The sequence below is a fragment of the Hemibagrus wyckioides genome, linkage group LG24 (assembly GCF_019097595.1).
Source record: "Hemibagrus wyckioides isolate EC202008001 linkage group LG24, SWU_Hwy_1.0, whole genome shotgun sequence".
Taxonomy (NCBI): domain Eukaryota; kingdom Metazoa; phylum Chordata; class Actinopteri; order Siluriformes; family Bagridae; genus Hemibagrus; species Hemibagrus wyckioides.
The window spans coordinates 21,071,106-21,143,026 of NC_080733.1; the positions used below are offsets into that span (position 1 = coordinate 21,071,106).

Consider the following 71,921-nt stretch of genomic DNA (forward strand, 5'->3'; position numbering starts at 1 on the left):
AGCCCCGGCCCAGCAAAAAGCCATGGCTGTTTGGTGGACTTGTCTAAGCACTTTACTCATATAGATCCTGTCTGTGATCGGTGTAAATTTACCTCAGGCTCACATGGACACATGTTTTGGTCCTGCATAAATCTTGGACGTTTCTGGGCCATCATTTCTGTGACTGCTTATGGTTTCTTAGGGAGATCAATCTCTCCTTGTCCTCTGATTTTGGTATCATTCCCAAATCATATAACTTCACAAAACTACAAGATTAAGCTTAAGACCCTAAGCAATATGTTTAGACTGATAGACTGGAGATTCTCATCCTCAGAATTCACCTTGAATTAAACTGTCGTTTTGTCATGTAGACTGTGCACTGATAATAGACTTTATTATTTTGTTATGCCACTCTATTATTTTGTTTTTTGTTTGTTTTCTACTTTGGTCGTTGTCTTTCTTTCTCCTTGTAATGCTTCCTTAAAACTAACATAAAAAAGATTGAAGAATATGTAAAGGATTAGACATAGACAGTGCATGCTAACATTTTTTGGTATTTGCTCTTATCCAGAGCAACTTACAATTTATCTCATTTTATACAACTTAGCAATGTAGGGTTATGGGCCTTGCTCAGGGGCCCAGGAGAAGCAACTTGTTGGACCTGGGATTCAAACTCAAAACCTTCTAATCAGTAGTGCAAACACCTAAACCACTAAGATACCACATCCCCTTCCTAGCCTCCTATTTAATGCTACCAACTGTGATAGGTATTAGAATTTTTTATTAGAACTCAGACTTTTTTCAGCTCAACATACAAAAGTGCTTTGAAGTCTGTACCAGTTGAATACATTGATACTGGTTTCTTGGTTACAGACTAAGAATACCATTCAGTGACTCAGCTGTTTTGACATTGATGGGAAGTTCTTTCCACCACCTCTGTGTCAGAGCAGAGAAGAGTCTTGTACCCTGAGAGATGGTGGGACCAGTCCAGCAGTGCTAGACACATGAACTCTAATGGGGTTTAATTATGAGCACTGCATTAATGTTCTGTAATAAGAGCTCAGGGGATTTGCCCCAAACTCCCCATGAGACTAGCCTGACGCTGGACGACTGCCCAAGTCTCGAACAAACATGTTTATCTGTCATTTAGCACACTTATGAGGAATAACAACAAATAACCACTTTAGAGACAGTTCTAATACTGAGGTGGGATAATGAGGCTAATAAAGTCCTCTTTATCCTGCTGGTTATCATGTGGCTAATGTATGAAAAAACATTATAAATCATAACAATGCCAGAAGGCTGATACAAATACAAATTTTAATGAACAAAATCACAAACAAAAACAGGATCAGGATATGTACAAAGGCTAGGCAAAAGACATGGGTCCAAAAACTGAGTAATATAAAGCAAAATACAGTAATATAAAGGCTTGGTTATGTATCAAATGTATGCACAAACAGAGTATACACTGTAGTGATATTGTGTGTGAGTCTAGTAGTGCGGGTAATGATCAGGGACATGTGAGCTCACTAAGGTGTGTGTGTGTGTGTGTGTGTGTGCGCCTTGGACTGTGAAGTTCCATGACTTCCATGTGTATAGGCTACAGTGTGTTCCAGGAAATTTCTGGGAGTTTTCTGACTGTGATGTTCTGAAGAAAATAAATAATATTTTTATTTTAACATCACAATGGTGCACACACTAAATAAAAATATTCATCTGTCAAAAAATGAAGTTTTTTTTTTTTTTTTATCTAATGTGCATATGGAGTGCAGTTTGTATTGGAGTGCAGTTTGTATTGGAGTGCAGTTTGTATTGGAGTGCAGTGTGTTTGCCGAGTGCAGTGTGTATATGGAGTACAGTGTGAATGCAGAGTATATTTGGAGTGCAGTGTGTATTTGGAGTGTTTTTGGAATGCAGTTTGTATGTGGAGCATATTTGGAATGCAGTGTATGTTTGGAGTATATTTGGAGTGCAGTGTGTATTTGGAGTGTATTTGTAGTGCAGTGTGTATGCTGAGTTTATTTGGAGTGCAGTGTGTATGCTGAGTTTATTTGGAGTGCAGTGTGTATGCGGAGCATATTTGGAGTGCAGTGTGTTTTTGGAGTGTATTTCAAGTGCAGTGTGTATGCAGAGTGTATGTGGAGTGCAGTGTGTGTTTGGAGTGTATTTGCAGTGTGTACACTATATTGCCAAAAGTATTCGCTCACCTGCCTTGACTCGCATATGAACTTAAGTGACATCCCATTCCTAATCCATAGGGTTCAATATGACGTCGGTCCACCCTTTGCAGCTATAACAGCTTCAACTCTTCTGGGAAGGCTGTCCACAAGGTTTAGGAGTGTGTTTATGGGAATTTTTGACCATTCTTCCAGAAGCGCATTTGTGAGGTCACACACTGATGTTGGACGAGAAGGTCTGGCTCTCAGTCTCCGCTCTAATTCATCCCAAAGGTGTTCTATCGGGTTGAGGTCAGGACTCTGTGCAGGCCAGTCAAGTTCATCCACACCAGACTCTGTCATCCATGTCTTTATGGACCTTGCTTTGGTCACTGGTGCACAGTCATGTTGGAAGAGGAAGGGGCCAGCTCCAAACTGTTCCCACAAAGTTGGGAGCATGGAATTGTCCAAAATGTCTTGGTATGCTGAAGCATTCAGAGTTCCTTTCACTGGAACTAAGGGGCCAAGCCCAGCTCCTGAAAAACAACCCCACACCATAATCCCCCCTCCACCAAACTTTACACTTGGCACAATGCAGTCAGACAAGTACCGTTCTCCTGGCAACCGCCAAACCCAGACTCGTCCATCAGATTGCCAGATGGAGAAGCGCGATTCGTCCCTCCAGAGAACGCGTCTCCACTGCTCTAGAGTCCAGTGGCGGCGTGCTTTACACCACTGCATCCGACGCTTTGCATTGCACTTGGTGATGTATGGCTTGGATGCAGCTGCTCGGCCATGGAAACCCATTCCATGAAGCTCTCTGCGCACTGTTCTTGAGCTAATCTGAAGGCCACATGAAGTTTGGAGGTCTGTAGCGATTGACTCTGCAGAAAGTTGGCGACCTCTTCGCACTATGCGCCTCAGCATCCGCTGACCCCGCTCCGTCAGTTTACGTGGCCTACCACTTCGTGGCTGAGTTGCTGTCGTTCCCAAACACTTCCACGTTCTTATAATACAGCTGACAGTTGACTGTGGAATATTTAGGAGTGAGGAAATTTCACGACTGGATTTGTTGCACAGGTGGCATCCTATCACAGTTCCACGCTGGAATTCACTGAGCTCCTGAGAGCGACCCATTCTTTCACAAATGTTTGTAAAAACAGTCTGCATGCTTAGGTGCTTGATTTTATACACCTGTGGCCATGGAAGTGATTGGAACACCTGATTCTGATTATTTGGATGGGTGAGCGAAAACTTTTGGCAATATAGTGTATGTGGAGTGTATTTGGAGTGCAGTGTGTATTTGCAGTACAGTGTGTAGGTGGAGTGCAATGTGTATGCAGAGCACAGTGTGTGTCTGTGGAGCAGGTGTAAATATATGGTGCTCAGTGTGTATATTCAGGCTCATCAGTGTGGAAGTGTAAACACAATCTGCTTTATTACCATGTATAAAACTAAAAGAATTGATTATTTTGGTTTTAAATATTCTGCTGCATATCAGTAGGCCAAATATTCAAATATTAAATAAATATTCTATAAAGTAGTAAATGTGTAAGTACCAAATTTGCTATGCTTAACAATGCAGAGTGAAGACAAAAAGATAAAAAATTAACCAAATTACTCGCTGGAGGCATGAGTGTCAGAATCCATATGCAGATTTATTAGAAACAGCAGGCAGAATCGTAAACAGGAAGGCAGGCAGCTGGTCAAAACCGGAAAAGAAAACACTAGGTGACAAAACCAAAACAGAAACCGAAACTCGTAGAAACCGGCAAACATGCAAGGATCATACGCATAGAAAGTCAGAGCAGGTAAATAGTAAAGCTTGGCACATAACACTAGGAGACAATACTTTGTGTTTGGCTGCTTAAAAGCCCTAGAAACCGGAAACAAGATGCAAACAGTCAATATTCAGGCAAGGGCTCCCTCTGGTGGTCTGGCCCTGCGTGCACAGTGACAGAACTCCCCCCCCCCCCAAGATGGTATGATGGTATATGGGGGTGGTTCAAGATTCACAGGGGTGGAGCAAGGTAAGCTGGAGGTAACTCGAGATGGTAGGAGACTGGATTAATCTGCCAAACGATTTTGAATGGGCCGATGAATCTGGGACTGAGCTTCTTACATGGCAGCTTCAATTTCAGGTTCTTGGTTGACAGCCATACTCTTTGGCCCACATGGTAAGCAGGGTGAGGGCATCGACAGTGGTTCGCTTGGATTTCCTGCCTACGCACAGCACGTTGTAGTCTAACATGAGCCCTTTCCCAGACCTTCTGACTCCTTCGAGGCCAGTCCTCTATGCTAGGGACACATGAGGGTTCTCCAGACCAGGGGAATAGTGGTGGTTGGTAGCCCACCACTGAAAAGGAGTCAGCCTAGTAGAAGAATGACGTAGGGGGTTCTGGGCATATTCGGCCCAGGGCAGGAACTCACTCCACCTTTTTTGTTCTTGGCTGCAGTAGGTACAGAGAAATATCCCCAGTTCCTGGTTGAGGCATTCCACTTAGCCATTGGACTGTGGGTGGTAACCTGAACTCAGGCTGACATTGATACCCAGCTGACAGCAGAACTCAAGCCAGACACGGTACATGAGTTGTGTTCCTCGGTTGGACACAATGTCTTCAGGTAGACCGAAGTTGCGGAACACATGTTGAAACACAGCCTGAGCAGTCTCCATGGAAGATGGGAGTCCCTTCATGGGAATCAGTTTACAGCCCTTAGAAAAATGATCTATAACGACCATGACAGTAGTGTATCCTTGAGACTCTGGAAGGTCAGTTAAGAAGTCTATTGAAATGTGAGGCCAGGGACGCAGGGAATAGGTAACGGTTCTAAGAGGCCCTCAGGTAGTTGGTGGCTGGTTCATGACTGGGCACACACATTGCAAGATCTGATGAACTCTTCAACATCCCGGTGTAGGGACAGCCACCAGAACCTTTGCCATAGCAATTGGGTTGTTCTCTGGATACCGGGGTGACCTGCTCTTGGGCTTTCATGAGTCCATCCTATTACTCTGGTATGTAGCGAAGTGGGAACAAACACTTTGGATAGATGGCAGTTGGGCGGAGGTGTCTCTGAGTTTTGGGCCTGTTCTATCTCCCTTAGAATATTCCACTGGACAGGGGCTATGAGAACCAATGGAGGGAGGATAGGCTTGGGGTAAGCGGATTTGTCTGTGGTGTCGTAGAGTCTGGAGAGGGCGTCCTCTTTCACATTTTTTGACCCCCGGCCGGTACATGACTGAAAACTTGAACTGGGAGAAGAACAGTGCCCATCTGGCTTGGCGGGGGTTTACCTCTCTAAGGTATGCTAGGTTGAGATTATCCATGATAATCAAGAATGGATGGTTGGCTCCTTCCAACCAGTGCCTCCACTCTTCTAGGCAAGCCTTCATAGACAATTGTTCAAGATTTCCTACATCTTAGTTCACCTCAGCAGGTGTGAGCTTCCTGGAAAAGAACACACAAGGGCGTATTTTCCCCGAACTAGGTTGGCGTTGCGATAGGACTGCCCCCATCCCACTGCGGCGCCTACTTCCACAATGAAGGGTAAGTCAGGTCTCGGATGACAGAGGATGGGAGCAGAGGTGAAGCTCTGTTTCAGGAGAAGAAAAGCTTTCTTGGCTTGATCAGTCCACTTGAGGTGTTGTTGCTTCCCTTTTAATATGGATGTGAGAGGGCTCGCAATGGTGCTGTAACTATGTATGTACCGGCAGTAGAAGTTGGCAAAGCCCAGGAACCGTTTCAAGTCTTTGATGGTGGATGGTTCTGGCCATGCTGTGATTGCAGACACTTTGCTCTGATCCATCTCTACCCCCCCATACACCCCCCACCCCACCCCGTGATATGACATACCCCAGGAAAGTCATGGACGGTCGGTGAAACTCACACTTTTCTAGCTTGACGTACAAGTGATGTTCAGCTAGACGATGGAGGATGGCTCGAACATGCATGATGTGTTGTTCCTGGTTGGAGGAGTAGATCAGGATATCGTCAATGTAGGCAATGATGTAACGGTTCAGCATGTCTCTGAATACTTCATTGATTAGGGACTGGAACATGGCCGGGGCATTTGTGAGACCATATGGCATTACCAGGTATTCGTAGTGCCCATGTGTGGTGTGGAAAGCCGTTTTCCATTCATCCCCCTCTCTAATTCGGATCAGATTGTAGGTGCTGCGCGGGTCCAGTTTTGTGAAGATCGTGGCTCCCTGAAGTTGCTCGAGGGCTGCAGGCACTAGTGGCAGTGAATAGGGGTAGCAAACCGTGATAGCATTCAGTCCCTGATAATCAATGCAGGGTCTAAGGCCTCCATCCTTCTTTTCAACAAAGAAGAACCCTGAGGCAGCGGGAGACGTGGAAGGCCGGATGTAGCCCGCAGTGAGAGCTTCCTGGAGGTACTTCTCCATGGCTCGGTTTTCAGGTATGGAGAGGGGGTAAACTTTACTCTTGGGAGGCATGGTGTTGGGGAGGAGCTCAATGGAGCAATCCCAAGGCTTGTGCTGTGGTAGCTGGGTGGCTCTCTCTTTGCTAAACACTTCTTCGAGGTCAAGGTATTCCATAGGGAGTGTAGTAGCGGCAGTAGCGATTGGGTTCTCAATAGAGGTGGACCGGCATGGATGTGGAGGGTGAGATAGAAAACAGTTCTTAAGGCAATATGGCAACCACTTCAGGATGTCTCCCTCCCTCAAGGAGATAAGTGGGTCATGGAGTTGTAACCATGGAAGTCCCAGAATGACAGGATTGGATGGAGAGATGATAACAAAGAATGTGATCATCTCATTTGTAGAGCTACGGATGTGGTTTGGTGGCGGATCAGGGCCTCCCCTATAGGCTAGTCATTGATGGCAGTTATTTTCAATGGTGGCATGCAGGAAACGATGGGAATATGGAATTGCTAAACCAGGTTATGGTCGATGAGATTCACGGCAGAACCAGAGTCAATTAGCGCTGTGGCTTAGAAACATGAATCAGTGAGGGATAAACTGTAAGAGGAAGTGTAACTTTGCATGACAGAGTGCGAGTCTCTACCTTGGAAGTGGTGGGTTTCTCGGGGCATTAGTAAACCGGGTTTCCCACAGTAGAAGCGCAGATGGAGCTGTATACAGCTTCTCATTCTTCAGTGGAGACTTGAGCCCTTCCGAGTTGCATAGGTTCAGAAAGTCCGACTGAAAATCGTGGCTTTCCAGCGGGCGGTGTGACTTGGCGGTCGAGGGCTGGTGCTGACGGCGCAGGTTATCGAGGCGGATGGTGGTGGTAATGTACTGAGAAAGGGAAACATTGGTCTCTCTGCATACCATGTCCGCTTTCAGTTCCATGTTGAGCCCTTCATGAAACACAGCCATAAGTGAGGGCGCGTTCCACCCCGATTGCGCCACCAGTGTGCGAAACTTGATTGCGTATTCCACCGCTGTGTCAGAGCCTTGGTGTAGCTCTAGTAACTGCACCCCCTCTACCCCCTGCGGGGTATTGAAACACCTCCTTGATGTGATTAGCAAAATAGTTTGCTGATGTTTTTACTTGGGGATCTGAATCCCATACAGCCAACGCCCAATCCAACGCTTTGCCCGTGAGAAGCGATAGCATAAACGCGCACCTGGTTGTTTCACTGCTGTAGGCTTCTGGCTGCTGCCTGAAAAAGTTGTCGCATTGGTGCAGGAACTTTTCAGGAAGAGCGAAGCATGGTAACTCATTGCGAGAACAAAACGTTGGTGTGGTAGCAGTAGCTTGGCTGGTTGGCTGTTGCTGAAGCTGTTGGTTAGCGGCTTTTAGCAAATCCACTTCCATCTGGTAAGCTTGGATGAGGACTCACTGACACCACAAAGCCGCTCTCATATATGCTGGAGTCATACTGGATACTGGATACTTTGCGTTTGGCCAGAGGGAGCACGCTGCTTAAAAAGAAACCCTAGAAACCGGAAAGAAGATGCAAACAGTCAATATTCAGGCGAGGGCTCTCTCTGGTGGTCTGGCCCTGCATGCACAGTGACAAAAGTAGTGTCATGATATAATATTATTTCTTATAAAAGTTACTACCCTGAGTGAAAAGAGAAGAAATACTAAAACTAATCTCTTTCGTTATTAAAATTAGTTCCACAAACCTAAAAGGCGAAAGCCTCATATTTAATTTAAGGGGTAGGTTAATTTTTAGCTTGATTTTTAAAAATGAATGACATGAATGTCTGCGTGATGATATCCACAAAAAGTTTCCATAAGGAATTATCATTAGATTAGATTAAGGGAAGTCAGTTGAATGATGTGATGTTAAGTTCTTCAGAAGTGTCTTTAAATGACTGAAAAATAATAATTAAAACCATAGAATAATACCCTTTTGAAATATTATTTAGTTAGTTAATTCACCTAATTATACCAAAGATACATGAAAAGATACTCCTCTTTTATCTTAGTGGGGAACTAAACAAAATTTATTTGAGTATTTGTCATGTGCAGTGCGGAAATGATGACCGTTAGGTCTGCAATACGTAATTAGATGCCGGAGAACTAAATAAATACAGACTGTTCAGGGTCACTGTTTCACTCATCATGTGGACATCATAATATTTTGACTTCTTGTAAACATCCACAGTTTTTGACTTGGATTATTCTAAGTTAAAATTGGATTAATCATGGATTATTCTAATGTTTCATATTTAACTCTGGAGGGCCATGTGGAGCTGGAGAAATACAGATATGTTTATTTTGTAATGGTTCTCACAATTTACCTCTTGATTACTTGCTTTAACAGTCTTGTCATTTTTGTCATATTCACAAACAAACACCTTCATAAGCCCATGTACATTTTCATTGCTGCTTTGCTCTGTAATGCTCTCTTTGGAACAACTGCATTTTATCCTAAACTGCTCACTGATTTTTTGTCTGAAAGTCAAATTGTCTCATATGAAGCATGTACATTTCAGTCATTTTTTATTTACACATATGCCACATCAGAATTCACCCTGTTATCAGCTATGGCCTATGACAGATATGTGTCCATCTGTAAACCATTACAGTATGCTACAATTATGAAAATGTCCACTGTCCGAAAACTCTTATTTTGCTCTTGGTGTGTGCCTTGCTTTGAAAATAGTATATCACTGACATTAACATTTCAGATTAAACTTTGTAGATACAAGTTAAATAGAATATACTGCAATAATTCTTCAGTTGTTAAATTAAGTTGCGGAGACATATCTGTAAGAAACTCATATGGATTTTTCATTTTTGTCATTGCTGTATTTCCACCAGTGATCTTTGTGATCTACTCGTATGTTCGAATACTTCATGTCTGTCTTCAAAGTTCAAAAGATTTCCGAAGAAAAGCTCTACAAACCTGTTTCCCACATCTATTTATATTCATCAGTTATACAGTTACCTCATGCTTTGAAGTTATTAATAACAGACTAGAATCAAATCAAATTCCTCACATTTTCACCATGATCATGTCAGTGGAAAATCTGGTTATTCCACCTCTATTCAATCCTATAATATATGGACTGAAAATGCAGAAAATTTTTAATGGTATCAAAAAACTGATTTGGAAAGTAATACAAATGTGATTTCTTTGGGGGGCAATGATGAGTTACCATTCTACACCCTCTGAAATATAGATTAAATAGAATTACTGGAACTTGTAGTGCATGTTTAGTTTCTAAAGTTCACTGGAATGAAGAGTTATAAACAGTTAAAGGAGTGAATGGTGTTTGTCCTAATAATATGTATAAGATCTGTGTAAAATCTGTTTAATATTTTGGATAATAATTAACAATGGTAAACAATTAGGATTTTCTTTGGTTCTCTAATGTTTTGACATATCACTGGACTTAATAATTTAATAATAACTTAATAATAACATGAATTGTTTACATTTTACAGAAAAATGCTAACTCTAAGAAACTGCCTGTAATCTAGGCCTCCTAAATAACTGATTTTATTGTTGACCCCTTGATGTTTTCAGTATTTACTGTAATTTCTAGGTTTAAATATCTCCTGGAGTCTTCTGTATAACATTATGATCTTCCTTCTGTACAACATGATAAATAATTGTGATCAATGACAAATGCCTCCTAGTTTACTTCCAAGAATTATGGAGAACTGTTTCTTCTGTTGCAGATGACTTATACAGTCTAGCTATACTGTATAAATCATTTGCAAAAGAAGAAACTGATTTATACAGTATGGCTATACTGATTAGTCATTTGCAACAGAAGTAACAATCCTCCATAATACTGACATTTGCCAGACACCCTTATCCAGAGCAGCTTATCTAATTTTATACAAATTTGCTCAGGAGCCCAGCAATGTGTCAGCTTGGTGGACCTGGGATTCGAACTAAAAGCCTTCATATATACTGTATGACAAAATGGGTTTTCTTTTTTCCCACTGTGAACATTTTTCTGTGTTTTGATTCCAGATATTTGGTCCTACTTACACATCTCTGCAAGTAGACGTGAGAAAGCTGAGTGAATTTAGAAAATGCTGCATTGCTGAATACAAATTAAAGTTGGAGGAATTTCTTGATGGACTGTTCAGCTGATTGTGTACACTAGAGCATTAGCAGACAGTCCAGGGTTTCTGATTTTATCAAAACCAATATAGTGGTCTGAAAACAGAAAAGGAAGAATTGTGGTCCATTTTATATTATTTTTATTCAAATTATATTTATATTTTTAAAGATATTCTTGTTTTAGTGTATTGTATTTATTAACTTTATCAGTTGGTAGAAAAATAAGAATCAGAATAAATTGTATGTAATGTGGAAGTGTCATTTCTGTTGTAATGAGTAAAGCTAAACAAAGTTCTCAGATTACGGTTTAATTCAAATTTTATATTTACCTAAAGTACATACATTTTTTGTGACTTTTAGCTTTTTGTTTTTTTTCTCCTTTGGCATTGTTATAGTTGCAATAAATTAGAAAATTATTCTTTTTTTTTTCAAAAGATTTTAATATTTAAGGAGATCCTTCATCCTTCAGATATTACTCTCATATCTTTTTGGGCCTTCATCATGATGTCAGTGTTTGAGGCCACAGGAATTAGAATTTTCCACTATCATACTGATCATACTGGCTGTATTAAAAACACTTCAAATGCATGAATTCTAATGGGGTTTAATTATGAGCATTGTGTTCATGTTCTGTAATAAGAGCTCAGGGGATTTGCTCCAAACTTCCCATCCCATGAGACTAATGGCCTGACACTGGACGACTGCCCAAGTCTCTAACAAACATGTTTATCTGACATTTAGCAAAATAATGAGGAATAACAATGTCTAAGCACTTCAGAGAAAGCTCTAATACTGAGGTGGGATAATGAGGCTAATAAAGTGCTCTTTATCCTGTCAGTTATCATGTGGCTAATGTGTGAGAAAATGGTATACATCATAACAATGCCAGAAGATAGAAGGCTGAGACAGATACAAATTTTAATGAACAAACAGGCAAACAAATCCAAATCACAAGGCAGAGTCACAAACACAAAGAGGATCAGGATACGTACAAAGGCTAGCTGTACAAGGGAAAGCTGTGTATGTTTCAATTGAATAGAACATACTGACCAGACGGAGTCTCAGGTCGAATCCTCAGAGCCTGTGCTGACCAACTAGCACCTGTGTTTACAGACATATTCAACCTCTCCTTAACCCAGTCGGCATCCCCACATGCTTCAAAGAGTCCATCATTGTTCCAGTCCCGAAGAAACCCCATCCTGCTTCCCTCAACGACTATCACCCTGTAGCCCTGACCTCAGTAGTGATGAAGTGCTTTGAACGGCTGGTCAGAGACTTCATCATCGCTTCACTTCCAGACACACTGGATCCATTACAGTTCCCGTACCGCCCGAACCGCTCCACCGATGATGCCATTTCCCACCTCCTTCACACATCACTCTCTCACCTGGACACTAGAAAGGGGAATTATGTTAGAATGCTGTTTGTCGACTACAGTTCAGTGTATAACACTATAATCCCCTCCACACTCACCGCCAAGCTGGAGCACCTGGGACTCAGCCCATCTCTGTGTCAGTGGATCTCCAATTTCCTAACTGGCAGACCACAGGCAGTAAGGATGGGCAGACATGTCTCAGCCTCCCTCACCCTCAGCACTGGAGCCCCTCAGGGTTGTGTTCTGAGCCCCCTGCTGTACTCTTTGTACACGTATGACTGCATGGCCACTACCAACTCCACCAACATTATCAAGTTTGCTGACAACACCGTTATGGTCGGATTGATCTCCGACAACAATGAGACGGCCTACCTGGAGGAGATTAAGACTCTGGAGGACTGGTGCCGGCGGAACAACCTCCATCTTAACGTCAGCAAGACTAAGGAGCTGATAGTGGACTTCAGCAGAAAGCAGGAGAGGAACTACAAGACCCCTGTGATCAACAGCAGCCCAGTGGAGAGAGTGGACAGCTTCAGATACCTCGGTGTTCACATCACGCAGGATCTGTCATGGTCCTGCCACATCAACATCGTGGTGAAGAAGGCTCGATAGCGTCTCTTCCAGCTCAGATGCCTGAGAGACTTTAGACTGCCTGCTAAGGTGCTAAGGAACTTTTATTCCTGCACCATAGAGAGCATCCTGACAGGAAACATCACAACCTGGTTCGGGAACAGTATCATGCAGGACAGACGAGTTCTTTAGAGGGTGGTGCGATCAGCTGAGCACATCATCCGTACCAAGCTCCCTGACTTGCACTCACTCTACAACAAGCGGTGCTGGACCAAGGCCAGGAAGATTGTGAAGGACTTCAGCCATCCCAACAGTGGACTTTTCTCTCTGTTGATCTCAAGGAAGTGCTTCCGCTCCCTGAAGGCCAACACTGAGAGACTGAGGAGAAGCTTCTTCCCACAGGCTATACGGTCTCTCAATCAGAACCTCACATAGGACTCAACTGATTAGACCTACTATGCTCCTACACACGTGTTGGAACTCCAACCAACCACACTGGACATTACACATTACAGGACTGTAGCACACAATAAACACACAATGTACATCTGCAGATTTTCACATTTCAAAACTGTGCACACAATACAACACAACATACATGTTGCACAGTCTGCTCCTCTTGTTTACAAACAAAGAGGACTTTTGCACATCTGCACTTTAAAGATGGAAAATACCATTGCTCTCATCACCTCATTCCACTTCGTGACCACCCCATACTGCTGCTGTCTGCACCTTGGACACCTTGGACACTATTGCACACTACACACTTCACTTTATATAATTTTGCAAAATTTTTGTACTGCTGCTGTCTGCACCTTGGACACTATTGCACTACACACTATTCACTTTATATAATTTTATAATTTTATATAATTTTGCATTTTTTATGCATCACAGTTGTTGTATTTTACACTTCCTGTATGTATATTTTACACTTCCTATATACATATTCTATCTTATTTTATATACATATTCTATATACATATATACATACCTTACTTATTTATATTTATTATACTTTATTATATTTTTATTCTATTACATTTTTTTGCTTACTGTGAACTTGTTTTTATATTTTATATTTCGTATTTTAGTATAATTCGTATTCTTATTTTTTTATATTTTGTATTTTTTATTTTATCCTTGTCTTTTGTTCTGTCCTTATTACTTTTCCTTGGGTCATAACAGTTGTGTAAGCATTTCACTGCATATCATACTGTGTACCATTATGTACGTGACTAATAAAAGTTGAATTTGAACTGTGATGAAAATGTACTTGTTAAATTAAGTTCCATGAGGAATTCACATGGAACCTTTCTTTTATACACTGCTGTATTTCCATGACTGACCTGTTTTTCTGCTTTTTCGCACTCTGAAATATTTCCTGTTTTCTTTTTTTTTTTTTTTACAGTATTTAAATGATTTCAGGAGAAAAGCTCTACAGACCTGTTTACCACATCTGTTAAATTTCACCAGTTTTACTGTCCCCAGTACCAGGTTTAAAACAAATGTACTGCACATTATTTATATGATCTTATCAGTAGAAAATCTGATTACTCATGTCCTCATCTTATTGATTACTAACTGAAACTGAAAGATATTTCATCAAATCAAAAATCATGTCCTGGAGAGAAAACTGTATTCATACCAAGATTTTACAGACCGGTCTGCTTTTAGTTATGATATGTAGTTTATTTGTTTTTTCAATTATTTGGTTGGTTGATTATTCAGAATCAGAAATTTGGAATAAATAAATAGAAACATTTGCAATAGATATTAAGATGTCATGTACAAATTCAGAAGTAATTGTATTAATTTTCTGATAAATGTAGATTATATGTCCAAAAATAGGTGGTATCCTCAAACCACAGTGTGTATTGCTGCATCATCATCTTGATACACAGCACCACATTCAGGGTACAGTGCTTGAATCACTGGGTGCATGTGGTCCTCCAGAATGGTTTGGTAGTCATTGGCAGTGACGCGCCCATCTAGCACAAGTAGTGGGTTGGGGGAATGTCATGATAATGCAGCCCAAACCATCACTGATCCACCTCCATGCTTCACTCTGGACATGCAGCAGTCCGGGTGATGAACTTCTTTGGAGCTTCTCTATAGCATAACTCTCCTGGCACTAGTGACTAAAGGTTTGACTATAGCAGCCTGGCTGTGGTTTTATGTTTTTTGTACACAGTCCAGGTTAGTGCCTAGCCATACCTTTCAGACAGCTTCCTCTCATGTCAACAGTTAGTCCTGTTGGATGTGGTTGGTCCTTCATGGTGATATGCCACATTACCCTGGATACTGTGGCTCTTGATACACCACAAAGACTGCTGTTCTGGTCACAGATGCACTGACAAGATGCACAATTATTTGTCATCTTTTGAACTCTGATGTCTCCAGTCCTGTTGTGTTGATTGCAGTATTTTATGTACAACTGAGCTACTGCTCGGCTAATCACACTCTGCTTTTACTTAAAAGAATGTGGAAAGATTGGCCACCAGGCTGTGCAGATATAGGTATGAAACTGTCAACATTGTATTGCCTAGTGTTTCAGTTGTTGCCTAGTGTTTCATTGTCCAAAACCTGTTGGAGGAAGCTACTGATGAAATTTGTGCAGTGTAAAATGTAACAAAAATGTCTGTTGTATAGAGATGGCTCTCCAGTATATTATTATTCAGCAGTGAATTGGTTACAATACTTAACCTTATGAAAGTTGAACTTATTAAGTCCAGCTGAACTTTACTCTGCCTGCCCCCATATATCCAAGGGTAGAGCTTTGCTAGTTGGGAGCACCATGCTCTGGTGATGCTTTGCATCATTAGAAACTGGGCTTCTTGTCAGAATTAAAATGTGAATGAATAGAGCAAAATACCACGAAATATTACAAGCAAAGATTTGTGTCTGCTTAAAAAGTTAAATAAATAAAGTTTGAAACATTAAATTTTGAGTAGAACAATGGTCCCAAACACAAAGCCAAAGCAATGCAGTAGTGGCTAAATACCACAAAGATGAATGTTCTACAGAGGCCAAGATAAAGGTCTATATTGGACCCATCCTTTTTTCATTGTACATGCTCCCACTGGGTAAACATAATTCAACAATATATTTTTTTATTGTTATGCTGATAACACTCTGCTTGCAATGTCTCATTGTGAGCTGTGAGGATATTAAGACCTTGACGACTAACAATTTTCTTCAACTAAAAAAGAATAAATCAGAACTTACACTCTGGTCATTGTCACAATGCATAACAACTCAGAGCCTGTTTCACTTTGGCCAACTTTGGCTGCCACAGACTTTCAGAAACCACCTGCACTCCTAAATTCACAGTGGCCAGTCTTTCAATTGTTTTCACCTGTGTTCTGAAATTTGGTAAATTTGGTTTTCTCACTTTATACACACTTTTGTTTCAGTTCCACGTTGTGAGGTATATACTCTGTTCCTTAGGTCTGTGACATTACAAAGCTGTTTTTTTGTTACTGTGATGTTCTGGCTCTGTTTTTGACAAAGCTGTTTGGTTACCTGATTCTGATTCCGTCTAGCTCTGATATTCCTCTTTATCCCTGTTGACCTTTGCCTATTTTGACATGAGTTTGCCTATTTTGACAAGAGAGAGAGAGAAAGAGAAGCAAAGAATATTAGATATGCTTGTGATCATTTAATGGTTGAGGACAATGTAAACTGTGTGTAAAGTGCAGGCAGGGACTCCGGCAAGACTAGCGATGACGTCATAACTAAAAAGGAGAACCAGAAAATGACAGACATGAAGGCTTCCTGGGACATAAAACATCCAACCACTTCACAGTCAGTGACCTGAGTGAACATGTGAGAGTGGTAAGGAGACAGCATTCAAAGATCCCAGCACACCAAACACTCCTTGACCTAAGAAAAATCATACACAAAAGACTTGACTAAACAAACATTTTTTAAAGGCTGTTCCATAACTGCTGTACCATTTACTATCCAATGTACAAATATATGCAGACAAAGATGTGGCAGATAATAGTAATAATAATAATAATAATAATAATAATTTTTTTAAAAAAAGCATGAACTATTTTTTCTGCATCATGAAGTGACTTCATATTTCTTATCTTAGCAATATTTCTGAGACGAAAGAAGGATACCCTAGTGATATTATCTACATGGGCTTCAAATGAAAGACCAGAGACAATGATCACAACAAAGTCTTGGTGTGATTACTGCTGAACATGATAAAACAAGTAATTATTACTCTCTGCATGTGATAACAATCTCTCAAATTCTTCATGCCTGGGCTATGGGGTAGGATGACTAGATTTTTTTTTTCCCACAAAAAAATATCCAGCCTCAACTAAATCAACTGAAATGCTCTGTCAAAATGTGTTTAAGCCTGATGTGACCAATTGCATATTATATCCCTTGTATATTAACAAATGTTGCGTGAAACTAAATAATTTTTTATATGCATAAAATTATCAAAGGCAGAAAGTGGTACCAGTCTTTTTTGGACATATTGTATGTGGTAGAAAAATGGATTGATATTCTATTTGTGTTACTTAAATTAACAATTAAATGAGCTAAATGGGCGGGGCTTACCACACTTTCATTCAGCCAGTGAGTATTGAAATCAGAATGTATAAATGTACAGAAATCTGCTTTCTTAACCACAATAAGACAGGATTTTTATGTCATAGTACCCAAATCTGGTGTAAATTGTCCATTATAATTGTGACAGATTAATGGATTATTCTACTAATGTAACTTATTTAATTCTGACAGGACATGTGGAGTTGGAGAAGTACAGATATATTTATTTTCTAGTTACACTTGTGGTCTTCCTGATGACCATCTGCTGTAACACTGTTGTCATTTTTGTGATATACATAAATGAGAGTCTTCATGAGCCCATGTACATTTTCATCACTGCATTACTCATGAATACTCTGGGTGGATCAGCTGCTTTTTACCCCAAACTAATGAGTGATATTTTATCCAACAATCTAATTGTCTCCCTTGATGCTTGTGTATTTCAGGCATTTTTCATTTACACTTATGCCATGTCGGAGTTCATGTTGTTGTCAGCTATGGCCTATGACAGGTATGTTTCTATTTGTAAACCTCTACAATATGCTTCTATTGTAAAAATGTCTACTGTGAAAAAGCTGATATTTTTGAGTTGCTTTGTTCCTAGTTGTGAAAATGGTATAGCTATGCTATTAATATATCAGTTTAAACTTTGCAATTTTAAATTAAATAGAATATACTGTAGCAATTCTGCAATTGCTAAACTGAGCTGTGGAGACATTTATGCTTATAATTCTTATGGACTGTTCATTTTCGTCATCGCTGTATTTCCACAAGTGATTTTTATAATCTACTCATATATCAGGATAATTGCTGTCTGTTTAAAGAATTCAAAAGATTTCAGAAGAAAAGCTCTACAGACCTGTTTACCACATCTTTTAATTTTCACAAGTTTTGCTGTCACTTCATGTTTTGAAGTTATAAACAGTAGATTAGAAGGAAAAATGGCTCACATTATTACCATGATCATGTCAGTGGAAAATCTGGTTATTCCTCCTCTGTTAAATCCCATTATATATGGACTGAAATTGAAGGAAATTTTTAATAGAATTAAAAGAATGTTTTGTAAAAAGACAAATTTTTTTAGATTCAAATTCTAATGTTTGTTTACTTATTTGTTTGTTACCGATAGATCTATTTTCACACACTGTAATATGTGTTTGTGTGATTTAGAGGACCATATAGAGCCTGTTATTGTCTCCTCCACATATTTACTTGGTCAAAGCAGAAAGGTTTTTAAACTGTGATAATGTTGGTACATCTAAAGCTTGGGGTTTTGTACTGGTGTGTGTTCAGGTTGCTCTGATACCTGCACAAAGAGTAATACACATGACTCCAATCACTGTAATCATACTTTATTCATTCTGGTTGTATGGTTTTGTTTAGTTTTCCCTGTATCACAATGTTTAAAAACAGACAATGAAAATAATGTTCACAGATTTCACATACACACACACACTTAAGAAGTTAAACTGCATAACATGTAAAACCCAAATTGACTATTTTAAAAATATAAAGAATAACAAATGCACTGCAATGCTAATTTGCTTAAAGTCTGGTCTTAAAGCATTTCCAGTGGCACCATTTTTAAATCAGAAATCTGTAAAAAAAAACAAAAAACAAATGACAAGCACATCTTTTTGATTGTAGCTTGAAATGAACATTATTTGCAAAAATAAACAATCAATTTGAATTACTGGACCCTCTAAATACACTTGGTTCGTGGCAGAGGTGACTGGTGAGGTTCTTATTGGACATTACACTTACATGGCTGGTCAGTCTGTGCAAATAAAAAATTACATTATTAACTGTATGTCAGTAAAAAAATTGTGTGCGAATTGTGTGCAGTTATGGAAAAACAAAAAAGATGCATCATATAATCCAGTGCTAACCCTTGATACAGTGTCTTTGATATATAAAAAATTCTAATGCATGAACTTGTGTTGCTGCTTTTGGTACTTGAAGGTAAAGAAAATATTTGTTGCTGCCAATAGCTGCATTAAATATACCCCCCCCCTAAACTGCCCCTCGCTAGAGGAGCTGTCACCTGAGTATTGAGCGACTTCCGGGTCAAAGCACACATCCAGGGTTTTGTGCTCATAAGCCATGCTTACACTACACCTGGCACAAAGTATTGCTTTCTTTGCGTACCGAGTGGTTCATGGTTCTCATTGTTCATTGACTTATGACCTTGTTTTGCTGTTTTTGACTTTGACGTGTTTTCTTTGCCTGGTGTATGTCTGATTGTCTTTACTGTCTTTTTCGACTTTGCCTTCCATTTGGATTCTGTTTGCTCTGTATTAATAAATCTCACTGTGGAATATGGATTCCACACCAACTGCCCTGGCACGTCCTTACAATAGCAGGGAAATACTAGTTTTGGGCAGCTGCAAATTGTTAAAACAATGCTGAATTATGATATTCCTCACTGTAAGTTATATTGCATTTTTTTAAGTTAGCAATGCTACATTATATTTTATTTTACATTATATTTTAGCACCTGAGCAATAATCTTTGTAAATAGCACTGGGAAGCAACAGGAACACTGAGAAACTAGTAACAATGGGAAACCAAAGACTGAAAATTAGGAGATCCAGGGGGAAACTGGAACACTTAACATTAGTTAAACTTGGATGCTATAGAATAGTATGTAAATAGTACATGACATAATAGAATATGCATAAAATATGAATGAATAGAATACACTGAAATGAAAACCCAGAAATACTGGGAAACTATGTGTAAAACACTCAGGTAAGGGAGAAGTGGGCAGAGTCAGCCGAGCTATAACATAATACAAAATTATATATGGTGAGCAATGATGCAGAGCTGCTGGACAATGTTTACATTTGGCAGACACCCTTTTCCAGAGCGACTTACATATTATCTGATTTTGTACAACTGAACAATTGAGGATTAAGGGTCTTGCTCAGGGGCCCAGCAGTAACAGCATGGAGGACCTGGGATGCAAACTCGCAACCTTTTGATCAGTAGTCAGTAGGCCAACATCTTACCCACTAAGCTACCACAGCCCCAAAGCAGCAGCAGAGCCTCTGACCTTAAATTGCTAGTACAATTATATTCTTAGAAAACACACAGCATATAAACACAATGCATTTGCACTCTAATAAATGTGACATCACTCAGACTCAATTTTATTTCATTTTCATGTTAAATTACATAAAACTGTTGATGATGGGGGTTTGGATGTGATAAATGTTTGGATATTTCTCTCTGGTTCTTCCCATTTCAAATAATGTTCTATGGTCGATAATATAGTCTTGGGCCTAGGGTAGCTCCCCAAACTGACAGCACCAGTGGCCGCTTACCCGAGTCTCAAGAACAAATGAGAGGTTCTGGGTTTTGTGCTTGGCTGGCATTATCATGGCTGTGTGACTCATTAACAGTAAGAATTGGAAGACCAGATTGGGATTCACAATGATGTACAGAGCTAACTAACAAAATGTTCTGGAACCAAGGTTAACCTTTACCAAAGTGAGAGAAAGGCCAATGTAAAGAAAGAAGGATCTGCTCATGAACAAAAAACAAGGTGGGTTTGAGCACAACAAAAAGACCCAAGGTAGTTCTACTGCATCAGCAAGATCTCATAGGAACTGAGGTGCAGAAAAATGGCAGCAGGTCACTGGACTAATGAGCCAAAGTGTGAAAAATTTGGCTTTAGCTGGAGGCAAGATGTTCGCCGAAGGACTGGAGAGCAGAACTTTAATGAGTGTCTGCAGGCAACAGTGCAGCATGGTGGAGGTTCCTGCAGGTTTGGGGATGCATTTCTGCAGATGGAGTTCGAGATTTGGTCAGGATTAATGGCATCCTCAATGCTGAGAAATACAGGCAGATAATTATCCATTACGAAGTACCAAATTGCAGCAGGACAACAACCCCAAACATACAGCCAATGTCATTTAGATCTTTAGTGTAGAGAAGAACCTCTATAGTCCTGGAAGTGATGGGTAGTCCCCCATCATCATCCACTCTGTCTGGGATTACATGAAGAGGATTTGAGGCAGCCTACATCCACAGAAGATCTGTGGTTAGTTCTCCAAGATGTTTGGAACAACCTACCTGCTGAGTTCTTTCAAAAACTGTGTGCAAGTCTACCTAGAAGAATTGGTGCTGTTTTGCAGGCAAAGGGTCACACTAAATATTAATTTGATTTAGATATCTCTTCTGGTCATTTATTTTCCATTTTGTTAATTGATAAATAATAAACTACAGTGAAACCTTGACTTATGAGTGAATCAACTTACAAGTTTTCCGAAATACGAGCCGTCGCTCGGTCGATTTTTTGCTTTAAGATACGAGCCGAGATCTGAGTTACGAGCGCGCGAGCTTACGCCACCTGCCACTCGGTCGCCCAGCGGGCGGTCAGTTCACGTGGTTATCTCTCCAGGTCGTGCGTTGGTGCTGTGTGAAGACACTTCATCACTCATTTTCCAAACATTTTGCAAGGGAGGAAGAAACAAACCTCCTTGGACAGGTTTTTATTGAAACGCCCTGCAAGTGAAAGTGAGGAAAGTGTGGAGAAAAAGGCAAAAGTCCGTGAAGAAGAAGATCAAGTGAAGTGAAAAAAAAAAGTAGCAATTAAGTTTAGCGATAAAGTGTAGCATAGTGTGTAAGTTAAATTTAGCAATTAATTGTAGCATTAAGTGTGTAGCGAGTAAGTTAAGTGATAGAGCACGAAATGAAAAACTCCGCCAATCTCATCTCCTCCACCTCCGCTAGCATCTTCGTCTGATCTTCAACGTAAATACACTTAATAAAACCAGTTTATTTCTTTACATTCTCTTTTATTATGTATTATTATTGTTTTATACATTATTTGTTATTTATAAAGTACATTTTTCTTATTTAAAAACACAAAAAAAATTGGTGTGGTTTTTGGGGGGCTGCAACGGATTAATAGCATTTCAATTCATTTTAATGGAGAAATTTAATTTCATATACGAGCAAATTGAGTTAGGAGCTCGGACACAGAACCAATTAAACTCGTAAGTCATGGTATTACTGTACTAACACTTCTTTAAAGCATCTTTACTTTAGAGAATTTTTTCACATCTGCCTAAAACTTAGGCCATATTCTGAATTCTCCTGTGAATTTCTAGATTTCATTTTAAACCTAGTTGTTTATTTAGACAAAGCATTAATTGTTGGCGACTTTAATATTCATTTTGATAAGTCATAATTGATGATAAAAATAATCCTATATTTTATTTAATACTGTAGCAAAATGAACTATGAATAAAACCACTGCAGAAAAATGCACACTATCATTATGCAGCAGTAATGACTTCATGAATTATTTCACTAACAGAAATAGATAAAGGTTTTAAACCTTTAAAAAATTTCTGAAATAGAAAGGTTTAAAACCTGTCAGTTTTATAGCTAATCCTGTAGATAATCAGCACTGTAAACATTAGAATGTTTCACTTCCCTTAGAGACTGATATAATTTCACTAATTTCTTCTTCAAAATCGACTTGTGTCCTAGATCACTTACCTACATGTTTCTTCAAACAGATAATAGCAGTAGCAACTGAATCTCTTCCAATATTATTAACTTCTACTTTTAGCACTGGCTATGTACCTAAATTTGTGTCTCCTTACTGGTGTTACTGGATCTGGTTACTGGTTACCCCTTGGTATAATTATTGGTAAACATGGTATTAGCTTCAACTGTTGACACACAGCTATGTGTTTCAGCTAAATCAGATGAGAGACACCAGCTTATTAAGTCTGAAGAATGTGTAAAGGACATTAGACACTGGATGGTCACTAACTTCCTCCTGCTTAACTCGGACAAGACAGAGGTGCTTGTACTAGGACCACATGCAGCTAGAAGTAAGCTTTCTGATTACAGAGTAATGGTGGATGGTCTTTCTGTTTCATCTTGTCCAGCAGTAAAAGATCTTGGTGTGATTATTGACTCAAGTCTTTCATTTGAAGCTCATGTAGATAATGTCACTAGTGTAGCCTTCTTTCATCTCAGAAATATTGCTACGATAAAAAAAATATAATGTCACTACATGATGCTATAAAAAGGCCTTCAGTGTGTCCAGACTGAAAACATATTTGTTTAGTCAAGCTTGTTATGAATATTTTTTTCCTAAGTAAAAGAGAAGATCTGGAGGGTTCATGAGCATAGATTGTTCTTGTGAACTGGGATGTTTGGATGGTATCACTTTTTTGCCACTGTTGAAAGAACAACTAAAAGAAGCTGTAGTACAAGCCGAGAAAAAGAATAAAATGCCCCAGTTTGGTGATGTCAGTAAGCTGCTTGTTTGATGCAGTTATTGAGTAATATTGTGTTTATATTAATATCTACAATACCTGCTGTATCTACATTTAAATGATTTAAAAGGAGAATGTGTGTGTGTGTGTGTGTGTGTGTGATCAGAGCTCTTTATACTGATGTTTCTGATGAAAAGGTGAGCAGTTTCCCAGCATTTCCTGATTCACCTGTGCAGGTATTAGTGCATGGCAACACAGTCCAGTAGACTTCACTGATGACATTGTGAGTATTTCTTTCTCAGAGCTCATCATGTCCTGTTGTATTGTCCGTGAGTTTCAGCTCATCCTCTGTGATTCTCCCATCAGCATTCTGATCTTGGCTGGTGAACATCTCTCTGATGATTACATCAGCATCCATTGCAGGGTGAAGACGACCTTTGCTCATTGACACCTGCAGCCTGATGAACGCTGCAAACTGGAGAGATAGATAGAGAGAGATAGATACAACTTTATTGTCATTGCAAAGTACAGGTACATAGCAACGAAATGCTGTTTAGCATCTACCAGAAAATCAAATAGTAGAAATTGTGCAAATGAACAAGTGCAGATAAATATGTAAATATTTACATCAATAAATAAGGCTATGTCAGAATGTGCATAAAGAAGTATGTGCAAGTAGTATTTACAGCAGATAAAGTGTATAATTATAAATTGTGCAAAAGTGTGTGCATTATGTACATTGTATGTACAACAGTAACAGAGATAATATACAGTGTTTAAACAGATAGTATATAGCAGTGATCAGGCGCTACCCGGGTGGCAGCCTGTTGCAGCAGCTCCCAATTATGTTAAACTTTTTTAGCATTTTTGGTATTTTTTTCATACTTTGTGTTGAATGTGACCTGCACTATGGACATCAAAGTCGAGCCGAGGTTTTTCTGCTTTTTGTCCTCTTTTGGATTTTGTTTACGGTCGCATCAGGAAACACTGCAGCAGCGTTCCTATTGTTTACAAGCTTTTACAAGCTGGTGCTCTGTGCCGGGCCAAAAGGAGATGATACAGACCAGCACTACTGTCCATCATCATGGGGAATGTGAGATTTCTACGCAACAAGATGGATGAGCTAGCTCTGACCTGGCATCAGAGGGAATTCCAGGAGTGTAGCATGATGCATGATGTTTATGGAGTCATGGCTAACTAACCTAACACCGGATACAACTGTAGCTCTGGGCGGATTTCAGCTTATGCACATGGACAGAACGATGTAGAGTGGTAAGAGAAAGGGAGGAGGGCTGGCGGTATTTGTGAATAATAGATGGCGTAAACCTAGTCACATCACTATTAAAGAACAAATCTGCTGTAAGGACATTTTGCTGTTAGCCGCTGGCATGAAACCATACTATCCGCCCAGGGAATTATCACGTTATCGCAATAGCTGCATATACTCCCCCCTCTGCTGATGGTGAATCAGCATGCAATGGTTTGCATTCTGTTGTTAACAGACTGCTGACACAGAATCCAAATGCCCTTCTCATTATCTCTGGAGATTTTAATCATGCCTCCTCTACATACAAACCCTTTGTATGTAGGCAACCAGCTGTTTCCCGCACAGTGAGGACATGATCTGAAGAGACCAGCGAGGCTCTGAAAGACTGTTTTGATACAATGGTGTGTGAGGAACTGTGCAATCCACATGGGGAGGATATTGACAATTTAACAGACTGTATTATGGACTATACTAATTTCTGTGTGGAGAATACTGTGCCCACCAAGCCTCTACGGTGTTTTCCCAATAACAAGCCATGAACTAACCCTGAAATAAAGGCTCTCCTAAAAGAGAAAAAGAGGATTTTTAAATCACGAAATAAGGAGGAGCTGAAAACTGTACAGAGAGAACTGAGAAAGAAGATCAGGAAAGTAAAAACATGCAGGAGGAAGATGGAGGATCTACTGCAGCAGAATAACGTCAGCGGTATGTGGAAGGGGATCAAAACCATTACTGGTTATAAGGAGCCCAGATCTCAGTCTGAGGGTGATCAGAAGTGGATGAACGACCTGAATCTATTCTTTAGTAGATTTGATCAGCTACCCTCCACATCCCCAAACAGTCCACCATGCTGTTGGAACCCCCCTTCTCTGCTTCTACAGCAAGTCTGGCCCCACCTCTCCTCTCTGTGCTGCACTCAGCTCACAGCCTACCCACAATACATCTCTCCACAACACATCAAACCTATCCCCCCTACCAATTCCACCCAGCCCCCACTTCATATTGCCCCTCACAGAAGCCCAGGTGAGGAAGGCTGCAAGCCCAGACAGCATCAGCCACAGGCTCCTTAACACCTGTGGAGATCAGCTGTGTGGCATATTGTTGTAATGTTTGGTCTGAGCCTAAAGCTGGGGAAGGTGCCACAGCTGTGGAAGACATCAGGTGTGGTATGTGTACCAAAGACGTCTCGCTCTAAGGATTTTGGGGACTATAGACCGGTAGCACTGACCTCACATCTGATGAAGACGCTGGAGAGACTGGTGCTTACTCATCTCTGACCTCTGGTGAGCTCATCAATGGACCCACTTCAGTTTGCCTACCAACCAGGCAGAGGTGTTGAAGACGCGGTCATCTTCCTTCTTAATCACCTGGAGAAGGCTGGGAGCACAGTAAGAGTAATTTTTTTTACTTCTCTAGTGCTTTCAACACCATCTAACCTGTGCTTCTGAGGGATAAGCTGCAGTACATGGGTGTGGACTATTGTCTGTCTACCTGGACACTGAATTACCTCACAAATCTACCACAGTACATGAGGGCTCGTGAATGTGCATCTGATATGGCTATCTGCAACATGGGAGCCCCACAGGGAACGGTCCTGGCCATGTTCCTCTTCACTGCCTACACTGCAGACTTCATGTTCAGCTCACCATCTTGTCACCTACAGAAGTTCTCTGACAACTCTGCCAGCGTCTGATGATGATGACAGGGAATACAGAGAACTGATCCAGGACTTTGTGGACTGGTGCCAACAGAACTGCCTCCAGATAAATACAGGAAAAACCAAAGAGTTGGTGGTGGATTTCCACAGGCACAAACACCCTTCACTACCACCAGTGAACATTCAGGGAAAGGACATTGAGAGAGTGGATTCCTATAAATACCTGGGTGTTCACCTGAACAACAAACCGGACTGGACAGATAACACGGATGCAATCTACAAGAAAGGACAGAGCAGTCTCTTTTTGCTGATGAGACTATGGTCTTTTGGAGTGCAGCATCTCTACGGCAGACAGGAATATACGTATATGTACATATTCACTACTCAAAAAAAGTTAAGGATATTAGGTTTTCGGGTGAAATTTCAGGATTCACCTAAAATGCACTATAACCTTTACAGGTGAACTTAATTTGATCTTCTCTACACTTTTGAATGCACATGTCCAACTGTTCAGTGTTTCAGTACTTTTTGCAGAACTTTTTTTTTTTTGCTGTTCTCTAACAAGGTTCTTAATGGCAAAATTCACAACTGGTGTTTGATCCATGAATCGACCAATAAATTTTTTGGTTCAATTAGAATTGGTATTTAAACAGTCCTCTTCATCATGCTGCTCACATTTTGACATCATGAGACCAAGACGACACCTAACAATTGATCAACAGTACCTCGCCATTGCAAGGCTTCAAACAGGATGTTCTCAGAGAGAAGTGGAACCGGATGATGAATGCCACTCAACTCCAGGCACATTTAAGGGAGGTGAGAGGCACTCAAGTGTCATGTAAGACCATTTGAAACGGTTTACATCAGCATGGTCTGCATGCTAGACAACCTGCAAGGGTACCTGACCACACCACCAGGCATCTTGAAAGGGCCAGGGAGCATTTACTGAGGAACCAGTGGGACTCAGTGCTGTTCTCTGATGAAAGTCGATTCACGTTGAGCAGAAATGATGGCCGTCAACAATGTTGGAGACGTCAAGGAGAGCACTATGCATCAGCCACTGTTGTCACCAAATGAGCCTTTGGTGGTGGTGGTGTTACAGTCTGAGCAGGTGTGTCTACTCAATACAGAATTGCCCTACATCTTGTGAATGGTACAGTGACAAGCCAATACTACCTGAATAACATCATTAATCCAGCCATTGTGCCCCTGCATGAACAACACAAGCCTAATTTCATCTTCATGGATGACAATGCTCCAGCTCATCGAGGTCGCATCATTAGGGAACGGCTGCTGGAGGCTGGGGTACCTCAAATGGAGTGGCCTGCACTTTCTCCAGACCTGAATCCCATAGAAAACCGATGGGATCAGCCGAGTCGCAGTGTAGAGGCTCGTAACCCTGCACCCCAGAACCTCAATGACCTGAGGGATGCCCTTCAAGAAGAGTGGAATGGCATGCCCGTGCAGACAATAAGTCGACTCGTGAACAGCATGAGACATCGTTGTCAAGCTGTAATTGATGGTCAAAGGCACATGACAAATTATTGAGACATTGACATTTTTTGTTGTGGTATACCCTCCACTGTTGTTGGCTTTTGTTTCAATAAATTGTTTGAGATGAGGAAATCACCACTGCAGCTTCTACTTAAATGCCCTACTTTCATGATATAATATCACTGTAGTGTGAACTTTTTACATTTTCCATAAATTTCACCCAAAAGCCAAATAACTTTTTGTGAGTAGTATATATATACACTATATTGCCAAAAGTATTCGCTCACCCATCCAAATAATCAGAATCAGGTGTTCCAATCACTTCCATGGCCACAGGTGTATAAAATCAAGCACCTAGGCATGCAGACTGTTTTTACAAACATTTGTGAAAGAATGGGTCGCTCTCAGGAGCTCAGTGAATTCCAGCGTGGAACTGTGATAGGATGCCACCTGTGCAACAAATCCAGTCGTGAAATTTCCTCGCTCCTAAATATTCCACAGTCAACTGTCAGCTGTATTATAAGAACGTGGAAGTGTTTGGGAACGACAGCAACTCAGCCACGAAGTGGTAGGCCACGTAAACTGACGGAGCGGGGTCAGCGGATGCTGAGGCGCATAGTGCGAAGAGGTCGCCAACTTTCTGCAGAGTCAATCGCTACAGACCTCCAAACTTCATGTGGCCTTCAGATGAAAGGCTCAAGAACAGTGCGCAGAGAGCTTCATGGAATGGGTTTCCATGGCCGAGCAGCTGCATCCAAGCCATACATCACCAAGTGCAATGCAAAGCATCGGATGCAGTGGTGTAAAGCACGCCGCCACTGGACTCTAGAGCAGTGGAGACGCGTTCTCTGGAGGGACGAATCACGCTTCTCCATCTGGCAATCTGATGGACGAGTCTGGGTTTGGCGGTTGCCAGGAGAACGGTACTTGTCTGACTGCATTGTGCCAAGTGTAAAGTTTGGTGGAGGGGGGATTATGGTGTGGGGTTGTTTTTCAGGAGCTGGGCTCGGCCCCTTAGTTCCAGTGAAAGGAACTCTGAATGCTTCAGCATACCAAGACATTTTGGACAATTCCATGCTCCCAACTTTGTGGGAACAGTTTGGAGCTGGCCCCTTCCGCTTCCAACATGACTGTGACCAGTGACCAAAGCAAGGTCCATAAAGACATGGATGACAGAGTCTGGTGTGGAGGAACTTGACTGGCCTGCACAGAGTCCTGACCTCAACCCGATAGAACACCTTTGGGATGAATTAGAGCGGAGACTGAGAGCCAGGCCTTCTCGTCCAACATCAGTGTGTGACCTCACAAATGCACTTTATACTTTTGGCAATATAGTGTGTGTGTGTATATATATATATATATATATACACTGTGAAATTACAATAATTATAACCCTGTGCAATACAAGAGTGCAATAACAACAATTTAAGATGTGCAATAACCAAGTGCAATTGTTTGTGTGTTTTTTGTGAAATTATTGTTATTCTTATTTTTTTGTCCTGTATTTATATAGATTCCTTATCTTGTCTGCTTCATATTTGCACATTTTTCTACTTTGTTGCTGCTGTAACGTGGAAATTTCCCCACTGTGGGATGAATAAAAGTTTATCTTATCTTATTTTATCTCATATAAATATTGTATATATAAACAGATAAATAGATAAACTAGGTGTAATCTATAAAGTGGACAATATGTACATTATAATGATATTACACAAAGAAATATATTATAACAAAATGTACAGGTTGGAGCAGAACTGCAAGGTGGTAAGTGTAGTAAGACATGACTAGCAGTGTAATGTGGAGTTCAGTAGATTTATGGATATAGGAAAAAAACTGGTCCTAAACCTGCTGGTTCTGGAGAGGGATTGTGTATGATTATTGTATAATATTGTAACAATATTATTAAATATTGGCCCCCCCTCCTTGATATAATTGCTATAAACATAATATAAAAATAAAAATACAATGTGCTTAATTGTGATTTTATGTTACTCTACACAAGGCATAATACTAAATGAGTGAAAGATCTATATAGTTTGCAAAATCATTTACAAATAAAAATGTGAAGTTAGTTCTGATGCAACCAGTATCTTAGATGAAGAGGTATGAACTCAGAGAATCACCAAAGAGACCAAAAGTAATTTTCCAGACTTCACGTTGTAAATGGATATATTTCCAGAACTTTGTCCGGTCTTATTTTTATCACTTCTTGAGCTTGTTGATGCTGTTGTTTAGACACAGTTTAACCCTAGAAATCTTGTAAACGTTTTAAATAAAATGTTCTGTATTTCTGCATAAATTTGACCTGAAATCTGATTTTTAAAAAAAAACTTAATCTAAGTACTAAAACCAAAGACAAAAGCTTAAGAATCCTGCACAACATGTTTGAAGAATTATGGCTTACAAAACTAATTCCTGAATCCTCCTTTCAAAACTCTTTCATCTCAGGGATGATAGTGGGCTTCCTTGCATGGACTGCTCTTTTTAGGTCATTCTACCACATTTCTACTGGGTCAAAATGTTAAACTGCTTCTAGCACTATCCAGAATTAATAGGTCTATGAAAAGTGACAAGCTGTCCTGGACCTAAGGCAGTAAAGTTATAAGTAAATATGTAAGTGATACTGCCATTCCCAAGCTTCATGACAGGAATGAGGTCCTCATTGTATTTGCAATGCACTGTTGAGTTTTTGCCAAACGTAATGCTTTTTTTTTACCAAACGTAATGCTTACAGACCAGTAAGTTTCTGGCTTATCCACATGATCTTGAGGAAACTACAGATGAGTAGCAGTGTTCTTTTTGGGAGAGTAGTGACTTCTTCTTTGATATACTATGCCATGTACACAGTAATTGTTCAGTGCTAGCTGGTGGACTCTGCTAAACTCATGCCTGTTTGCCATCCCTATGATTAAAAGACCTGACATTAATTATAGGTTCCACTTTAAAATGACTAATACCCATAGAAATGTACGTGTTTTTTCTAAAAAACAAAAACAATAATTAAAAAAAAAAACAATATTAAATGTTTAATCATTTCTCAAGGACTAAGATCTGATCACATTTCAGATCAAACTGATGCAGAAATACATAAAATTGTAAAGGGTGCCCAAACTTTCTATCAGCACGGTATGTTTTCAAAAAAATGTTTTTCTTATAAAAACAGAGTAATAGACTAACAAAATAACACAATAAAATGCTTCACCTCCTCAAGTGGAACTTCTCCATCTTGGTTTAGGTCCATGAAGCTAAACAGGGGATCAGGAGTCTCCTCCAGCCAGACAAACAGGAAGCCCTTAGGAACACCTTTTCGCAAATCTAGCAACTCCAGTTCAAAAATTAACACTGCATCTGCTGGAACCAGAGAACCTGTAACACATGAAACAAATTGAAATTAAAGGGGAGATTTAAGACCATTTCCTCATGATTGTAACATTATCTTATTGTTTACTGACAATGTTTAGACTTTGTATTCAGTAATAAATGATTTAACCTTCATTTTGTCCATGTCCAAAGTGGGGGGGCACGATCACTTCCCTCTTCTCTCCCACACACATGCCCTTTAACCCTTGATCCAGCCCCTCGATGACCTCTGCTTGACCCAGTGTCGCCTGTGCAGGTCTACCCAAGTCAGTACTGTTGAGAGCATTAACCCAAAATATTTCAGCATCATGTCTCCACACTGCATGGAAAGTGTGATTTTCGTCAGTTAACGACTGTTCACAGGAATGTGCAGGCAGCACAGATAATTGTCGGGAACTTCCAAAAATTGATGTGAAATAGGCTTGGCAGTTGCCCTGCCATGTTCCTATCACCTTGGCCTGGGTTTAGCTTTCATATATAAATGACTACAGTGAGCTATACAAATGCAAACTAGGGTAGTGTGGGGAGGGGGAACTCACTGATTGAGAGTGGGCTTATTACCCATATGTAAAGAAAGATCTGTGCATTAGTAATATTAATCATCAAACATCGACGAGGAGAGACTGATTATAGGTGTTTAATAGCAGAAATATATAATAAATCCCTTAAGTTTATAAGGAAAGCCATAAGAAGCGGAGGGGTGTATCTCTCTATGCATGTGCACTCTTGTATGTAAGTATGTGTGTGCGGACTGCGATCTCTTCAGCTGCAATACAAGAAAGCACACAAACAGAGAAAAACTGTTTGAATGGCTGTGTTTTGTGATTGATTGCGTTCTGTATGGACACAAATTTCCTATCGCTGGAATTGTATCATAAACAAGTGAATGGGACATACTATGAGACCGTGTGCAGAAATTTCCGGTACAGCCAGAGCTAGCAAGTGTGGCTGCAGCTAATGAGACCTCAGCTCAGAGTCGCCAGAGGAGGAAGAGGGTAAGACAGATTAGAATTAAATTCATTTTATTTATTTGTTTTGCATTAGTATAAACTGTAATGATGTACATATTGCTTATTAACAATGTAACAAATGTGTTTTCAGCTCTTAGAAGTGAGGCAAAGTGTACTGGCTGCAGATGAAGTGGACTTCTGGAGGGGAATCACCACTGACATGATGTCAGACGAAGAAGACGGTACCATTGATGGAGTCTCAGGGTGGATTGTGAGACCTCCATCGTTCCACAGCCAGGAGCTCAGCAATCTGTGTGCTAAGCTGCAGACGAGACTAGAAGCCAGTCCAAAGTATGCAGAACTGCATCACCGGCGTCTGCGAACTGGGCTGCGGTCTAACAGAACGCCATCGCATACCTACGACCCCGAGGCAGCAAAAAGACATTTGATGCCACACGTGATGCCACGAAGATAATCTCTGGTTATTTTTGTGTATTTATTTTTCCTATGCCTTATTAATAAAACTTACATTTTATCAACATGTCTCTCTCAAATGTCTGTTTTCCTAATATTTACTATTAGCCTTTATGACACCTGGGTGATTCTCACGAAACCATTGAAACACCACGGCACTAATGATTTTAAATATAAAATGTGTAATTTAGTAATATAAAAATAGAATCAGAATCAGAATAAAGACAGTACTGTTCTCTACCTTGCACAATGTGTAATTTCAACATGAGAATGAATTATTTTTCTATTTTACTGCATTTTCTGCTGAAATTCTCATTACCGCAACGTGTTCGGCTGGGTCTGAATATGTGTTATGTTTTAATTTAAACAAATTAACATAAATAAATGGATGTTCTACTAGATTATTCTAGATGACAGAATTTTTTTTACTGAATATTCATGTACTGTATAATAATAATGAAAAAAAGTATGAAAATGATGTGTCCATGCCTGATGTTCTCATCCTCCACAACACCTTTTGAGGACTGTTTAAACACACATACAGAATGGAAATAAAGTGTGATTATGAGTGATGGAGCACATGGGACAGTTACTTCAAGATGGTGACCAGGTAAGATCATCTCTTTATATCTTTCCAGTTAAATATTCTATTGTCAGAATGTTAACATGACTTTTTGATTATCATTACCCAAACAGGAAGTTTTCTACATTTCGAAAATTTTTAGATTTACAATTTTTTTATGAAAATGTACTTTATTGAGGTCTAATTATATGCACTGAGAAAAAATGAGTAAAGCCATCATGGCTTCTCTATTGTTAGCAAAACATCCTGAGGCACTTCATCCTCCACAACACCATTCTCATACAGCACAACCATTTAAGGCCAGTTGTGGTAAACAGAACTTTAAATATCTCTTATGAATTTAATATTAATATAAAATTTCCTAAATGTTGATATTTTGCTTTATGATTTGTTTCACTGTAGACAGTCAGCAAGTGAGAAAAAAAAAGCTTTAGCAAAGGTCAGGGTGACAAAGTTCAGGGAAAAATTCTACAGAAACCCAGAACTGCTGGAGGAGTAGAGAAGAGGGAGGTTAGGAGAGAGATGGAGAGGTTAGGTTTGGAGATTACAGCAGGGGTAATTAGCAATAAACAAGTGTATAAGTGTGTCTCAGTATAAATCTCAGACTAGTATAGTTATCATTACCAAAATAATTAACCTCATTACCGAAACCTATATATCATTACCACCTCATGTATATTAGATGTTAATTTAATTAATAGAAATATAGTACTTTGATTTTAAATGCATGTGCAAAATCTTAAAATGATGTTCTCTCAGGTTTCTCACGTCATTTTGAAAAAATGTCAGGTTTCTTCAAAATATAAAGAAAAAATGGTTGTAAATTGTGGACGGTGTTGCGGTAATGAGAGAAATCAGTCAAAATTTAAAAAACTGTTAAATTAAAAATAAATATTATTTCAGAACTTGAAGTAACTGTGCATGACTATTAATAATCCATATTTAAAACTGTGAGAATGTATTTGCTTTTCTATCAGTGCTGATGTTTTCAAAGTGTTGCGGTAATGAGATTTTTTAGGACTTATTTTGGAAATTATGTTCAAAAAGCTGTTAAATGGTAAGTAAATTTTTTAAATTAATGTTCACAAATACTCCAGACTTTGTTCTTAATGTCTGAAAAAAAAGTTAATTTAAGCAATTTTAAAATTTTCATGTTTGAAATTTTTAAAACCAAGATTTCATGAGAATCACCCACCTATACACCTATATTGTTATATCTTTAACGATTTGTATAGATTAATATATATATATATATATATATATGTGTGTGTGTGTGTGTGTGTGTGTGTGTGTGTGTATATAATATAAAACGTTTACTGAAAACGGTATTATAATTGCCCAGACTGACCAATGGCAACACATGTCTCAGCCAATCACAGGTGATCTTTCTATTTTGAAAGTTTTGCTTTCATCCAATGGGTACTGTAGACAATTCAAGGTGGTTTCATTCATATGCTAATTCACATTTCGTACCTTGTACCTCCACACACACCTCCCTCCCCATACACCCCATGGTATGATTCTGACTGTTTCTGTCACCCGCGAACGGGAACTTCCCAGGCTTTGAACTGTCGATAACTGCCGACGATTAGAGAAGTCATCAGGCATTCACAGGGACGAAAATGTACCTTTTCATGCAGTGCAACTAGTCATCAACACATGCCAAATCTAAATGACACTATGTGAGGACTGTAAGTATATGCAGTGTGTGTGTGTGTGTGTGTGTGTGTGCGCGCATGTAAGATTTGAAGGGAGAGGGGGTTTGGTGGTGTGAAGTCTTTCTTGTGCACTTACGATGAGTAAAGTCGGGTTCCATCCAGCAGCGAGCAGTTGTAGTGGTAAGTGACAAGGTCATTCGCAGCACTGGTGCTGTTACATTGTTGAGGTTTGTGGGTAATCTGAATGTCCACTGAGTCTTTTGGATTGTGGAAGTCAATGATGTGGAGGTCAAAGATCAACACTGCTGAACCAGGAATAAGGTTACCTGTGAACAAAGTGCGCACACAGACACACACACACTCACACAATGAAGAATTCAGGTATTTGTGTGTGGGTGTGTGAGTGTCTCACCTGTCCCATTCTCTCCATAGGCAAGGTGTGGAGGAACGATGATGTGTCTCTTTTCTCCCACACACACACCTTGCAAGGCTTTATCTACTCCGGCAATCACGTGACCCAAGCCCACAAATGTATTGTATGTACCTTTGCGCTGGTAGCTGTTTGTGTGTGTGTGTATGTTGGATGGGGTGGGGGATATGGGTGGGGGTAACAAGAAGCACATTAATATTTATCCAAAAACATTGATAATGTAACACACATCCTATTAATAGGCTCTTTGTGGACCTAACCCGCACCATGGGTTTTACAGACCAGCTACATTACGTTGCACTAAACTCTACATTGCACTTAAACTTGTGTGATGAAGACCAGACTCTTTTAGTAAACACCCACATTTGTCTACTTGAAACATGGGAGGACCTGCTAAACTCATACCTGCTTGTCGTTCCTTTGATTAAAAGATCTGACTTTAAAAACCTCTTTAAAATAACTCTCATACTTTTTCTGACAAAAAATATTACATTTTGGATTTAACTGAATTTGGGATTGAATTTTGCTTAATAAATAAATGTAAAAACAATGATTTGCATAATTTGTTCAACATGTTCTATTTATCTAGGTAGGACCAAGATCTGATCACGTCAGGTCATATTGATGCAGAAATACAGAAAATTGTAGGTTTCCAAATTTGAAGGTTTCCAAATATTCTAGCAGCCCTGTATGTTCTCAAAAAAAAAAACTATGAGGTCCTAATAATCTGATGATGGATTACTCACCTGGAGTCAAACAGAGTTCCATCTTGGAAAGTTCCATTGTAGTGATAACGTATGAAGTCTCCCTTCTGTGATTTTCTTCTGCATGGCTGAGGAACATGGAGAATCTCCACTTGAACATCATCCTTCACATTAAACACATCAATGAGCAGCACATCAAACACCACTGTCGCATGAGCTGGCACCTTCACACCTAAACACCAAACACACACACACACACACACACACTCACATATATATATATATATACCTATTAATATCAAATTCCACTATCACATAAACCAGCACCTTCACAAAAAACCTCAAAACCTGAGTGCAAAATCCACCTATCTAAACCTGGATGCAGGAACATGTTAGATTTCTGCAAATAGCCCTAGAGAGCCCATAGTTTAGTTTTTTCAGAACACTTCCATAGATATTAGGTTTCATTGTGGTAAGGCTCCCATTAGACAATGGTGATTCTCTGTCTTTCTCTGTTGAGCTATATGTCCCACTCCCAAGCTCCAAATGTTCTGAGTTCCCAGCATGGCCACTTTTAACTACTTCTTCACTGCTCTATCAAAATACATGTTTCTTTAGTGTTTCTTGACTGCTATATGTGCCTTAAATGATAGATAAAACTTGGTTTTATCCACAGATATCAGCTATAAAAAATATAAAAATAAGGCCAACCCAAAAGTGCATCCAAATTTTTATTGTTACTTTTTTATTTTGTTTTCCAAAGATGGTAACATGTATGTCTTCATGTTTATGTACATGTTCAAGTGTTTGTTAAGTCACTGGTCATTTCGAGACTTGACTACTGCAATTTTACTGGCAGGTCTACCTCTGATTGCAATTTGTCCACTGCAAATGATCCAAAATGCAGCTGCATGGCTTGTTTTCAACCTGCCTAAGTTCTCCCACACCACCCCACTGCTGCGTTCCCTCCACTGGCTTCCAGTAGCTGCACACATCAGATTCAAAACACTGACGCTTGCCTACAAAGCCAAGAATGGACCAGCACAATGTTACCTCAAAAAATTTTTACCTCGCACTCCACCTCGCTCTCTCAGATGCACTAGCACGGCTCGACTACTCTCACCATCTCTCAGGGTAAAAGGTAGGTATACATCAAGACTCTTCTCTGTTCTGGCACCAAGGTGGTGGAATGAACTTCTCCTAGATGTCCATACAGCCATACATACTTACCTTTTCCTGAAGCATTTAATCTAGCTTGTATTTTTCCCTCTATTGTTATATGTTTATAAAAAAAAACATGTAACCTATTGAACCAGTGTTAATAATAATGCACTTTTGTGCGTTGCTCTGGATAAGAGCGTCTGCCAAATGCTAGAAATGTAAATGTACAACCGTGAGTCTGCTATACATCAGCAGAACCACAACTTTCTATTGACCTCAACCGACTAGCATGCTATTGAGAGGACAGAGCCATGGTTGAGGGCAGCAAGATGTGCAGTGGTGGGGTTTGTGTTTACATCAGTGATGTGTGGTGTCATGATGATGTGGTAGTCTCCAGATACTGTTCACCCCTGGTAGAGTTCATGGTCATGAAGTGCTGACCGTTCTATCTACCGAGGGAATTTTCTAACATAATGTTGAATCCAACCATGCCATTAGTAAACAACAGTAAGCCCATCCAGATGGATTTCTCATCATGGCTGGGTTAGGGTTCCCACTTTGGCTTCTCTGACACTGTTACACAAACCAGCTCAGAGGCAGGTACAAGTGTGGGCAGAAGCTGCTTCCTCATCACTGCAGGACTGCTTTGACCCACCACAGACTGAGGCATGATCAAGAAGGCAGTCACTTACAAGCAGCAAATCAAAATCTAGGAATACACAGAGTCAGTCACTGCCTACATCACCAAATGCACTGATGATGTACCAGAACTCAGGCAAATCACCCCACATTAATATTTATTTAATCACCTTGTGGACTCTTTCTTATGGAGCAGCAGGCTGGTTCACATCAGATAAATTGTTCTCCATGATCCTAAGATCAATTGTGGCTTTGCATTACCCAGTACCCTCAATATTACTGGGCCTGCAATCAGTAAGCTCCTCTACTAGGTTAACAATCTTAAAGTAGATGATACTGGGCCAGTATGGGAACATCCTCCTCATAACACTCGCTCCATTCATTAATCTGCTCTCAACTACGCTTCACCAATATAAATACTACTGAGAATATATAAATCCTTTGTTTTAAACACAATAAAGGATCCAATATGGATCCAACAATTCAGTCTACACAGACCCTTTATGTCTTCTCAAATGAAACAATTTCTGCAGATACAGTTTTCCCCAAATTCCCATGGTGCCCCCTGAATCGAATGGTGACTTTTTCCTTCTTTCTAAAAGAATCAGTGTCTGCTTATTTCTACCATTTATGACACAATTGATTCCCTAAATCCAGGTAACCGTAGGAAACAAACAGGAGCAAGATTAAACTATGCCATGTGATATCAAAAAATGTAGATATTATCACATTGTCTTGTGTTAATTACAGGCATTTGTCTTATGATTTATTGTTACTCTTCTCTTACAAATGTCAAGTAAAAAAGATTTTAAAAAACAGTGAACTGTTGTATGTAAAGTTCAAGATTAATATTATACTTATATTTAAATATATTTGTATTTACTCCTAATGAGAAAGCCTGAGGCAATAGTGGCAAGGATATACTCCCTGAGATGGTAGGAGGAGGAAACCTTGAGAGGAACCAGAATCAAAAGGGAACCCATCCTCATTTGGGTGACACCAGAGAGTATGAATAAGCATAAACACTGGAGAGTGTGATTATTACTTTTTACAGTCATAAACAGTCAGTTGGAGTTGTGTAACTGGAGCTACTGAGCAACTCAAATTCATTATAGAATCTGAGTTCATTATAGATTTAACACTAAGAAGTACTACATTTTTACTTTTGAAGCTGTATGCAGACTTGTTGATTTGACACCCTGAAGTTAGAGAAATCAAAGTTTGGATCGCTACCTGGAGTTTACAAATACAAATTCTGAATTGGACAGTTGGATGTTCCTTGGCCTGTCCTGGTTGGGGTAGGGAATTATAGATATTATATTATGTAGATATTTCATATGTTTCGACATTCCAATTCCAATATCTGAATGTTAACTCCATTGCTTGTCAAAGGGGTGTTAGTGTGACAGGCCTAAATGTATGTATGTATATTGAAGTATGTACGTACATTTTGTGTCATGTATATAATTATTTAATGTCATTGTGGGAAAATTTTTATGACAATTTGGGCAGTTTCTAACTACCCAACTACTGACATGCCTTCCAATGTAGGGAAGCAACCTTAGAAAGCAGAAACTACCATTAACAAAGTTTGGTACCAGTATCCAAAAAAGGTAAACATTTTTTCTGGCATTAATTCTTTTTGTGTGTTATTTATTCATTCATTTATTTATTTATTTATCACTATTACCTTTTACTTTTGTCCAAAAGTGCTATGTGTTCTTTTGGCAAAATATTTTTTGAAGAAGCCTCCATCATTCAACTCACACTACACAAACTTACATCATGGTGTGACAGTGATTGTGTGCTTGTATATACCATATCCTTTTTCCCCGTAGGCTAAAAACGGTGGGATGATGATGGCGCGTTTCTCTCCCACACACATTCCTATTAGCCCCTGCACCATGCCGCTGATCAGGTGATCCTCATCCACGTATGTGTCATATGTGACATTTTGTCCATGACTGTGAAAGAGTATAAATGAATGCAGCAGCTCTTTATTAGTTTATTGTAATGTCTCTCAGTAATGTAGCATTTGTACCTGGATTCGAAGTTTGTGCCATTAATCAGAGAGCCGTTATACAGATATCGCACAAAATCACCATGCTGCACAAAGCGGCGACAGGACAATGGCTTAAAGAGAATACGAGTGTCCACACCATCATCCTTATTCCACACATCCAACAACACTACATCAAATACCAGAGTTGCATCTGAAGGAATCATTGTACCTGAGAGAGTGAGACAGAGAGATAGACAATGTGACAATGTAAGGACAGTTGACTGTAAGGAACAGATGGATGTGGCTCTGATGTTATTTCCCCTTAAACTCCATATGTAAAACATAACTGCAGTCTACCTAATGTCGGGTTCACACTGCACAATTTTCAAAGTCATCAGATCACTGTCGCTTTCACACTGCACGACTATCTATTCAGTTGCTGCTGTGTTCACACTGCACGATAGATCGGCGACAAGAGGTTTCACACTGCATGACTTCACAATAGGAAGAATCGCAGACAACTCTGTCTGGTTCGCAAACTGCCTTTCACAACCGAACATACGTGAGAAATGATAAGGAAATAAAGCAAGATCACAGGTGATGTCAGATTTCTCGCTTAACTGGAAAAGGAACCCTGCGGGGGACAAGGATTGTGTGTTCTGCATAATTGAACAAATGAATCATTTTGCAATGTGCTGATGCGGCTGGTTAAGCAAATGTTTCTGCTTTATTTCTGTTTGAGGTAATTGTAAAGCTTATTTATTCTGATATAGCTATATTTAAGACATTTTAGTCTGATAAAAACCTATAAACTTTATTAAACTATAATATTGTGCCCTAACTGAAGCCGTGCTTGCTGATATTGTGGTCTATAACTCCTCCCCGAACTGTCATCTCACTCCCTCGTTGGCTGTAGGTCATCGCCAAGGTATTTTTCAGTCAAAACTCCTTTCACACTGCACGACTTTGAGTCTCCGACAGGTCCAGATATTTGGCATGCCAAATATTTCATATATGAGTCGACTCAGATTGAGTTTCATACTCAATCTGGTCATTCATACTGCGCAATTGTCACTCACGTGCACGCACTCCGCTTTGCCTTGATTTTGCAAAACTAGACGGCGACTGAAGTTGTGCAGTGTGAACCCGGCATTAGATACACCCCTGACGCTAAGACATGGTTCTTAAGTTCTGAGGTTTGAAATTACCAGCTCCCGAGATGCCATATCCAAGGTGAGGGGGAATTGTGATCTTCCTCCTCTCATTTACGCACATCCCCACCACTCCTTTGTCCAAGCCTGGTATCACCTTACTGTCCACACCCACCGGTACAAACAATGCCATGCCCTTACGCTCACTCAGAAACAGAGAGAAAGTAAGAAAGAATGAAGAACATTCATTAATTCATTCACACATTCATTATTTTTTCTTCTTTTCTCAGTGTGTGCTGAGGTGGCAGCAGGCTGAAAAGATCAGTAAGCAACACTGTCTACAAACAAAGTCTTGTGTTCAGGACTCGCTGTTTCTATTGACAAAATATTTACCCTCTGAGAACAGCCATTGTGTCCATAGATATCAGTAGGGGTTAATCAGAATGTAATAGGACTCACTTATAATGGTGGTCACACTATTTAACTAATACCAACATTGTGATTAAATACAGAATATATAGTCACATTTCCACAGCCCGAGACCATTATCTCATCTCATTTAAAATGTGTCTTAATCATAATATATGCACTGTTCCACACTATCATGTCAAAAATACATTCACATTAGTTACTGTTATTCAAATTAGTAATACATATGAAAATCCCAGTTATCACCTATGATTGGTTCAGCGTCTGAACCCAAAGAATTTGATCAGGTGACTGTGCTTAGAGTCAACATTTCAATACACAGATAATTTAGCTACAATTAAAAAATATTTAGAGAAAAAAAATAGCATATTGGAATAACAATCACACATGAACCTTTAAACAGACCACAAAAAATGAAAATGTAAATGCCTCAAACTAAATTAGAAGTATTTTAAACAGCATGGAAGGAAAGCCTCCTGAGCTACAGAAATTTCTTAGTGCTGCTAGATCAGCATATCTCTCACCCTAATTGATAACAAAAATTATCTTAGATTCTTATCTAATTTTTCTTTTCTTTCCTTAGCGTTTGTCCCACACATTTGCAGGGTCCGCTGTTTGTAGAGGATCAATCGACCCGCGTGATTTGGCACAGGTTTTACACTGGATGACCTTCCTGTCGCAACCCTGCCATTTTTTTTATCCAGGCTTGGGACTGGCACTAACAGTCAACTCCTCAGCAGCTGGGGTGGCGCCCTGCCTGGGAATCGAACCTGGGCCGCGGCAATGAGAGTGCGGGATCCTGCTGCTGGACCACCAGGAGGCCATTTAGATTCTTATCTAATACTGTAGCAAAATTTAGAAAAAAAATGACCACAGAAACATACACACCATCAATATATAGCAGCACTGATTTAGAAATGATTCCAGTAGATAAACTGAAAATATCAGATGAAAGACTATTAATTTAGAATCATAAATTTTGATAGCTCATCTTGTAGATAAGCATATTACAATATATTGTTCAGAGGGCAGAATGATCTAAAACTACAGGTCAATCACACCTTCCCTTTATCTCCAACATCCTAGAAAAGGCTGTAGCACAGCAGTTATGTTTATACTTACATATGAATAACATTCATGAAAGAGTTAGGGTTAGGGTTAGGCCTCATTATAGCACTCATTAGGCCTCATTATAGCACATTGACAGCACTGGTTAAAGTGGTAAATGACCTGTTACTGACCTCTGATCAGGGTTGTGTCTCCTTACTGGTGTTTCTTGATCTTAGTGCAGCTTTTGACACCATTGACCACACTGTTCTACTTGACAGACTAGAACATGTTGTTGGTATTAAAGGAACAGCCCTCTCCTGGCTCAGGTCTTAATTGACTGACTGTTATCAGTGTGTACAGTAGGTCTAGATGGTGACTTCTCTAAACATACCAAGGTTATGTTCTTAGGCCCAATGCTTTTCTCCTTATATAAGCTACTCCCTAGTACAATTATTTGCAAACATGGTATTAGCTTCCACACAGCTATATGTTTCAGCTAAGTCAGATGAGAGACGCCAGCTTTTTAAGATTGAAGAATGTGTAAAGGACATTAGACAGTGGATGGTTACTAACTTCCTCCTGCTTAACTCTGACAGACATGCAGCCAGAAGTAAGCTTTCTGATTACAGAGTAACTCTGGATAGTCCTTCTGTTTCATCTTGTCCAGCAGTAAAATATCTTGGTGTGATTATTGACTATTATTGGTCTTTAATTAGAAGCTCATTTAGATAATATCACTAGGGTAGCCTCCTTTAGCTCTAGGTTGGTTATTGTAATGCCTTACTGTCTGGATGTTCATAAACAAGCATAAACAAGCATAAACAAGCTCCATTTAGTCCAGAATCCATCAGCTAAAGTCCTAACTAAAACTAGGAGATATGAATGCATCACTGCATTGGCTCTGTTAAATTTTGCATTTCTTATTAAATATTACTACTGACCTGTAAAGCACTGAATGGTCTTGCGCCACACTTTTTATGATCTGCCACGCCTACTTCGATCAAAAGATGCCTCTAGCAAAGGCCAGGGCTTATGTAATTGGAATAGCCTTCAGATTAGTGTTTGGGACTCAGACACTGTCTTTTTTTAGGTAAAGAAGCAGATCTGGAGGGTCGATGGGCATAGACGGTCACACAGGGTCACTAAAGTTTGTGGATGGTGTAGGAGCTGTTCGATTTATGTACCAGGACACCCTCATGTCTCTCTCATCTTTTTATGTGATAATAAGCATACCTTATAATCTGTATTTCTCTCTCTAATTTTAATTCTAACCTGTGTCACCCAGATAAGGATGGGTTGCATTTTGTTTCCGGATGTTTCTTCCTAATACTGTCTCAGGCTTTTTTTTGTCATCATAGCAGAATTGCTCAATAGGAACACATTTGTTAATCTAATATTTATGTCACGGATATATATTTTTCTGTAAAACTTGTAACTTAGTTAAAGTGCTAAACAAATACAACTGAATTAAATTGAATTAAACTGCTGTAAGTATTAATAAAGGTATTAATAAAGTCCACTCACCTGGAGTCGAAAATCCTCCCATCCGGAAACGATCCGGTGTAATGGTACCGTACATAATCACCAACCCGAACCTCTCTGCCACAGCGGGTGGGTAACGAGTATCTGTCAATAAGCAGCTCCTCACTGGGACTAGCGTTACACATCGCGCATGCGAGATACGCATACAGCACACTCAGTGCCACATTTACAGCCATCTCTCTCTCTCTCTCTCTCTCTTACACACACACACTCAGAAAACTTTTCCTATAAAACTGAAACTGTCACTGATGTCGCCAAACAAACAAACAAAAAAAAAACAACCTTTGTAAACTTCACGGTTCCGCCTCTTTTTGTAGACGTGTAACAGCGCTGTTCTTGCAGAGAGAGAGAGAGAGAGAGAGAGAGAGAGAGAGAGAGATGGATCTCCAGTCTGCAGTGATACAGCAGCAATGAAAACGTTTCTCAGTAAAACAGCACATGTGCACGACGAACCCAACTAAACTGAAATTAATGGAAACAGATAATCACAGCTGTAACAGGAGCACAGCTGGACAACTACCCCCAGGTCCTAAACTCTCTCCTCTCTCTCTCTCTCTCTCTCTCTCTCACACTCACACACACACACACACACACACATATACACTTCAGTTATGCTGGATAGAGCGGGTGAAAATTTAGCTGCAAAAATGTCTCCAAGTAATTAGAGGAGCCCCCATTTTTTTTAGCAAAGCACACAAAGAGTCAATCTAATCACAGGGAGACGAATGTTCATCTGCAGTCTCTACATAGGTAGATGTATTTTCTTAAATTTATTATGTATTTAGGGACACGCTGTATTTTGAAAAAAGTTTTGAAATGCCACTACTTACAAGATCATGAACACAGATCTATTAAACGCATGTGATTCAGAGCATCACTGTTTACCATGCTCCAGTGTTTACAGCTTCACAAGCATCGAAAAGTTGATCATCAATCAGTGTAAACTTTTCTGCATGGTATGTAGTCATGTTTTAAAGGGAGCAAAATAAAATAAAAATAATAACAACAATAATGACAATAAGCCACTTTTAGCCACTGTGAGTGAGAAAGTGGAACAGTGGACTTCCACTGTAGGAGGATGTGACGCTTATGTGATGTGAAACTAATAATTTTCTTTATTAACTGAGCGACAGGTAGGGTTGCTAATGTACTCCCAGTATAGTGGACACTGTGCTGAAATAAATTTAACAATACATGTTTTCATGCTTCTTTTACATGCTTCTTAAGTTCTACCACACCAGATCACTGTTATACTCCATCCTCTGGCTTCCTGTAACTGCTGCATCAGATATAAAACACTGATATTTGCCTACAGAGCCAAAAATGGACCAGCTCCCTCTGACCTCACTCCCTCAGATCCTCTAGCACTATTAGACTGGTCCCACCATCTTTAAAGTCAAAAGTCAAAGTCAAAGAAGCTTTATTGTCACTTCAACCATATATACAATCAAGACACAACGCAGACTCTTGTGCAAAAAACAGTGTTTGACAGTGGGTGCAAAGGAGAGAAACAGGTTTAGTACAGTGAATAGCAGCAGAAGTGACAGAAGTAATTTAGATAACATATTTACATTTAATTAAAGTGACCTGTGAATTTAAATATTCAAAAGTGAACAGTTATAAATATTTAGTCACGTGTACATGTAAACAAGATCAGTGTAAAAGTGATGCGTGCATGTGAACAAGACAGATTTTGTGTGTATGTGTGTGCATCCAGCTCAGTTCAGTTCTCTGCTGAGAACAGTTCTCAGTTTTGTGTGTGTGTGTGTTTGTGTATGTCCAACTCAGTACATTTCTCTGTTGAGATACCTGATATCTCTCAGGGTACAAGTCAGGGATACATAGAGATTCTCTGTTCTTGTAGTACTGCCCCTCTCACTTACCCGAGTTAAATGATCCGATTCCGCATATTAACTCATGATTCATGAGTCCGAGGTCTAAATTAACCCGATTCTTATTTGTCCTATGGCTGCTACCGTGCTTTTTATGAAACAATATAGAACATTATATATTACACATTAACATTAACGAAAAAGCGGACTCGCGGACCCGGCTCATCGACTGATTCAGCTGATTCTCAGCGGATTCGCGGACCAAAATTCACATTTCTAATTGGTTCAAAAGACGGCGTTGCACATTTAGACGCGTGACGGAGCATAACTGCACGCTGTTGATTTTGTCTCGCTTAGCCCAGCGTATTTAACAGCATATTTCGGGCTTTAGGACCCAGAGAGGCTCCTGCCACTGAACCCCAAAAACCATTAAAATTCCTTTTTTCTAAGCTTTCCACTCCCACATACACACGCACACTCAGGCCAAATAAAGCTACGTGCCGAGAGACATGTCTCCGCTTTTGCGCTGTGGATAAAAAGGAGCACGAGCTGGTTTAACGGATACAAAGGCGGGACTGAAGATGGCCTATGTGTGTGTGTTCGTGCTTCTGTACGTGGCTGCGCTCGTGCCCGTAGTTCGATGTCAATATGAGCACTACAGCCCGGAGGATTTCCCGCACGCGGATCTGATGCCACTGGACTCGGCGTACGGTTTCGCTCTGGAGCGCTATGGCGTGCGGGACTGGGCGGAGAGCGCGCGTTACCTGGAGCTTAGCCTGCGCCTCCACAGACTACTGAAGGAGAGCGAGGGGCGCTGTAGCCGCGCGTGCACACAGGACAACCTGCAAGACACCGACATGGGCACGAGCCTGCGAATTATTAAACACATCCTCACGCGCGCGGCGTGCGTGAAAAAGTGTAAAGCGGAAATGCCCGTGTTTTCTAAAAAATACCCGAAACCCGAAACTCTGGAGGCTTTTGCCACGAGGACGCCGTACCGGTATTTACAATTCGCTTATTATCAGGTAACATGCACCCCACAAACGTAACCCAGGCGGAAGTGACGTTACACAAGGAGGGGCTGTTATTATTCATGGATTATTTGATTGTAAACAGTACAAAATTTCCAAGCTTTAAACATGCACACACACATCGTAATAAAAGTGCGTGTGCCTGTAGTCCCAGTGAGCATATTCTAAATTATATCACATGTATAATTTATTCTTATATCTGCGTGCTGCACTCTCCTGCCCCCTGGTCCCAAATCCCACACCACGGTGTAGAGGAAGAGTAACGTCTCAATCCTGCGGTGTGCACTCTGTAGGGCGGGCGGGAGTGAGTGAGTGGTTTTAATGCCACGTCCACAGCTACACCTCCATTAACACACGTGCACGCACACAGAACTACCCCTTGTGCAGAAGTATCACCTCAGTGTGAGACTGATTCATTCATTCTTGAATACAAAGCTTCTATTCAGTTATGGAGAGTAAAAGGAAGTGAAAGACTGAGAGAGAAACTGCATTATGCCACAAAATTTTAGAGCAGGAATGGAACGCTCTCAGTCTCATATGGAATCATTGCAAATTGTATTGCGTTTTCTATTCGTTGACGCATAAATTACGGCATAATTCAAATGAAGTTGTGAATTATTGTTTGCGTTTTTGTTTAATATCCATACAATGACCAAATTTCAAAAGTAAAGTCCATTTACAATTGTGTTTCTCATGTCGTAGGAGTTATGACCCTAAGTAACAATAGCAACAGTGTTAAAATTAATAATAAATATATAAATAAACTATTGACTTGTGCACTCGTGTACATTTTGTGTATTATTTAGTTATGTAGAATATTAATTTATACATTGTGGAGAACGTGAAATGGGACAATGGGGAAATTTCTAAAACGTATTTCATAAAACATTTTAAGGTCATAAAACATTTTAGGGTCGTAAAACATTTTAATTATGTATTCTGTGTATTCAAATCTGAGCTTAAGACCAGTTAAACTTAAGTCCAGTTTAGAAATCTTTGTAGACATGCAGTAATCTCTTTGGGAATTTAACCTTTTGTGGTTTCATGTTTTACATTTTCTCCATTTCTATTACTTCTATGTTCTTAAGAATCTAGTGTTGGGTCACATAACCTTTATTGCTGTTTTTGCTGAAGAGAAGAAAATGGACAAGTGCCAAAAACCCCCCAAAAATAAAAGGTCTGTGAATAAAAACACCAGGAATAGTTACCACCTGTGAACAGTTTTGATGCTCAGATTAAAAATATGTGGAGAAATATTAGTTAGACAAACTGGGGATTAAAGGACTTAATTTCTTTTTTTATTTATTGTAGAGCTTTTAACAACAGACATTGTTACAAAGCATCAGAAACCAGAAAAAAAAAAAAATCCCTTCTGAGCAAGCCAGATGCAATGGTGATAAGGAAAAACTTCCTTAGATGACAAGATACTTTCTAATCTGGCTGATCTTGGATACTGCGATTACAAAATAACTTCTATAGCTTTCTACTATCTCAGTCATGTATCTAATTTTGATCAGGAACTGGAGCATGAGCATCATTTGTGTTTTAACATATAATTTATATACTACTTTAACTTAGACTTCAACACACTTTTGTAAGTCTCTCTGGATATGACCATCAATGAATACAACGAGGCTGGTTCACTAGTTTGCAGACCAAGAATACCATCAGCCTTCCCCTGTTGGGAGGAAATACAGCAAAAAGAGCACACAGACATCTTTTTAAAATTAAACAAATGCTAGTTGAAGTATTTTAGGAAGTGGTAGGTCTTCACCTGTCTTTCGAAGACAGCCAGTGATTCAGTTCAGTTATTCTGGGATTGATTTTCAGCTGAAAAGCTGCCATCCATGATTAGATTCTGTGTGAGATGCTGAGATATGAGCAGAAAAAGTGTAGTCTGAGGGAGAAGATGAGTTGAATGTCATCCTTTTGGGACACCAATGGAGAGTCTACGGTTTATGGAGCCGATGTTGATCCCCCTCTGAAACAATTATCAGTTGTTAAATGAATGTGACTTGAGCCACTCCACCATCAGTAATCCTGAATGACCAGAAGTTTGCTCAGGTTTAGCTCAGAAACATTTAGTGCTTTATAGGTAAACTGTAGAAGTTTATAATCAGTGCCAGATTTCAGTGGGTGTCATTGTATTGTGGATAAAATACCCTTACACTCTACACTCTAGCTTCTGGACTAACTGGAGCTTGTTTATGGTCCTACTGAAACATGCAGACAGTAAGGCATTACAATAATCCAACCTAGAGCTAACAAAAAAACCTTTTTCCTGCATCATGAATTGACGACATTTCTTATCCTGGCAATATTTCTGAGATGAAAGAAGGCTACCCTAGCGATATTATTTACCTGAGCTTCAGAGTCAATAATCACACCAAAGTCCTAGTACCATCACTACTGTTTTGTGGTTTGCCCATATTGGTTTGTGTTTAAATGCTGCAAGTGATGCTGATAATTAAAACAAGCTTATTTTTCACAATTCTTTATAGTTCAGTGGAAATGTTTCTTTTCCATCAGTACATTTGACTCTACATGATTTAAAATGAACATTTTACTTTCCATTAACGTGTAAACTGTTTTAAAAAAAAAAAAAAAAAAAAAAAAAAAGTTTATGAAATACTCAAACCAGCCCATCTGGTAACAATATCTATACCACAGATGAAATCACAGATTTAAAATATATTTATATTGCTGGCATTTGGTAGATGCTCTTATCCAGAGCGACCAAGTGCCTTGAAGACTTTGTCAATGAAAACATTAACACAGGTTCAATAGGTCACAGAGTAAACGGTATTGAGAGGAACATGCACTATATTGCCAAAAGTATTCGCTCACCTGCCTTGACTCGCATATGAACTTAAGTGACATCCCATTCCTAATCCATAGGGTTCAATATGACGTCGGTCCACCCTTTGCAGCTATAACAGCTTCAACTCTTCTGGGAAGGCTGTCCACAAGGTTTAGGAGTGTGTTTATGGGAATTTTTGACCATTCTTCCAGAAGCGCATTTGTGAGGTCACACACTGATGTTGGACGAGAAGGCCTGGCTCTCAGTCTCCACTCTAATTCATCCCAAAGGTGTTCTATCGGGTTGAGGTCAGGACTCTGTGCAGGCCAGTCAAGTTCCTCCACACCAGACTCTGTCATCCATGTCTTTATGGACCTTGCTTTGGTCACTGGTGCACAGTCATGTTGGAAGAGGAAGGAGCCAGCTCCAAACTGTTCCCACAAAGTTGGGAGCATGGAATTGTCCAAAATGTCTTGGTATGCTGAAGCATTCAGAGTTCCTTTCACTGGAACTAAGGGGCCAAGCCCAGCTCCTGAAAAACAACCCCACACCATAATCCCCCCTCCACCAAACTTTACACTTGGCACAATGCAGTCAGACAAGTACCGTTCTCCTGGCAACCGCCAAACCCAGACTCGTCCATCAGATTGCCAGATGGAGAAGCGCGATTCGTCCCTCCAGAGAACGCGTCTCCACTGCTCTAGAGTCCAGTGGCGGCGTGCTTTACACCACTGCATCCGACGCTTTGCATTGCACTTGGTGATGTATGGCTTGGATGCAGCTGCTCGGCCATGGAAACCCATTCCATGAAGCTCTCTGCGCACTGTTCTTGAGCTCATCTGAAGGCCACATGAAGTTTGGAGGTCTGTAGCGATTGACTCTGCAGAAAGTTGGCGACCTCTTCGCACTATGCGCCTCAGCATCCGCTGACCCCGCCCCGTCAGTTTACGTGGCCTACCACTTCGTGGCTGAGTTGCTGTCGTTCCCAAACACTTCCACGTTCTTATAATACAGCTGACAGTTGACTGTGGAATATTTAGGAGCGAGGAAATTTCACGACTGGATTTGTTGCACAGGTGGCATCCTATCACAGTTCCACGCTGGAATTCACTGAGCTCCTGAGAGCGACCCATTCTTTCACAAATGTTTGTAAAAACAGTCTGCATGCCTAGGTGCTTGATTTTATACACCTGTGGCCATGGAAGTGATTGGAACACCTGATTCTGATTATTTGGATGGGGGAGCGAATACTTTTGGCAATATAGTGTATCTGTGTTGGGAGTGTTTTGCTTTTTGTTTTTTACTTGTTTTTAAGAACATACAATAATATATAAAACAAACAGGAAAAACAAGAGCTAGTTTAAATGTTTCAGGAAGAGGTAGGTCTTCATCCGTCGTTTGAAGACGGTCAGTGACTCAGCTGTATGGACATCTAGGGGAAGTTCATTCCAGCACCTCGGAAAAACAGAGAAGAGTCTAGCTGTAGACCTACCTCTTACCCTGAGAGATGGTGGAGCAGTCGAGCAGTGCTAGTGGATCTGAGCAAGCGAGGGTCAGTGTTAGTAGTAATAAGAGCTTTGAGGTCAGATGATGCTGGTCCATTCTTGGCTTTGTAGGCAAGCATTGGTGTTTTGAATCTGAGTTTGAATCTCAGTTGCTGTAGTCCAGTCTCAAAATGAGATTTAAAAAAAATAAATAAAATCACTTTTTTTCCATTCTGATCTTTTTTGTGAACATTAATTGATTGTTTTTGACCCTAAAAATATTTTCTGTCTAAAACCTGCAAGACTGAAATTTCTAAACTATATTATTTTCCTTATCATTAGATCACACTGCTGCTGGGTTCTGGATTATGATTGTTTAGGTGGTGTCGATTATTTCTCTGCTCTGAGAGTACTGCAGCTAAAAATGACAGATTTATAGTAATTGCCTTGTTATAAGACATTATTGTTTTTATAGTAATGGCTTATTCACAGGGGTTGTACAAGGCATACAGAGCAACACTCCACAAAAACAGATTAGGAAAATGTGTATTCATGTAATTATGTCTTTATTAATTAATCTGGTGAATTTCTGTTTATTTAACTAACTAAGTAATTTTGCCTATGAGTAAATTTGCTGTCATTTTTATCTCCTTAATAAACTCAACTAATCTTGATGTGTGTGTGTGTGTGTGTGTGTGTGTAGATGAATAATCTGGAAAAAGCTGTATCAGCAGCACACACTTATCTCCAGCGTAACCCGGGAGACCCGCTAATTTCCAAAAACATGAACTTTTACAAAAGTCTGTTTGACATTGAAGAGTATTTACTGGACCAGGAGGAGAAAAAACATGAGGTAATAAATACATTTTATATATATATAATATATATAGGGGCCCCTCCCGTGGCCTTCGCACACTCTCCCCATATATATATATATATATATATATATCTGTATATATTATTTTTATGTCTATATATAGATATATATTTATTTATGTGTGTATGTATAAATGGTATGTGTGCTGATCTAACCTCTCTCTTTGTCTTTCTTCTCTCCTTGTCTTTTTCATTTTGTTCTGTGTGTTAGTCACTCTTCCTGAAGGCGGTGCTGCTGTATAATGCAGGAGACTTTAGCAGGTCGGTGGAGATGATGGAGGAGGTGTGTGAGGAGTATTTGCGTGTGTATGATGAGTGTGTTTCAGCATGTGAGGGATCATATGAGGTGCAAGAGGTTAAAGATTTTCACCACACACTCGCAGGTGAGTTATGTGCACACACACACGAACAGTGATGGGCTGTGTTTGCATTGATGGGTTATGAGCGTGGTGAAGAGCAGGTTCCATGTTTGGAGGGGGAACCTTTTCAGCAGTTCCAATGCTGCAGGCGTTTACTGAACAAAAATCATGCATAGTGTTAGCATCTCACTCTCTGTCTCTGTTTTTCCTCTATCCCTCCCTGACTTTCAGGGTTGTTTATGGAGGTAATGCAGTGTAAAGTGAGGTGTGAAGAGGATTTAACTCCCAATGTTGGTGGATTTTTTGTGGAAAAGTTTGTTGCCACCATTTACCACTACATGCAATTTGCATATTATAAATGTAAGTAACACACACACTTTCTCTTTGTCACCCACATAAACCATTAGAGACACACCAACACACACATTACACACTATTACACATCTACAGCCACTTTCACCCCAAAACACACCATTATACAGCCACCATTTTGTTCTCTCTGTCGCTCGCTCACTCATTTGCTCACTTACACACACAAACATTTACAGAGGGGTGTGATGTGATTTTTTTGCATTGTGAAGTAACAGCTCAAGCATAATTTGTGCGTGTTTTACAGTGAATGATGCCAGTAAGGCTGCTCAGTGTGCTCTTAGTTACCTGCTCTTTGATCCTGATGATCAGGTGATGCAGCAAAATGTTGCATATTATAGATTTCACAAAAAGCAGTGGGGTTTGAGAGAGGAGGAGTTTAAACCCCGCCCAGTAAGTACACACACACCAACCTATTATACCCTTTATCTGTCATCAGCTATCACTATCTACCCCCTTCTGCATGTGTGAGCTCATAAATACTCATTCGACACTGGCTGGGTAACTGCCACATGCTTTTCTGTTGTGTCACACAGGAGAATGTTTTTAAGAAAATTATTAGTGTTGTGACCTCTGTGGGTTTGTGTATATGATGCATTTTTTTGTCTTGTGTTTACAGGAAGCTCTTCATTACTTAAATCAGACAATGAAACAAAAAAATTTGCTGGAATTTGCACGCAACTATTTACAGATAGATGATGAGGTACTTTGTGTTTGTGTGTGTGTGTGTGTGTTTGAATCTCTAGTGAAACATTTTAAATCCATGTTTTTTTTTAAATATTTTGCTGAATTTGGAATTGCTCTCAGTAAATTCTGTACATTTTTTTTGTGTTAGTTACCAATAGAATTAAGTTGCACTGTTTAAATGCAGATTCCAGAGCAAGTTGAACTAATTTTACCATCAGAAAACAGATTCATTAAAGTGTGTGTGTGTGTGTGTGTGTGTGTGTGTGTGTGTGTAGGATATTGTGAGTCCAGAGGAATCCCCTACTCTCTCTTCTCCTGATGAAGAGTTTGATGGAGCTGGTGATTATGAAGAGTCGTTCCTTGCTGAGTGGTGGCAGGAACCCAAAACTAAAGGAGACACTGGAGAAGCAGAATGAAACACACATGATCTGCATCAACATCAGTGGTGTGTGTATGTGAAACACTGACTGCTGAAGACAGGAATTATTCCTTCTTCTCTTGCGAAAACACACATTGATGAAGAACAATCAGGACTGGCAGAGAGCCTCTGGTGCCCCACCACCATTATTATTATTATTATTATTAATAAATAATAATAATATTATTATTATTGTATAGCTCCGCTGCAGGTTTACTGTGATTAGCGCAATACTTTTTTTAATGCAAAAATTTTTCATTGATGTTCATTTTATCATTCTCGCTTTTTTTCCCCCTCTTCTTTAAAGTACCATGCAGGACAGTACCTAGTGTCAGCACCTAGGACAGCACCAAGTGAATCGGAGTCCTCTTGTCTCATGCACTCACAATTTGACCCATATTATTTGCCACAGTGTCTTGTCATCATGTGTCATGAAATACATTTTAGGGTCTTCTTTTAGACCTTTTTAGAGATTTTTTTTCCTCATTAACATGCAGTGACAGACACACTTGGTACTCACAGATGCAGTGTATTCTCTGACTCTACTCCTCTGGGGTATTTTCTTCCTCTATGAGGTTTGGGTAAAACAGCTAAAACAATGAGAGCGGGGTCATATTCCAGTACCTCTATTACTGCTGGTAATGTTTCACCTTTACTAAATAAACAGTAGGTATTATTTTACTACAAACCAACAAACCACATTTATTCACCTGTTAACATAAAATACATCACAAAAATATCAGCAAAGTATCCATGTTTTTTACCCACACCTACTACTGACAAGGCAAGTTGAATGCAGCATATGGTTTGTCAAAGTGATTTGACTGAAGGAAGTGAATCAGACCTGCTTTCCTTGTAGAGTATGTTTAAGTAAAGGAATAGTGAGTCAGATCCATGTGCATGAGAATTATTGCTGACAATGGGCCTCACTTATCTGAATACGAATGCATTTATTTGGAAAACAATTTTAAAAATGGGTACTTGCACAAGATTCTGTAAAAATCCTGAATATTTGGAAAAAAATTCATATTCTCCTACATTTCCTGCATGTGTAAAACTACTCTGTGAATGTTCATTGTTAAAAGCACTATATAACTTAAATGATTGGGAATTGCTTGCCTTTTATATATGGACTATACTGTTAAGTTTAAGGTGCTTAATATGCATATGCCTTTTAACGGACATCTTTATCCAGAGTGACATACAGTACGAGGAAAATTTTTGGACACACCACCTCCTTCAGTGTTTTTTCTTGATTTTTAATTATTTAAAAGGCTGTACATTAATACTGAAGACATCTAAACTATGAAAGAACATGTATGGACTTATGTAGTAAACAAAAAAAAGTATTAAACAACCTAGAACATACTTTAGATTGCTCCAAGTAGCTACATTTATTTTTGATGACAGCTTGGCCCACTCATGGCATTCTCTCATCAGATTCACCAGGTAGTCACTGGGAATGGTTTTCAGTTTACAGGTTTGCCTTGTCAAGAGTAGATTTGTGATATTTCTTGCCTTCTTAATGTGCTTTAGACTGTGGGTGTTCAACCTTATCCACAAAGGGCCCATGTGGTGCAGGTTTAGACCTTAGAGCTTTAGAGATTTCTTGTGCAGAGCAATAGTAAGTACAGAGTCAATGGTCCTATTTGTGCTACTAAAACTACTTTACAAATCCATATTATGGCAAGAAAAGAAAAAAGACCAGTATTACTTTAAGAAATGAAAGTCACTCAATACGAGAAATGTCAAGAACTTTGATTGTATCTGCAAGTGCAGTTGCCAAAACCAATGATGAAACGCTCTCACGAGGACAATCCCATGAAAGGAAGACAAGAACTACTACTGCTAAAGTTTATTAGAATTACCAGACTCAGAAACTGCAGATTTACAGTACATCAGATTACAGCTCACGTAAATGCCTGTTTGAGTTCAAGAGGCAGACATTTCACGATCCACTGTTCAGAGGAGACTGTATGAGTCAGGCCTTCATGGTTGAATTGTGGCCAAAAAAGGGTTAGAAAAATTCAACTTTATTGTCATTGAGCAGAGTACATGTACAGAGGCAGTGAAATGCAGTCAGCATCCAACCAGAAGTGCATGAGTGGCATATTTATGATAAATTACAATAAAGATATATAGCTATGGGGGTGATTGAACAGAATGTATTTTGTACAGGTGTAGTAGGTATAATAAATATGAACTATATATGTATGTACAATCAATGTATAGTACTGAAGACATGTTAAGAATTAACATGCTAAACAAGATATACAGATGGATATGTATATATTATACATGGTATATTATAAATAGTATTGTTGTGTACAGGATTAAAATGTACAGTAGTGCAAAGATGCCAGGTGTATAACAGTTAGGTAAAGTAAATGAGGATGGGTTCCCTTCTGAGCCTGGTTCCTCTCAAGGTTTCTTCTTTATTCCATCCCAGGGAATTTTTCCTTGCCACTGTCGCCATAGGCTTCTCATTAGGGATAAAATAAGGATAAAATAGCTTAATAATTAAATTTAATAATTTATTCTTATTTCTAATTTTTATTTTCATTTTTCCCCTCCACTTTCTGTTTCTCTTCTTTTGTAAAGCTGCTTTGATACAATGTTCATTGTAAAAGGTGCTATACAAAATAAACTGAATTGAATTGAATTAAATGTACACAGATACTGCAGTGTATCAGTGTTATCAGCAGTTCAGTAAGGAAACAGCCACAGGGAAGAAGCTGTTTCTCGGTCTGTTTGTGTGGGCGTTAAGACACTGGAAGCACCTTCTGGATGGGAGAAGGGTAAATAGTCCATGATTCGGGTGAGAGGCGTCTTTGATAATGCCTTTCGCCCTCTGCAGGCAGTGTTTATTGTAAATGCTCGTGATGGTGGGTAGCTGAGTGCCAGTAATACTTTTTTGGTGGTTTTCACCACATGCTGAAGGGCTTAATGGTCTGTAGCTGTCAGTTGCTGTACCAGACTGAGATGCAGTTGGTGATTATGCTCTCACTGGTACAGCGGAAAAAGTTCACAAGAATGTTTATTATGTTTACAGTGATTATAGAAGATACAGTGACCCACCCGCATCACAGTAATCCATTATGTGGATAAATACAGAACGGCGCTTGTTAAGCATTGCTATTGTCCCTGTAGCACTTGGAGTCGGCCAATTTAACCAATCTAACCGAGCAAACATCAAATATTATTTTAGGCTAAAGATCAACTCATCTAACTCAGACATGATCTGTGTTTTGGAAACTAGGAGGCACGCAAGAACTCAAGACAGCTAGGCACCATAAACACTCATCTGTACACACCTGCATTGTGGCAGAAAGTCTTAGATCAGCAGTGCGTAATGTTCAGAGCCCTCTGCTGCCTGAGAAGAGAATTACAACTGTATGAAAATACTGAAAATACTGAGTGTGTTTACATGTCCCTAGTAATCTGATAACAGCACAATTTTGATTTGGGCAGTAATTCCCACACTACCCACACTAAAATGGAAAACAGTATACCTCTGCAGAATAACCTGATTACTGAGCCAAAACCCCAATTGAGATTAAATTATAAGATTCAAGAGTTTATTGTCATCATGTACAGCAAACAATTCAGTCTCATGGGAAGTGTTGGTCACTTAAATAGAATCAATACTGGGTTTTAAGATTCTAATGTAAATACACTAAATTTATTTTGAACTTTAGGGACTTTAAATGACTGAACCTTACAGACTTTAGTTAACCTATTTTTTTGGGGAGAGTAACCCTTATCATGAAATTAACTGTATAAAAAGGATTAACAACTGTATGTGATTCCTCTGGTGATCTTTCTGTTCAGTTGTTTATTATTATTATCATCATTAATATTAGTAGTATTAGTGTTTTTCTTTTTTCCTTTTTGTATCTCAGAAAATAAATAAAAGTTGAAAAAAGTATAAATAAAAAAAGGATAAAGCCACAAAGTGGTGTGCAACCTAGTGCAAATTTTTAATCTCGATTAATCACATGATTTCCCTGAGATTAATCACATGATTTCCCTGAGATTAATCACATGCTACATAAACATACAACATAAAGATCAAACACAAGAACAACACAAAGCTAGGACCGAAAGTTCATCCAAGCCACATAATGTGTAAAGTGTAACGACAAGACAGTGCAAAAAAATAATAAATACAAAAAAAGACAACACAAAAACACAGGACACCGAAAAAAAGAAAAGGAACGTGCAATGGGCCTGACAACATGTGCAAAAATACAATATAGCAGCAGTTGAGGTAGTGCAAAATAGAAATAAATATAAATATAGCAGCAGATGAAAACCACAGGGGTTGAGGTAGTGCAATAAGTATCGAACAATATGTTATGTGTGTGTGTGTGTCCACACAGGTGAGAGAGAGAGAGAGAGAGTGGTTGTGTGTATGTGTGTGAGAGACAGAGAGTTATGTACAGTTCAGTCCTGAGTGAGTGAGTGTGTGTGTGTATGAGAGAGAGAGTTTTGTACAGTTCAGTCCCGGGTGTTGAGGAGCCTGATGGCTTGAGGAAAGACATTACACATTATAACAGGCAACTTCTGAGTTAACATTTATCTGTTGTCTTTTTTGGTTTGTTTGTTTTTTTAACAGGTAGCAGCATAACCAGTCTAATGTTCAATACCAGATGTTACTGTTAGAGTGAGGTGAAGTGGTCAAGCACAAAAAAAAAGTTCACAGCTGGGATTTACTGTGCAGGGGACTAGTCTGTGAAGTCCATGTTTATACTGGATTTCCTTTGGACAATCTCAGTCAAAAAAAGAAACAGAAAAAACACTTTCAGTGCAGTTTGTCAATTCCTACAACTTTACAGTTTTTTACTCCTCTGCACCAAGCCAGTTGCTAAGACACACAAGGTCATTTACATTTTCAGATGATAAAGAAGCTCTCTTCTTCTGTACAATATGACCAGCAAGAGAAAACAACCTTTCACAAGGTACGGATGTTGCAGGTGTGGCCAAGTACTTCTGTGCAATGGAGGCCAGCCTGCTGTGTGAGCCTGCATGTTTGGACCACCACTCTAATGGACAGGACTCTGAACTGATGGTGGGCTCCATTCTGTATCGACACACACTGTTCTCAACTGAGTCTTCCTCCTGTTTAGAATCAGACTCTGATGAAGCAGCCAATAGGGCTAACTTTTTCTTTGGTGGCTCTGATGTTTTTTCTTCCACTGGTTTCTCTGCAACAACCCTCTGTTCCTTGGGTAAGTTGGTGACTGAGGCCCACACCTCTCAGCTCTGGGTATACACTTGAGGTCCTTGAATCTTGGGTTCAGTGCAGTACTAATCTTCAGATATGCAATGTTGGGTGTCTCCAGGTCTTTTCTGAATGTAGACTTAAACTTGACCACGTAGACAGGGTCATCATCTGAGCTCTCCATCATCCGAGAGAGATGGCAAAAAGCAGGCAGAACCACAGAGCATGAGACATACTTTTCTCCTCCCAGAAGTTCAGTCACATACCTGCAACAAAAAAATCAACTCCACTTCAGTCAAAAATGTATTGCATTCACTTATACACAAAAAATATCCTCTACATATTCATGCTACATTTATATATTTACACACACATACAGATACACTATTTCTGTCTTACATGCACTCTAGACAGGATAGTGAGAAATATATGATGTAAAATATACCTGCATTTCCAACCTCTGCAGTTTGTCCATTTCAGCTGTAGTTGGCATGGAAATCTTGGTGTGTGTGGTGAGGACATCCCTCAGTGGCTGTTCATTTCTGCGGATGCTTTTTTATCATGTCCAGAGTTGAAGCCTCCTTCTTTTGTCCATGCTTAGTTTGTTGTTGCTCTAATTCTGCAGCACTTGCTGGACTGTGTTTAAAGTGGCCCACAACTTTTCTGCACTTGGCCAGGACATTGTCAAACACACTGTTCTGCAGAGATACTGTGACACAACGTTGGAGACTGGGGAGACAGGGGACATGTTCAAAAGGCAGATTTCTTGCATTGTGCTAAGTGTGATGACTTTATTTGACACATTCCACTGCTGTGCAACATGAATAAAATGTTTCGCGCACCTTTCAGCAAAATGTCTCTCTTCTGTTTTCGTTACAGTCAGAGCATGTGAATGCAGCATCCACTGTTCATCAATATAATGCACTGTAACTACTAGGTAATTATGGTTACCCAGTGATGTCCAGTAGTCTCCAGTGAGAGCAACAGTTGGTGCACGTTGTAACGCTGTCGCTTTTGTAGTCCTCTCCTTTTCATACAACTCGTGTATTCTTCTTGTGATAGTGCGTCTTGAGGGAGGCTCATACGTGCCGTCATTTGTTGCGATTCTAATAACATTCCTCAGTCCGAGATCTTCCACAACACTAATCAGCCTGCAGTCTGTAGCTATCCACTTCGCTATGGCATTTGTTACCTTGTCTTGCTTTTGTTTATCTATACTTTTCCAACACACTGCATCTAATGTAGTCTGCCGAAGCTTCGCTCCACTGTTTGTTTGGTTGAATGATTTGCCGGTATCAATGGTGTGTATTGTGTAAGTGATATTTCAGACTGGAAGTACTCCGGTCAACTTTGCAGTGGTTACAAATAACTTTGGTTCTATCACCATCTGGAAGAAGTTTAAAATGAAAATGTCCATGTAAAAGTTTGGTGCCTTTCTCCATGTTCGGTGCCTTTCTCCATCAAAATTTTTAATCTAATTAATTACATGATGTGCCAATTAATTAATCTAATTAATCGCATTTAATTGCACATGAACACTGGCTGAGTAATTGCCCCCAAAAAGATCATTTAAAGTCATTGTGTTAGATGAGCATTAAGTAGACATTACAACAAACACCTTTTTATATTATTTATTTACTGAACAACAGCCTATCACTTGACTTCAACCTATGACTACAACAATCTTGACATTTTTTATTATTGAACATAAGCCTATCACTTAGGCATCCATGGTCATGACATTTTTTTTATTATTATTATTGAACATATGCACTTGATCATACAATGGCTACATTGCTATATGTCATATGTTAACAGAAACAGTTAAACTGACCTCAATTCCTCTTATTTACCATTCAACCAGTTGCTAAAACAAACTAACCTGTGTTAGATTTTGCTGTATTTGGCTGGGCAGTGGTTTGTGTGGCTCGCCAATGTATTAGATTTCTCTAATACATAAAATAAGTAAGCTTGACCAGAGTTCTTGTGGGGAGAAGAATTTATTGAAGGTAGCAGCATAGTGGGTCTTTGACAGCGATGTTAGCTGGTCGATCTTCAAAGTATCTTAGTACCTTTGGGTTATCTGTGTGATCAGACTTATACTTGGTAACAAAAGGTCTTCAAACAATAGACAGATACCATTAGGACCTCCTACTGGAGACATTACAAAGGACAGGATGGAAGGGCCACCAGTTGCTTGCTTGAGCCATTTGGTTCACACCTTTACATATACATATGCTAATTACAGGTGGGGCACAGGCACAATGTAATGTCAGACGTTGATTATACATGCAAGAACAAGATACAAAATCCTTCACCTGTTTACATTTTCTGAGTGTAAAGATTGCCCTCTTCTTTTGGACAATGTTCCAGCCAGTGAGAAAGGTCTTTTGCATGGTACAGTGGTTGCAGGAGTGGCCAGATATTTGTGAGCTAAGAAAGACAGTTTAACATGGGCCCCTGCATGAGCTGACCACCACTGTAGGGGACACTTATCCATCTCAATACTGGGCTCAGCTCTGTAATGACTTAGAGAATTGCTAAGCTCATTTTCCTCCTCTGATTCAGAGTCAGAATCCAGCAGGAGGATTTAGTTCAGTTTAGTTTAGGCAAGACAAACTTATTTATTTAGCATCAAGTTATAAAGAGTGATTAAAAATCTTTCACAATTTGTAAATTTCATTTCATAGAGTTTTTAAAAAGCTCTCAGACATTTAAGCATGCTTTTCTAGAACACTACTTTTAAAGGTAAGTATACTGTATAACACACATTGTACAAATGCAATTGAAAACAAACAAATCCAATAAAAACATGCAATAACAATAGGACATGTGGTACTACTGTAATTGAGGAACATGGGTGGGTGGAAGACTTACCTGCATGGTTCAAGAACAGTCTGTAGTTTGTGCAGTTTGTCCCACTTGTGTTTCTGTTGGGCTAAAGTAACCTCAACAGCCTCTTTGTTCCGTAAGAGATGGGTGATCATATCGAGCGACGAGTTCCACCTTGTATAAACATCTTAGAATAGTTGCTCTCTCTGTTGTCCAAGTGCTGTCTGTTGCTGATGTAATTCCTCAGAACAGTATTAGCAGGGCTGTGCTAAAAATGTCCTACAATTTTGCAGACACTTTGGCAAACAGAGATGGTCCTCTGTGATATGTGTGCAGCACAGGGCATGTGATCAAACGGAAGTCTTCTTGCTGCTGCAACCATGTTTTGAGTACTGTCTGTTCCGATGGTTGTCACCTTATTGTGAATTCCCCACGCCTCAGCCACTGTTAGGAACTGTTTGGCACATGCATCACAATGTGCCTAGAATGTGTACACCTAGATAATTCTGATTACTGACCGAAGTCCAGTGATCTCCAGAAGGTCATAGAGTGATGAAATTTGGCTCTACCCCCCATTTTCGGGGATGCCAGATCCAATGGTACCAATTGCATCCTGCTGGGACTTTCCGTTCCCGAGATATCAGCCCTGGAAGTCTTTTTTCTGTATCTCCGGAATGGAAGGTCGTAGAGAGACGTGGCTGATACCGTTGGAAAGCTTGACCCCAAATTATGGCAGGTGGATCCCACTTTCATTTCAGTCCGACGTTTTGTTTGGAAGTTATAAGTGAAAGTTTGTTCCCTTTGAAAATGAATGGGAGCCCAAATTTCACTAAGTGTCACGACCCAAATGGTTCATGTAGATTGTTTAGGAGCACATTTCAGACCATTTGGAGTACTTTGGTATATGTTCTGTGGTTAATTTTTTGGAAAGTTGTACTCGTAGTAAAGTTCATACAGAAGATCATAGACACATTGAATTGGGCGTCCTGTCTGGGATAAAGGCTGTGTGGCTATTTTATAGTGTTGTGCATGTGGGCACGACCACATTTCCCATGATGCACCACTGTCCACTCTCCATCATCAACAAATCCCATGGGTTAGGGGTTAGGGTTAGGAACTAGGGTTAGGCTTGGGGTTAGGAATTAGGGTTGGGGTTAGGGTTTAGGGTTGGGGTTAGGGTTTAGGGTTGGGGTTGGGGTTAGGGTTAGGAGTTAGGGTTAGGAATTAGGGTTAGGGGTTGGGGTTAGGGTTAGGGTTAGGGTTAGGGTTAGGGTTGGGGTTAGGGTTGGGGTTAGGGTTAGGAGTTAGGGTTAGGAATTAGGGTTAGGGGTTAGGGTTTGGGGTTGGGGTTAGGGTTGGGGTTAGGAGTTAGGGTTAGGAATTAGGGTTGGGGTTAGGGTTAGGGTTGGGGTTAGGGTTAGGAGTTAGGGTTAGGAATTGGGGTTAGGGGTTAGGGTTTGGGGTTGGGGTTAGGGTTGGGGTTAGGAGTTAGGGTTAGGAATTAGGGTTAGGGTTAGGGTTAGGAATTAGGGTTTGGGGTTGGGGTTAGGGTTAGGAATTAGGGTTAGGGGTTAGGGTTAGAGGTTAGAGGTTAGGGTTGGGGTTGGGGTTAGGGTTGGGGTTAGGGTTAGGAGTTAGGGTTAGGAATTAGGGTTAGGGGTTAGGGTTGGGGTTAGGGGTTAGGAATTAGGGTTAGGGGTTAGGGTTAGGGTTAGAGGTTAGGGTTGGGGTTGGGGTTAGGGTTGGGTTAGGGTTAGGGTTAGGGCTAGGAATTAGGGTTGGGGTTAGGGCTCAGGGTTAGGAATTAGGGTTAGGGTTGGGGTTAGGAGTTAGGGTTAGGAATTAGGGTTAGGGGTTAGGGTTAGAGGTTAGGGTTGGGGTTGGGGTTAGGGTTGGGAGTTAGGGTTGGGGTTTCACCGCGGTCCCAGTTAAAACTAGGACCCACGTTTGGCACTGGCCTGCCTACTGTTGTGTCAGCAGTCATCCTGTGTCTCCTTTTTCATTGAGTCCCCACGGATACTTTGAACACAGTTTTCGGATCCAGGCCCCTTCTGCCTGTCTCCGAGCTTTTCGGTTCCAGTTTCCATTGTGTTGGAGCCCCATAAATCTTAATGCCTCCAAGCCATGGTGTAGGAAATGTTTGACAATCCACCTATGTGTCTCTTTCTTCTTCCTAATATTGTAAAAGTGTTGAGTCATTCTCACTGACAGTGTATTTCCAGTCTCCCCTACATACTGTAAATTGCACTTATTACAGTAAATCAAGTATACCCAATTAGGGAGTCGTGGATTCAGATGTGGCCAAATTTCCAAGATCTGTTTTGTATTTGGGTTGGTTATATAGCGTTTGGGTTGAAATTTCTGTTCTGTTATGTCCCTATTCCTATTTCCCCTAAGTGGCCGTAATTTACTTTTGACCAATAGGTCCCTGATGTTGTCATTTTTTCTGTAGGCCGAAATGACCTTGTAGCCGTTCAGAATTTCCCCTTCTGTCATAAACTTATTGAAGTTTTCCTTGATCCTCCTGTTTAGGATTATGCTGCTGTCGGAGAATGTGGAGACGAAGGGGATGACTTCGGTACTTTGTGGTGAGGTCCGATTATTCTGCTCTATATAGGTTAGAAACTTCTTTAGGCATCCTCTTAGAAGAGAACGGGAATATCCCCGTTTCCTAAGTGACTTAAACAGTACTTTGGATGCTCGCCAAAATTCCTCAGTCCTGGAGCATATCTTATGAAACCTCAGCAGCTGAGACTTTACTATGCCCCTAAAAGTGTGTTTTGGGTGAAAACTCTCCTTATGTAGGAGGGCATGTGTGTCTGTGTCCTTGAAGTACACCCTGGTCTGTAATTGTTGTGTGTGTGTGAAGTCATCCCCTTTGTAGGTAACCGTGTCCAGAAAGTTGACTTCAGATGGGTGTAGGGTGTATTTGACCTTAATAGATTCATGAAATTGATTAATGTGGTTGATGAATTTTTCAAAATCCCGCTCTGATCCCAGCCAGACACCCCAGATGTCATCCAGGAACCTATAGTAATGAAGAGGTTTAACCGGCCATGCCGCTAGGGCTCCCTCCTCCCATTTTGCCATAAAAATGTTAGCATAGGAGGGGGCAAATCGTTTTCCCATAGCGGTTCCCTTAATTTGTAAAAAATATTCTGAATCGAACTCAAAGTCATTCCTTGTCAAGTTAATTTCTAGTAGTTCTAATAATTGTTTATCTGGTCTGCCTTTATCAGGGTACCTGGTAAACCACTCCTGGACTGCTTTCATCCCTGCAGAGATGTCTATGTTTGTATACAAACTGTCTATATCAATTGTGAATAATAGGCAGTCTACTGGTAAGTGCAATGATCGAATTTTTCCAACGAAGTCATAGGAGTCTTTAATGTAGCTGGGGTGTCGTGTGCTGAGGGGATTCAGAAAGTGTTCAATGTATTCTGCTGTGGCGTATGTATCACTACCACAGTCAGAGACGATGGGGCGGCCTGGAGGGGTCTCGAACGGGATGCTCCATGACTTTGGATCTTTGTGGATCTTTGGAAGAAGATAAAAGAGCCTAGGCCGTGGATTGTCTGATCCCATAAGGTAAGCTAACTGTTTTCTGTTTATAAAGCCCTCATCTTTTAATTTCTGCAGGATTTTTCTAATTTTTTGGCCAGTTTTCAGGTACAGAGGTTCCTCCAGTTTTTGGTAATAGCATGATTGGTTTAATTGTCGATATGCTTCCTGGACATAGGCTATTCTGTCCATAATCACCACTGCACTGCCTTTATCGGCCGGTTTAATGACGATCTTTTTGTTTTTCTGGAGTTGGACTAACGCTTGTTTTTCAGGGATGCTCAAGTTAGAGTTTTGTGATCGTTCCCATGATAGGCTTTTTATAGCATATTTATCAGCCCTGATTAATTTTCTCACCTGGTTGGGGACCTGGGATAGTTTGGGGGTCCAGGTGGCTTTTGGGGTGAATGGTAGGGGTTCCGTTTTGCCCCTATATCTAAAATAGGAAGTTAGTAGCAATCTCCTATGGTACTGTTGCATATCCATACAGAGTTGCTTTTTCATATCCCTATTAATTCTAGGGGTCGGAACGAATGTTAAGCCCTTCTTTAGTACCCTGAATTGGTCTTCAGTGGGTCTGAAGTATTTGGACAGATTTATTACTTCAAGCCCCCTCTGCAGTCCCACGTTAGGGTTTACAGGGCTTCGAAGTTTAAGTGTTTGCACCAATGATCCAACATCTCCCTGGCACAATTGGCTGTCCAGTGAATGTGGTCTTCACCGACTTCGAACTTATCATCTGGCAAGAGAGGTAAATACGGCATGTTTCTTTTAATGTGTGTATTTAATCCTGTTAGACTGTCCTTCTCTTCTCTTCTCTTCTCAGGTTTTTGCTGTGATTTATAAGAGGAACCCATATTGCGGCCCGAGGAAACCGTTCCTTGGTGGTTTTTATGGCCCTCTGCAGTTGTTTGACTGCCGTCTCCTTCTGTTTTTGGCCCCTGTGGTTTATGCCGAAAGCCAGTATTATTGTCTCCACCTCAGTTTGTACCCTGGCCTTCGCTATAAATGTTTCTGCATGCCTAAAGGTCGCCCCTGGGTAACTGTCGATCTGCAGGTTCTCCAAATTGTGTGGAGGAATCCTGCTTAGGTTTGAATCTCCAACTATACACCATTTTTTATGAGCTGTGAATGTCCAATTCATCAGTTTCCTAGGAGTGTTCATATGTCTGGTGGTTCTGAACATCCTAGGTGATGGGGTTGGTGTTGAGATAGGAGTTAGTTGTGGTATGGGTAGAGTGTCCCATTCCGTGTCTTGCTCTGAGATACAGAGCAGAGAATCTACCGGTAAATCATCAGTAGTCATCGTCTGGGGGCCTTCCCCCATTTCCTGGATGATTTGGGGGTTGGGCATTTCAGGGTGAATTATTACCACTTGTGACAGTACATCCTGTGTGGTGTTCTGTTGTTTCTGAATGTGTGCTGGAGTAACTACTTCAGTGGTATTATGAGTTGTTGGACACGTGTTGATTGTAAAAAAGTCAGGATCATCATCCACATCCGCCACAGCCGGGTTTTGTTTCCTGGAAGAATCCCTGGGCTTTCTGGGTGTCCTCAGTGGGAGTGGTTCAGGTGGTGGATTATTGGGCTGTATAGGTGGTGGCGTGTCTGGGCTTGGAGGAGGGGAGTGCCAGTTACGGGTTAGGGGTGGAAATTCAGTGATGTTTGGTATTTCCTCCTCCTGCTGGGTGACGATGGTGGGTGGCGGGGCTCGATCCGACCCGTCTGAAAGTGAGGTAAGTAGCTCTTTTACCCTTTCAGTTGGTTCTTCTGTACTTGTTTTGGTACCATTTTACAGCTATCTCAAAGGCTGACCTCCAATCATTAATCATTAGGTCTTTTAAAGCTTGCCCCTCTGTGTTAATGCACTGGGCATAATGATCCTGTAAGATCAGTTTCGTTGTGTAGGTCCAGTTTTTTGCATTTCCCTCAATCAGGGTTAGGGTTGATTGTGTCATCTTAGCCGGTTTTATCACTTCAGACAGGTAGTGTGTGAGCCGTACAAAAGTGGTTGGTTCTGTGTCATTGTTTTTAGAGACTTTTTCCTGATGGTGATGTGATCTCATGAGTTGATATATTTTTTTAACTAGAGAACTGAATTTTTGGTATTCTGGGTCTTGTTTGTTGTGAACATATGAGTGGTTGTCATTATTCGTGTTGTGAGGAAGTTGTTTAGGCATAGGCTTGTTTTTACTGTTGTTTTGGGGTCTAGGGTCCCCATGTTGAGTTTCGTTCCCGTTTGGGTGTGCCTCATTGCGGCTTGCCCCTGAAGGTCTGAGTGTAGGTCTCAGTGGTTGACTAGTTGTGGATGGGTAGCGTCTAGGAGGACGCTCCCCACGTTTCCAAAAATTTCTCATCTGTGTGAGTTGACTATCGCTTTGCATGTTGTGTGGGGGTCTATACCTTCCTGCCACAACATCGCTGTAGCTCCTCTGACCCGACCCAGGCCCATGCCCTTTTGGTCTTGGGTGGGGAGCAACATGGTTAGGGTTAGGGGCTGATCTAAACCGAACAGCCCTCGGTCCCGGAAAATAAGCCATGTTGTGTAGATAAAGTAATGAAAAGGTAAGTCAGTTGCGCAATGTTTCGGTTTATTTCAAACCTTCATCAGGCGATGACTTACCTTGTAAAGAGGAATTACTCAAAGTAATAAGTTTGAAAAGTGAAACTGATGGAAAAAATATCAAAAAAGGAAAGGATGTTAGTAATTACCATGTAACAACACAGTAATGAACTAAAAAAGCACATATGGTATCAAAGAAAACTTTTCCTTGGAAAAATCAAACTGGTTTTGAATAGAATCAAGACAAAGAGGTAGCACCCTTTGAATTTCAAAGTGGATTTAAACCCTTTGGTGGTAGAGTTTAGAATGAACAGGCTCAATGGCAGTGAACAGGCTCATCTGACAAAGATATGTGTGAGAGAGAGTGTAGCTGCAGGCTATAAGAGGGAAAGGCTCCACCCCTTCTCTCCTAACTGTTCAAATTCAAAAAACTCTCCACTGCTATTGGCTGAGTTGTTTGAGAATCAGACTGTTTGAATCCAAATGGAGCTGTGTTGTGATTGGCTGACCGCTTTTTTTTGAACAAAAGTAGTGTCTTTTTTATATATATAATAATTATTATAGTAATTAAAATAATTAAAATGATTAATCTTGTTTTTCTCCTTCCTTCCATTTTTTAAAAATTTTTTTATTATTATTTTTTAGGTGCTGGTGGTGAACTCAATGGGAGGGTCCATGTTGTTTGACAAGCAAGCTCCACCCCCCCTTTTTTTTCCAAAACTATTTGAATTTAAATTTAAATGGAGCTGTGCTGTGATTGGCTGGCTGCCTTTTCTGAGCAGGAAGAGTGTTTTTTCTGATAATAATTAATATAAGTAAAATAATTAATCTTGTTTTTTTTCCTTTTTTTTGTTGTTTTTCTTTTTTTTGTCTTTTTTTAGGTGCTGGTGGTGAACTTAGTGGGAGAGCCCATGTTGTTTGGAAAACAGGCTCCACCCCCTCTTTTTTCAAACTGTTTGAATTCAAATGGAGTAATACCGTGATTGGCTGACTGACTTTTTGGATGGTAATAGTGTTTTTGGTAATAATTGTTATAATAATCAATAGAATTAATTGGTCTTGTTTCTCTTCTTCCTTTCTTTTTTTAGGTGCTGGTGATGAATTCGATGGGAGAGCCAAGTGGATGTCCAACCTGACACCCATGCACTGGCTGGATTAGGCTAGGGGGTTAGGCTGGGGTTAGGCCAGGAGTTAGGTTAGGAATTAGGTTAGTTAGGCTTGGGGCCAGTTAGGCTGGGGTTAGGAGTTAGGTTAGGAATTAGGCTGGGGCTAGGCCTAGGCTGTGGCCAGGCCAGAGTTAGGCCAGGAACTGGGGGCCAGGCCAGGCCTGGCTGGGGCCAGGCAGGCCAGTTAGTGCCAGGCCAGGCCAGGCCAGGCTAGGCCAGGCCTGTGTTGTGGCCAGGCCAGGCCAGGCCAGGCCAGGCCAGGCCAGGCCAGGCCAGGCCAGGCCAGGCCAGGCCAGGCTGTGCCAGGCCAGGCCAGGCCAGGCCAGGCCAGGCCAGGCCAGGCCAGGCCAGGCCAGGCCAGGCCAGGCCAGGCCAGGCCAGGCCAGGCCAGGCCAGGCTGTGCCAGGCCAGGCCAGGCCAGGCCAGGCCAGGCCAGGCCAGGCCAGGCCAGGCCAGGCCAGGCCAGGCCAGGCCAGGCCAGGCCAGGCCAGGCCAGGCCAGGCCAGGCCAGGCCAGGCCAGGCCAGGCCAGGCCAGGCCAGGCCAGGCCAGGCCAGGCCAGGCCAGGCCAGGCCAGGCCAGGCCAGGCCAGGCCAGGCCAGGCCAGGCCAGGCCAGGCCAGGCCAGGCCAGGCCAGGCCAGGCCAGGCCAGGCCAGGCCAGGCCAGGCCAGGCCAGGCCAGGCCAGGCCAGGCCAGGCCAGGCCAGGCCAGGCCAGGCCAGGCCAGGCCAGGCCAGGCCAGGCCAGGCCAGGCCAGGCCAGGCCAGGCCAGGCCAGGCCAGGCCAGGCCAGGCCAGGCCAGGCCAGGCCAGGCCAGGCCAGGCCAGGCCAGGCCAGGCCAGGCCAGGCCAGGCCAGGCCAGGCCAGGCCAGGCCAGGCCAGGCCAGGCCAGGCCAGGCTGTGGCCAGGCCAGGCCAGGCCAGGCCAGGCTGTGCCAGGCCAGGCCAGGCCAGGCCAGGCCAGCTGTGCCAGGCCAGGCTAGGCCAGGCCAGGCCAGGCCAGGCCAGGCTAGGCCAGGCCAGCTAGGCTGTGCTAGGCCAGGCCAGGCTGTGCCAGGCCAGGCCAGGCCAGGCTAGGCTAGGCCAGGCTAGGCTAGGCTAGGCTAGGCTAGGCCAGGCTAGGCTGTGCTGTGCCAGGCCAGGCCAGGCCAGGCTAGGCTAGGCCAGGCCAGGCTGTGCCAGGCTGTGCCAGGCCAGGCCAGGCTGTGCTGTGCTGTGCCAGGCTGTGCTGTGCTGTGCCAGGCCAGGCCAGGCTGTGCTGTGCTGTGCTGTGCTGTGCCAGGCCAGGCCAGGCCAGGCTGTGCTGTGCCAGGCCAGGCCAGGCCAGGCCAGGCCAGGCTGTGCCAGGCCAGGCCAGGCCAGGCCAGGCCAGGCCAGGCCAGGCCAGGCCAGGCCAGGCCAGGCCAGGCCAGGCCAGGCCAGGCCAGGCCAGGCCAGGCCAGGCCAGCTGTGCCAGGCCAGGCCAGGCCAGGCCAGGCCAGGCCAGGCCAGGCCAGGCCAGGCCAGGCCAGGCCAGGCTGTGCCAGGCCAGGCCAGGCCAGGCCAGGCCAGGCCAGGCCAGGCCAGGCCAGGCCAGGCCAGGCCAGGCCAGGCCAGGCCAGGCCAGGCCAGGCCAGGCCAGGCCAGGCCAGGCCAGGCCAGGCCAGGCCAGGCCAGGCCAGGCCAGGCCAGGCTGTGCCAGGCCAGGCCAGGCTAGGCTAGGCCAGGCTGGCCAGGCTAGGCTAGGCTAGGCCAGGCCAGGCCAGGCTAGGCCAGGCTGTGGCAGGCTAGGCTGTGCTAGGCTAGGCAGGCTAGTTGTGGCTAGGCTGGCTAGGCCTGGCCAGGCCTGTGCTGTGCTGTGCTAGTGCTGTGCTGTGCTGTGCTGTGCTGTGCTGTGCTGTGCTGTGCTGTGCTGTGCTGTGCTGTGCTGTGCTGTGCCTGTGCTGTGCTGTGCCAGTGCTGTGCTGTGCTGTGCTGTGCCAGGCCAGGCCAGGCTGTGCTGTGCTGTGCTGTGCTGTGCTGTGCCAGGCTGTGCTGTGCTGTGCTGTGCTGTGCTGTGCCAGGCTGTGCTGTGCTGTGCCAGGCCAGTGCTGTGCCAGGCCAGTGCTGTGCCAGGCCAGGCCAGGCCAGGCCAGGCCAGGCCAGGCTGTGCCAGGCCAGGCCAGGCCAGGCCAGGCCAGGCCAGGCCAGGCCAGGCCAGGCCAGGCCAGGCCAGGCCAGGCCAGGCCAGGCCAGGCCAGGCCAGGCCAGGCCAGGCCAGGCCAGGCCAGGCCAGGCCAGGCCAGGCCAGGCCAGGCCAGGCCAGGCCAGGCCAGGCCAGGCCAGGCCAGGCCAGGCCAGGCCAGGCCAGGCCAGGCCAGGCCAGGCCAGGCCAGGCCAGGCCAGGCCAGGCCAGGCCAGGCCAGGCCAGGCCAGGCCAGGCCAGGCCAGGCCAGGCCAGGCCAGGCCAGGCCAGGCCAGGCCAGGCCAGGCCAGGCCAGGCCAGGCCAGGCCAGGCCAGGCCAGGCCAGGCCAGGCCAGGCCAGGCCAGGCCAGGGCCAGGCCAGGCCAGGCCTAGGCCAGGCCAGGCCAGGCCAGCAGCTCAGGCTAGGCTAGGCCAGCTAGGCTAAATAGGCCAGGCTAGCCTAGGCTAGGCTAGGCCAGGCCAGGCTAGGCTAGGCTAGGCAGGGCTAGGCTAGGCTGTGCTGTGCTAGGCTAGCTAGGCCAGGCTAGGCTAGGCTAGGCTAGGCTAGGCTAGGCTAAAGGCTAGGCTGTGCTGTGCTGTGCTGTGCTGTGCTGTGCTGTGCTGTGCT

General features: G+C 41.3%; 4 protein-coding genes across 5 annotated transcripts; 3 read left to right on the forward strand and 1 right to left on the reverse strand.

The window, feature by feature from the left end:
- Positions 1–8,748: 8,748 nt before the first annotated feature.
- LOC131345304 (olfactory receptor 10J4-like) lies at positions 8,749–9,690 on the forward strand. The gene has a single exon (XM_058378132.1). The coding sequence runs from the start codon at positions 8,761–8,763 to the stop codon at positions 9,688–9,690; it is 930 nt and encodes a 309-aa protein (XP_058234115.1). The 5' UTR covers positions 8,749–8,760.
- A 7,616-nt stretch (positions 9,691–17,306) lies between these two features.
- LOC131344997 (olfactory receptor 8H1-like) lies at positions 17,307–19,700 on the forward strand. The gene is made up of 2 exons (XM_058377607.1): positions 17,307–18,211; positions 19,676–19,700. Exons 1-2 carry the CDS (start codon positions 17,307–17,309, stop codon positions 19,698–19,700), a joined length of 930 nt encoding a protein of 309 aa, XP_058233590.1.
- A 2,321-nt stretch (positions 19,701–22,021) lies between these two features.
- Positions 22,022–44,469, reverse strand: fkbp10a (FKBP prolyl isomerase 10a). 2 transcript variants are annotated; one of them, XR_009203446.1, is made up of 11 exons: positions 43,933–44,469; positions 40,987–41,135; positions 39,818–40,007; positions 39,595–39,740; positions 36,019–36,208; positions 35,255–35,400; positions 34,979–35,168; positions 31,308–31,450; positions 31,020–31,183; positions 25,892–26,040; positions 23,734–23,871 (listed from the first exon to the last, which is right to left on the reverse strand). XR_009203446.1 is itself a non-coding variant. In XM_058377808.1 (10 exons), the coding sequence occupies exons 1-10, from the start codon at positions 44,124–44,126 to the stop codon at positions 23,695–23,697; spliced, it is 1,689 nt and encodes a 562-aa protein (XP_058233791.1). In that variant the 5' UTR covers positions 44,127–44,469; the 3' UTR covers positions 22,022–23,694. The 2 variants fall into 2 exon arrangements, 1 of the variants encoding a protein (XP_058233791.1); XM_058377808.1 differs by lacking the exon at positions 25,892–26,040 and having other exon boundaries at positions 22,022–23,871.
- Positions 44,470–46,167: 1,698 nt separating this feature from the next.
- On the forward strand, positions 46,168–56,473 carry p3h4 (prolyl 3-hydroxylase family member 4 (inactive)). Its single transcript, XM_058378126.1, has 7 exons — positions 46,168–46,807; positions 51,801–51,950; positions 52,185–52,356; positions 52,564–52,692; positions 52,949–53,094; positions 53,321–53,404; positions 53,664–56,473. The coding sequence occupies exons 1-7, from the start codon at positions 46,364–46,366 to the stop codon at positions 53,802–53,804; spliced, it is 1,266 nt and encodes a 421-aa protein (XP_058234109.1). The 5' UTR covers positions 46,168–46,363; the 3' UTR covers positions 53,805–56,473.
- Positions 56,474–71,921: the final 15,448 nt, after the last annotated feature.

Excerpts from the sequence above, each read along its gene's own strand:
- LOC131345304 (XM_058378132.1), top strand. The coding sequence starts at position 8,761 with ATGGATTATTCTAATGTTTCATATTTAACTCTGGAGGGCCATGTGGAG.
- LOC131344997 (XM_058377607.1), top strand. The coding sequence starts at position 17,307 with ATGGATTATTCTACTAATGTAACTTATTTAATTCTGACAGGACATGTG. Across the intron at positions 18,212-19,675 it reads TTTAATAGAATTAAAAGAAT|CACTGGGAAGCAACAGGAAC; the intron begins GTTTTGTAAAAA and ends CTTTGTAAATAG.
- fkbp10a (XM_058377808.1), bottom strand. The coding sequence starts at position 44,126 with ATGGCTGTAAATGTGGCACTGAGTGTGCTGTATGCGTATCTCGCATGC. Across the intron at positions 39,741-39,817 it reads GGCACAAACTTCGAATCCAG|TCATGGACAAAATGTCACAT; the intron begins GTACAAATGCTA and ends ACTCTTTCACAG. Across the intron at positions 31,451-34,978 it reads GGAACCCGACTTTACTCATC|TACTGACTTGGGTAGACCTG; the intron begins GTAAGTGCACAA and ends TGCTCTCAACAG.
- p3h4 (XM_058378126.1), top strand. The coding sequence starts at position 46,364 with ATGGCCTATGTGTGTGTGTTCGTGCTTCTGTACGTGGCTGCGCTCGTG. Across the intron at positions 46,808-51,800 it reads TACAATTCGCTTATTATCAG|ATGAATAATCTGGAAAAAGC; the intron begins GTAACATGCACC and ends GTGTGTGTGTAG. Across the intron at positions 51,951-52,184 it reads AGGAGGAGAAAAAACATGAG|TCACTCTTCCTGAAGGCGGT; the intron begins GTAATAAATACA and ends TCTGTGTGTTAG.